This window comes from Bos indicus, chromosome 1 (genome assembly GCF_029378745.1).
Source record: "Bos indicus isolate NIAB-ARS_2022 breed Sahiwal x Tharparkar chromosome 1, NIAB-ARS_B.indTharparkar_mat_pri_1.0, whole genome shotgun sequence".
In the NCBI taxonomy this organism is placed as follows: domain Eukaryota; kingdom Metazoa; phylum Chordata; class Mammalia; order Artiodactyla; family Bovidae; genus Bos; species Bos indicus.
The window spans coordinates 43,298,167-43,370,255 of NC_091760.1; the positions used below are offsets into that span (position 1 = coordinate 43,298,167).

At 37.8% G+C, this 72,089-nt stretch overlaps 4 protein-coding genes and 1 pseudogene across 4 annotated transcripts; all 5 read left to right on the forward strand.

Moving 5' to 3' along the window:
* Positions 1-4,035: 4,035 nt before the first annotated feature.
* Positions 4,036-4,986, forward strand: LOC109563964 (olfactory receptor 5H19-like). Its single transcript, XM_019967466.2, has one exon. It carries the CDS (start codon positions 4,057-4,059, stop codon positions 4,984-4,986), a length of 930 nt encoding a protein of 309 aa, XP_019823025.2. The 5' UTR covers positions 4,036-4,056.
* A 4,139-nt stretch (positions 4,987-9,125) lies between these two features.
* LOC109562316 (olfactory receptor 5H8-like) lies at positions 9,126-10,090 on the forward strand (annotated as a pseudogene).
* Positions 10,091-28,586: 18,496 nt separating this feature from the next.
* On the forward strand, positions 28,587-29,793 carry LOC109563971 (olfactory receptor 5H2-like). Its single transcript, XM_019967479.2, has one exon. The coding sequence runs from the start codon at positions 28,587-28,589 to the stop codon at positions 29,514-29,516; it is 930 nt and encodes a 309-aa protein (XP_019823038.2). The 3' UTR covers positions 29,517-29,793.
* A 13,488-nt stretch (positions 29,794-43,281) lies between these two features.
* On the forward strand, positions 43,282-44,229 carry LOC109563977 (olfactory receptor 5H2-like). The gene has a single exon (XM_019967489.2). The coding sequence runs from the start codon at positions 43,300-43,302 to the stop codon at positions 44,227-44,229; it is 930 nt and encodes a 309-aa protein (XP_019823048.2). The 5' UTR covers positions 43,282-43,299.
* Positions 44,230-56,927: 12,698 nt separating this feature from the next.
* On the forward strand, positions 56,928-57,862 carry LOC109563986 (olfactory receptor 5H2-like). The gene has a single exon (XM_070777220.1). The coding sequence runs from the start codon at positions 56,928-56,930 to the stop codon at positions 57,855-57,857; it is 930 nt and encodes a 309-aa protein (XP_070633321.1). The 3' UTR covers positions 57,858-57,862.
* Positions 57,863-72,089: the final 14,227 nt, after the last annotated feature.

The window sequence follows — 72,089 nt, forward strand, 5'->3', positions numbered from 1 at the left end:
GAATCAGTTCTAATGAGGTGGATGAAACTGGAGCCTATTATACAGAGTGAAGTAAGCCAGAAGGAAAAACAAACACAGTATACTAACGCATATATATGGAATTTAGAAAGATGGTAACAATAACCCGGTGTACGAGACAGCAAAAGAGACACTGATGTATAGAACAGGCTTATGGACTCTGTGGGAGAGGGAGAGGGTGGGAAGATTTGGGAGAATGGCATTGAAACATGTGAAATGTCATGTATGAAACGAGATGCCAGTCCAGGTTCAATGCACGATGCTGGATGCTTGGGGCTGGTGCACTGGGACGACCCAGAGGGATGGTATGGGGAGGGAGGAGGGAGGAGGGTTAAGGATGGGGAACACATGAGAAATAAAGGAATAAAAAATTTTTAAAAAATTAAAAAAAAAAAAAAAGAACAAACTCCATAATCTGGCCTCCAGACTGTGCTATCCACATATGCTCACTTCCCTGACCCCATCTCGCTCCGGCTGCCTCTCTCTTTGGAAGCCATATTTACTATTTTGTGTTGTTCCAATGATCCAGGCTCTCTGAGGGTTTAGAACTGGAATGAGAGTTCCAGCTACACAGAAAGGTCAACTTTCTTGCAATTGGAGTTTGGGGGGAATCTAAAACACTGACCTCATTCAAATCATATGTGATTGGCTCAGACAAGATCATACTGAGCAAAGTTCTCAGAGTACCAAAATTTAGAGATATGCTGGAGTTTACACAAACATGTCAAATATGTCATCTGTGTTTGAAAGTATGGCATAAAGTACAATTTTAATAATTAGAACTGGAGCTGTCTACAGTGACTACTGCTTATAATTTCAGAGTCTGTAATGCCCTGTGGAACAACATGGATTTCTCATACATGCCCAAGTCCTCAACGCCCAGAAGAACAGCTTAGCTTTGTCCTAATGGAACTCCATGGACACTATCAGGGGAATATTAGTTCTCCACTCCTTCCTCTCTGGCAGTCCTACAAATGGTTAATTCTTGTGTTAAAAAAATTTTTAATAAACGACATTTTCCTAAGCCTGGATAGTGAAACCTCCAAAATGAATCAGTGTATAAAATATTGCTCTTTGTGTTATTGTCATTCCAGGGCTCCTGTATTATTTCTACCTCGGAAAACCAAATGCTGAGAGGATCTTGACAATAGAGGATCTTAACAGATACTGGTAAGAGAATGATTTCTATAATATTCATTATTTTTCAAGGAAAATTAAAATACTATTAAACATAATAATTTTGATTTCATCTACAAAATGTCAAAACAGGCATTTGAAAAGGGAAAACAATAATAAGAAGTAAATAATCTGTATGTTTTGTTGTTAAAAGTAAAATTTGGATGTGCAAAATAGCTCTAAGACTATTTTATACTCTTTAATGGTATGTCTGATTAGATTGACTATAATGACTCCACAGGATATGTTGTGGTGAACTAAAACATTAATCAAATTAAAAGTGTATTTAGGGATTTAGGTCATAATGTTTTTAGTGTAAGAAATATGTATTAAATATACATTTATTTAGTTATCCATCTATGTTCTGTCCTCTTTTCCTGCTCCTTGTTTTTTTTTTTTAAATTTTATTTATTCACTTATTTTTGGCTACACTCAGTCTTCACCATTATGCACAGGCTTTGTTTAGTTGTGGAGAGCAGGGGCTACTCTCCATTTGTGGTGCATGGGCTTGTCATTGCAGTGGCCTCTCTTGTTGCAGAGCATGGTCTTGAACCCGTGTCTCCTGCTTTGGGAGGTGGATTCATAACCACTGGAACACCAGGGAAGTCCTTCCTGCTTCTTATTTCCTTTTCACTCAAATTTGGCTTTCTACTTCTTTATCCTCTTTCCTCTCAATTCCCACCTCTCTTTCTTTTGACAACTTTCATGACATTGTTCCTCAAGAAAGAAAATCCACATCTGTTCACATCTTTATTTCATTTTCCTTAATGCTGTGTCACTTGCTTTCATTCAATTCTCATTATCCTACAACCCCTAGTCTATTACAAAATGGAAACTTCTCTCACTAAAGCCACTAGAAGTCTCTCTTTTTTAAAATTTACTTTTTAGTTGAAGGATAATTGCTTTACAGAATCATGTTGGTTTCTGCCAAACATCAACATGAATCAGCCATAGGTATACATATGTCCCCTCTCTCTTGAACCTCCATCCCACCTCCCTCCCCATCACACCCCTCTAGATTGTCACAGAGCCCCAGTTTGAGTTCCCTGAGTCATAGAGCAAATTCCCATTGGCTATCTATTTTACACATGGTAACATTAGTTTCATTCTCACACTCAGTAATCTCTGTTCACTCCTTATCCTACTAGAACATTCATTTTGCTTTAGGCACTGTACTTACCTTTGTTCTTGCATATTTTCCTCTCTTTAACTTTTCAGTCTCAGTTTTCCAATTTCCTCCTGGTTTCTCTCATCACTCTGCTCTGTAGCTCTTTCCTTTTTTTCCTTTTGTGTGAGCCACAGCTCCTGGTTTCAAGACAAATGACTAAACTGAAAGGAAACTGGCTCTAACAAATAATGCTAGGAAATTTGGAGAAATCCACTGGAGAAATAGGCAGGGACATAAAGTAAGAAGTTAAGCAGTCAACAGCTGAAATCATATCTTAGTGCTAGCTCAATAAGGGCTGCTGTCATTGCTGCTGAACTTGAGTGCTACAACTCACAATGAAAATGCCACTGTTTTGGGTGCAGGATGCATTTTCTGGGGTCCTGTTATTGCTCCCTTGGTTGACTTTGAACCACAAATCTCTTCCGTTCATATTTGACATCTCTCCATGCTCTATATATTTCAAATCTAGTGTAGATGAATTTTACTGGTTAACCATAGATCTACTTCCCTCTCCAGGAAAAGTCAGTTTCTAGAACTTTTGGCTTCTAGAGTAAACAACTTTTGTCTGCCACCAAGACATTTGTAATAGAAAAGTCAATCAGATCTAGTAAATGATGTATATACATTTCAATCTCTTTAATATAACTTCCTCACCTTGATTTTCATGCTTTCTTGTTTTAACATTATGAACACCATCCACTGGGTTAGTCATATATGCTATATTTCAGTAACTTCAATGACTTCTAAGTCATTATTTCTATCAAGTCCTTATTGAATGACACCACTAAGTCTATGCGATCTGGATGTTCAGAGATGGCTCCTTGCAAAAATGGGCCACTGCATCTGAGTTCTCAATCTCAAATTTTGATTATTATTCCCAGCTACCAAGTGACAATCTCTTTTACTAACTATCCTTCATATCTATTATGCTATCAAGTCCTAATGACTTAAATCTAATTAATTTTGATCTCTCTGTCTTCCTCAAAACTCCCAATATCATAGCACACAATGACTTAAGAATTTCAAATGCATTTTAATCACTGAAGGACATTTATAAAATGCATATTACCGGTATTCATGACCTGCTGAATCAGTTTCTATTATAATACCTCAGAATTTATTTTTGTACCAAAACTCCCCCAGAAAATTCTGATGTGTAATCTGGTTTGGGAATCATGGACAAGAGTCATAGGTTCCTGATTAGTATTTCCACAACTGGTCATTCACCCTGCAGTCTATTTTCTACAACCAAATATTTAATTTCAAAAATAACTGATGATGCCAATCCCTGTTTTAAAGTTTTCAATGAATGCCTATCCTTAAAGAATAAAGTTCAAGATCTTTCACATAGCACTGATTACTTTTATAATCCAGGCCCTTCTAACTACTTACTTTTGACACTATATTCACCTTGAAAACGCAGGATAGTTTTCCCATAAATTTGCTCAAGTTCAGAATGTCTTTCTTCTCTTCTACATCTATTCATGACTGTTTACATTTTAAAATAAAATGATTGCATTTTGCCAAAATAGCAACTGCTACAAATACTTTTTATGTTTTTAGTAAGAGTAAATAAAGGGCATTCATTCTAGTGCATGGTTCTGTTATTCTCAATGAATTTTCTTTTAAGAATTCTTGGGAAATTTTCTTTTTCCATTTATTGCATTGTATTTCAGAGGTCATCTATCAAGGATATGGAAACAAAAAATGTAACAGAGCTGACAGAGTTCATTCTTACAGGACTTACACATCAACCAGAGTGGCAGATCCCCCTGTTCCTTCTGTTCTTGATGATATACCTCATTACCATTGTGGGAAACCTTGGTCTAATCATGCTCATCTGCAATGACCCTCACCTTCACATCCCCATGTACTTATTCCCTGGGAATCTGGCCTTTGTGGATACTTGGTTATCCTCCACAGTGACCCCCAAAATGCTGCTCAACTTCTTTGCCATGAGCAAAATGATCTCTCTTTCTGAATATAAGATACAGTTTTTTTCCTTTGCAATTTGCGTAACCACAGAATGTTTTCTGCTGGCTACAATGGCGTTTGATCGTTATGTGGCCATATGCAAACCATTACTTTATCCAGTGATCATGACCAATAGACTATGTATCTGGCTATTAGTTTTGTCATTTTTAGGTGGCATCTTCCATGCCATAATTCATAATGCTTTTTTACTCAGATTAACCTTCTGCAATTCCATCATAGTAAATCACTTTTATTGTGACATTATACCATTGTTTAAGATTTCCTGTACTGATCCTTCCATTAATTTTCTTATAGTATTCATTTTTGCTGGATCAATACAGACATTCACCATTTCCATTGTTCTTGTCTCTTATACACTTGTTCTCTTTACAATCTTAAAAAAGAAGTCTCTACAAGGAATAAGGAAGGCCGTCTCCACCTGTGGAGCCCACCTCCTGTCTGTCTCTTTATACTATGGGCCTCTTCTCTTCATGTATGTGCTCCCTGGATCTGCACAAGAAAATGATCAGAATATGATGGACTCTCTGTTTTACACTGTCATAATTCCTTTCTTAAATCCAATAATTTATAGCCTGAGAAATAAGAAAGTCATAGACTCACTGACAAAAATGTTAAAGAGAAATGTTTAGCTATCATATTAATAAGTATTCTCTTTTCATTAAAACACTATAAAACTATACAATTAGATGTGTCTATGTGTTGATTATTATTTAAAAGTTTTTGCATTTACAGTTGTACTATTCTTTTATTGACTTATTCCCAGGCGGCTCAGTGGTAAAGAATCTGCCTGCCAATACAGGAGACACAGGAGATGTGGGTTTGATCCTTGGGTCAGGAAGATCCCCTGGAGGAGTAAATAGCAACCCACTCCAGTATTCTTGACTGGAATATCCCATGTACAGAGGAGCCTGGTGGGCTACAGTCCATGAGGTCGCAAGAAGTCAGACACGACTGAGCAACTAAGCATCAGTTCATTTCAGTTCAGTTCAGTCACTCAGTCGTGTCTGACTCTTTGCGACCCCATGAACCACAACACGCCAGGCCTCCCTGTCCATCACCATCTCCCGGAGTCCACCCAAACCATGTCCACTGAGTCAGTTATACCATCCAACTATCTCATCCTCTATCATCCCCTTCTTCTGCCCTCAATCTTTCCCAGCATCAGGGTCTTTTCCAATGAGTCAGCTCTTTGCATCAGGTGGCCAAAGAATTGGAGTTTCAGCTTCAATATCAGTCCTTCCAATGAATCCCAGGACTGATCTCCTTTAGGATGGACTGGTTGGATGTCCTTGCAGTCCAAGGGACTCTCAAGAGTCTTCTCCAACACCACAGTTCAAAAGCATCAATTCTTCGGTGCTCAGCTTTCTTCACAGTCCAACTCTCACATCCATACATGACCACTGGAAAAACCATAGCGTTGACTAAGCATACAAGATGTTAGTATCTAATAAGTTTCTTTAAACAACTTCGTATTTTAATTATTTATGTCATACCTAAAAAATTAGAGCAGAAAACAAGAATGAAAAAATTTTTACAGGCTTATATGTTGTTCAATGTGGCTCTATAAATACATTCAGTTGTAAAATAGTGCAGGCTCTGTGAACAGGACTTGATTATGATATCTTTGCTATTTCTACAGCCATGTAGCCTGGAAACTCATATCAAATTTAACTCTGTATGGAGGCGGGTTTGTGTTTGGAGTGAACAGAAGTAATTCCCAGGAATTTTGCTAGCAATCAAAAGGCCTATTATTCCACATTATCTGAGGTATGATAAATTTCACTTCTTGTGGGGATAAACTCCATACCACACAGAGAAATAAAGAGAAATGAGAAAGCAGTGAGGGAAAAATGGTATGGGAGCTAAGACAATGAAGACAGAGCTACACTGTTAAGAGATCCTCTTACCTTAATATGTTTCTTAGAGAAAGGGAAAGAGGTGAGTTGCCTCTTAACTGTAAATGATTCTTCTATATGTCCTTTCTAGGTGTGTCTGTATGTTATAGAGCAACCTGAAAAATGTCACTATTTCAGAATGCTAAAAGACTAGACTGATAATTTAAATTGGATAGACATAGAGAATAAGAGAGAAATGGCAGAACAGGAGGAAAATAGTCAAAAATTTCTTGCAAACAAAATCCAGGAATGAACAGCTTCACTAGGACGTTTTACCAAACATACAAAGAACTTATTTCAAAAGAAATAAGAGAAAATATTCCCAAATTTATTCTGTTAATGTTTACCACCATTACCTTGATACCAAAACAAAAGACATTATTAAAAAAATAATATTGCAGTGCAATAACTTTGAAGGATATAGATGAAAATCAAATTCAACACTACCCAAAAGTATCATATACCATAATGAAGCAGGATTCATTCCAGGGTCAAGGATGATTCATGCAAATCAATAAACATCATATCAACAAAAGGAAAGAAAAAAAAACCATATGATCATCTCAGTAGATTTAGAAAAAAACACTTGATAAAATTCAACATCCATTCTTGAATTAACTATCACCAAAGTAGATATAGAGGGAACATATCTCAATATCAGTTCAGTTCAGTTCAGTTGCTCAGTCATGTCCGACTCTTTGCGACCCCATGAACCGCAACACGCCAGGCCTCCCTGTCCATCACCAACTCCTGGAGTCCACCCAAACCCATGTCCATTGTGTCAGCGATGCCATCCAACCATCTCATCCTCTGTCATCCCCTTCTCCTCTGGCCCTCAATCTTTCCCAGCACCAGGGTCTTTTCAAATGAGTCAGCTCTCCTCATCAGGTGGCCAAAGTATTGGAGTTTCAGCTTCAACATCAGTCCCTCCAATGAACACCCAGGACTGATCTCCTTTAGGATGGACTGGTTGGATCTCCTTGCAGTCCTAGGGACTTTCAAGAGTCTTCTCCAACACCACAGTTCAAAAGCATCAATTCTTTGGTGCTCAGCTTTCTTTATAGTCCAACTCTCACATCCATACATGACTACTGGAAAAACCATAGCCTTCACTAGACGGACCTTTGTTGGCAAAGTAATGTCTCTGCTTTTTAATATGCTATCTAGGTTGGTCATAACTTTCTTTTCAAGGAGCAAGCGTCTTTTAATTTCATGGCTGCAATCACCATCCACAGTGATTTTGGAGCCCAGAATAATAAAGTCAGCTACTGTTTCCACTGTTTCGCCATCTATCTGCCATGAAGTGATGGGACCAGATGCCATGATTTTAGTTTTCTGAATGTTGAGCTTTAAGTCAACTTTTTCACTCTCCTCTTTCACTTTCATCAAAAGGCTCTTTAGTTCTCCTTCACTTTCTGCCGTAAGGGTGGTGTCATCTGCATATCTGAGGTTATTGATATTTCTCCCGGTAATCTTAATATACAAAAAGCCATTTACAACAAACCCACAGTCAATATAATACTCAATGGTGAAGAGCTGAAATTTAGGAAAGAAACAAAGATGCTCACTCTCACCATTTCTATACAATATCATATTGGAAGTCTTAGTCACGGAAACCAGACAAGAAAAAAGAAATGAAAGGTACTCAAACTGTAAAGGGAAATGTGAACTGTCACTATTTGCCAATGAGATAACACTCTATATAGAGAAGTACCAAGACTCCATCCAAAACCTATTAGAACTAGTAAATTAATTCAGCAAGGTATCAGGATACAAGATTAATATACAGAAATCGGTTGCATTTCTTTACACTAACAATGAAATACCAGGAAAAGAAAATAGAAAACAATTATTCTATTTAAAACTGCATCAAAAAATAACTAGGAATAAATTTAACTAAGCAAGTGAAGACCTATATACAAAACTTTAAAACACTGATAAATAAAACTGAAAATGACTTAAAGAATTGGAAAGATATGCTCTTGGATTGGAAGAATTAATTAAGCTAAAGTGGCCATAGTACACAAAGCAATCAGTGCATTTAATGCAATCCCTATCAAAATATCCAGGATACTTTTCATAGATAGAACAAATAACCTATGGAACAATGAGACACCAGATTGCCAAATGTGACTTGGGGAAAAATAATAACAAAGCTTGATATATATATATATATATAAATATTTATATATATATATATATATAAAACCCTTCTATATTTCAGACAATATGACAAAGTTACAGTAATCAAAACAGAATGTTTTGGGCAAAAAAACCACAGACATATAGAACAATGGAACAGACTGGCTATGAGTTATATGATTGATGAGTTATCAATCAATTTTTAATGAAAATCTATCCAGTCAACTAAATGACTTCTCTGTCCTTCACTGACCACCCCCTTCACATCAAATATGTCACCAAAGTGGTGACTCTACATTGTGAATTCTTTTGCATTCTCTTCCCTCTCCTCTCAAAGTCATTTTGCCCAGGGCTAGTTGGCTAGTGGTAAAGAACCCACTTGCCAATGCAGGAGATATAAGAGCAGGTTCAATCCCCAGGTCGGGAACAACCCCTAGAGCTGGAGAAGGCAACCCACTCCAGTATTCTTGCATGGAGAATCCCATGGACAGAGGAGCCTGGTGGGCTACTGTCCATAGGGTCACAAAGAGTCAGACACAATTAAAGTGACTTAGCATACATGTAGGCATATTTCATCCAAATAGATCTCATCTATTATAGAGGTAATAAAATTAAGAGGGCATTCGGATATGCATGGTTTATTTCAACTCTCATTCCCATTTACTCAAGTTGAAAATTCTTTGTCTTTATTTCTGGTTTACTCCATTTCATTTCAGGTTATACCCAGTGAGGACATGGAAAGGAAAATGCAACGTTGGTGACAGAATTCATTCTCACAGGACTCACATATCAGCCAGAAGGGCAAATTCCCCTGTTCTTTCTGTTCTTGGTGATATATCTCCTCACCATCATGGGAAACCTTGGCCTGATTGCTCTCATCTGCAATGATCCTCACCTTCACATCCCCATGTACTTATTCCTTGAGAATTTGGCCTTGGTGCACGCCTGGATATCATCCACAGTGACTCCCCAGTTGCTGGTCAGTTTCTTTGCAAAGAGCAAAATGATGTCTCTCACTAAATGTAAGATACAATTTGTTTTCCTTTGGAACCAGAATAACCACTGAATGCTTTTTGCTGGCAACAGCAGTATATGATTGCTATGTGGCCATTTGCAAACCATTACTTTATCCAGTTATTATGACCAATAGACTATGCATTCAGCTATTAGTTTCATCATTTTTAGGTGGCCTTTTCCATGCCATACTTCATAATATAACTTTTATTAAGATTGACCTTCTGTAATTTTAATATAATACATCACTTTTACTGTGAATTTGTACCACTATTTAAGGTTTCCTGTACTGACCCTTCCATTAATTTTCTGATGCTATTTATTTTCTCTTGGTCAATACAGATGTTCAGCATTCTTACTGTTCTCATCTCTTACACATTTATTATTTTTACAGTCTTAAAAAAAGAAGTTGGTATAAGGCATAACTAAGGCCTTCTCCACCTGTGGGGCCCACCTCCTATCTGTTTCTTTATACTATGGGCCTCTTCTTGTCATGTATATATGCTCTAGGTCTGTACAAGCAGATGATCAAAATATGATGTACTCTCTGTTTTACATGACCATAATTCCTTTCTTAAATCCAATTATCTATAGCTTGAGAAATAAAGTCATAGATTCACTGGCAAAAGTATTGAAGAAGAATGCTTAGATTTCATATTCATGTCAGTTCACTTTTTACTGAAAGTCATAAACTGTGCAGATTAGATGGTGCTACTGTTGACCAGGGTTCAAAGTGTTTTGCAGTTATCATTATTACCCTAAGTGTTTTAAAGAATTAAGCTGAGAGTACTAATAAGCATCTGAAACTCTATGTACGTTACTCAAAAAAGTAGATAAAATTCTAATCAAGTGTTCATGTTATACCAAAAAAATTAAAGATGAAAACAAATTAAAATCTTCTGCACATATCTTCTCAATATGTCTTCATAAATGCATTAAGCACTATGACAGTATATTCACTCTTAAAAAAATTGAAATATGATGTCTTTAATATTAAGAAACCTGCACAGCCTGAAGAATCATATCATGTTTATCTCCCCAGTGGTGACAGGCCTGTGTTTGAATAAACAGAGCAAATTTCAGGAATTCTGCTAGCCATTGAACAGTCTTCTATTTCACTCTATGTGGGACATAGTAAATTTCACTTTTTTGTAGAGTTTCAACTCTTTGTGCTCCAATTGTGCCCAGTTGTTCAATTGTGTCTCAATCTTTGCAACCCTATGGATTGTAGCCTACCAGGCTCCTCTGTCCATGGAATTTCCCAGGCAAGAATACGGGCTGGGTTGCCATTTCCTCCTGCACAGGGTCTTCCAACCCAAGGATTGAGCCTGCATCTTATGCATTGGCAGGCAGGTTCTTTACCACTGAGCCACCTGGGAAGCCGTGCAACTCTCTAATCACACAAAAAAGGCAACAGAAATGAGTAGCCAATAAAAATGAAAAATGAGAAAGGAGTTAAAGCAGGAAAAATCAGGTCAAATTGCAAGAGGATACTCTTAGCTCAACGTGTCTCTATCTAACAAGAAGAGCGAGGATGTCTCTCACTATCTTTCCTCTTGAATGGTTCTGTCCAGTTTGTGGGTATGTTGTAAGGTAATCTGAAAAGCTTTACTGATTGAGAAAGCTAAACAACGAGACTGAAGATTTAATTGTTATGGGCATAGAAAGGAAAAAAAGAAGTAGCAGAATAGGAAGGAAATGGTCTCAACTTTCATACAATTTTGAGAAATGCGAAACTAATCAGAAAAAAGAAGTAATATGTATAGATTATTAGAATGTGTTGTTAACAAGAGGCTTCAAGTGCATATTACCAAAGTACAACTAACATTAAAATGATCTATCAGAGTTCAATGAGTAGCTGGGAAAGACATGAAAATGAGCAAAAGTTTGCATGATTTATGCCACCACAATCCTTAAATGTTAGCTTTTGTCACAATCCATACTCTAAGAATAACAAGTGATTCATCTTCAGGTCTATCTCTGACCTTCCAGTCTCACCACTGATTCCATACACATTCCTACTAACACCGTTGATGCCCTCACTCTAAAACTACTCACCTCTGTCATTTTCAACATTCTTGATACTTCTACTATTTGGTTATGTTCCAAAAATTGTTGTCAGATTATTTGTTATGAAAAGAACTCTGATTTATATTTCTCTTCAATAATTTTTAGTGAATTGTATTGCTATCAGATTATGTATATAGAGTATACCTATCTAGAAATCTCTATATGCATATGTATATTTGTTTATGTGTATTTACATATTGTGTAATTTATAAACATATCTATCCTTAACTATCTGTCTTACTCTTCATTTGTTCATGTTGCCATTATTTGGGGTCTTTCCCCCCAAAAATCTTGATTTAACTCCAAATTCTCTTCTTCCACTATTCTCCTAATGGACCCAATGCTATAACCAAAATGAATGACTGAAACTCTTCTGGACAAATGTTCCTCTCAGGTACATGTTTGTTTTCATACAGGTCTCTCCACTGGAACATTCTCCCCAAGTATGTCCATCTTCATTTGAAATTATAACAGTCCTTCCTTCAAGGTCTATCTTAAATGTTATATCTTCTACAACACATTTCCAGAACACCTCAAAGAGAAAAATAATGCTGCCTCATTTTGAAACATTGAATACTTTATTTAGGCTCTTAGGCCATTGATAACATTGTGTAATTCTTATTTGGGGCTTATAAGCTATTTTTAGGTTACAGTTTAGAAATCTCACTATTCTCTCATTCATTCCTATGTGGTGCTTAGCAGAGTTGCTTACACACATGAGGTCCTAAATAAATATTTATGCAATATATGTAAACTTGAAATGATTCTGACAGCACAAATATTTCAAATGAAGCATGAATGCATCACTTACTTTTCAGTCTTTCACTAAGCCCACAGAGATTACTAGGCCTGGGATGGCTACTCTATGTCAAGGACCTTCATGTTTTTCTTTCAAGATGATCACAAGCATCACACACCTAAAGTGAATTAATCTTGTTCTTCTTAGAAAGAGGATCAGCTCCAGTGATAAAGTATGACAAAATATCAGGGTGAAGCTCTTTAGTTAGACATTTGGGTTAAAGATACAAACCATATAAATATTTACAACAAATAACATTATTACATATTTTTGGAGGTGCAGCTCACAAGATTATGATCTGCTTTCCTTTTGCTTCTTGAGGACGTCACCAAACCCCAGAAAGCAAGTGAAAGGATAACAGTCATGATGCTTTCATTATTTTTCACTAGGGAATCTATGTATTTCCATATATCTATAATGCATTCTTTTTTTTTTTTTTGCTGTATAATATTCCCATTGTTCTGATTTTTTCCTGTAATTTTAAGTTTTGCTTTTTCATACACATATAGTTATGACCCAAAGACTACACTGCTAAAATAAGCAAATGATATATGTGTTTTATAATCATAAAAGTTTGTTTCCCTAATTGGCCTTTTGTTTGAATGAAAAGGTTGACAACAAGCTATGAGTATGTGAGCATGGTTTACCTGTCAAGTCCTTCTTTAGGTTGGGTGGGTATGAAGAAGGCACCGGGGGTCTCTCAGAAACTCAGGCTTCCTATGTAGCCTTCTGTTGAACAAGTCTAATCTAGAGATTCTGCTCTGATGTGTCTTTCAAAAAAGTTCTTAACTATTTTATGCTTTCCAGAAATTCACCAAATCTCCTCACTGATGTTTTCCCATTCTCACTTCTATTAAACATTTTTTTTAAATTTTTGTATATCATATATGTCATTTCAGTACCATGTTGGAAAAGATGTCAAGTATGAACTTGAACAAAGCTCAAGAAACTATGAAATTAAATTACTTATATATTATTTAATGGTATTTAGATGCAATGAACTATCACATTGCTTATCACAATGCCAAGTTCATCCAGTTGTCTGGAACACTACTTATATTGGATTAAACTACACATTGGAGATGCTAATAATATAACATAAATACTCTTTATTATGAAGCTGTATTGATTTTCTTAACCTGGAGATTTAAAAGTCTCCACAGTTCCTTTCTCTTTATGTACATTTATAAACATTTTTTTCTCATCAATATCTGATGCTGTTGAGAAGTTTCACAATATTATCCTATAGAGTGTTCAAATAGGGCTACCCAGCCTGTCCAGTGGTTAAGACTCCACCTTGCAATGCAGAGGATACTGGCTCAATCTCTGGTCTGGGAAGATCCCACATGTGTGTTTTTCTGGAATTCCCTTCCTTTACTATGATCCAGCACATGTTGACAATTTGATCACTGGTTCCTTGGCCTTTTCTAAACCCAGTTTGGACATGTGGAAGTTCTCAGTTCATGAAATGTTGAAGCCTAGCTTGAAGGATTTTGAGCATAACCTTGCTAGCATGGGAGATGAGTATAATTGTCCAGTAGTCTGAACATTCTTTGGTACTGCCCTTCTTGGGAATTGGGATGAGGACTAGTCCTGTGGCCACTTCTGGGTTTTAAATTTGCTGACATATTAAGTGCAGCACTTTAATAGTATCATCTTTTAGGATTTTAAATAGCTGGAATTCTGTCACCTCCACTAGCTTTATTGGCAGCAGTGATTCCTAAGGCCCACTTGACTTCACACTCCAGAATGTCTGGCTCTGGGTGACTGACCACACCATTGTGGTTATCTGGGTCATTAAGATCTTTTCTGTATATTTTTGCCATCTCTTCTTGATGTCTTCTGCATCTATTAGGTCTTTATCATTTCTGTCCTTAATTGTGCCCATTTTTAGATGATATGTTCCTTTGATATTTCCAATATTCTTGACGAGATCTCTAGTCTTTCCCATTCTGTTGTTTTCCTCTATTTCTTTGCATTGTTCATTGAAGAAGGCCTTCTTGTCCCTCCTTGCTATTCTCTGGCACTCTGCATTTAGTTGAGAGTAGCTTTCCCTTTATCCCTTGCTTTTGGCTTCTCTTCTTTCCTCAGCTATTTGTAAAGCTTCCTCAGACAACTACTTTGGCTTCTTGCATTTTTCTTTGGGATGGCTTTGCTCACTGACTCCTGTACAATATTATGAACCCCTGTCCATAGTTCTTCAGGCACTCTGTTTACTAGACCTAATCTCTTGAATCTATTTGTCACCTCCACTGTGTATTCAGAGGGGATTTGATTTAAGTCATAGCTGACTGGCCTAGTGGTTTTCCCCACTTTCTTTAGTTTAAGCCTGAAGTTTTCTACAAAGAGCTGATGATCTGACCCACAGTCAGCTCCAGGTCTTGTTTTTTCTGACTGAATACAGTTTCTCCATCTTTGGCTACAAAGAATGTAATCAATTTCATTTCAGTATTGACCATTTGATGATGTCCATATTTAAAGTCATCTCTTGTGTTGTTGAAAAAGGGTGTTTATTATGATCAATGGGTTCTCTTGGCAGAATTCTGTTAGCCTTTGCCTTGCTTCATTTTGTGTCCCAAGGCCAAATCTATCTGCTACTCCAGGTATCTCTTTACTTCCTACTTTTGCATTCCAATCCCCTATGAATAGGACATACATTTTTTTCAGTATTAGTTCTAGGAAGTCTTGTAGATCTTCAAGTGTACCCACTGTCAACTTGGTACCCATAAACACTTTTTAAAAATTATAATTAAATTTAAAATAAGGATAACAGTAAGAGCATAATTCTACCAATAACGATGCAATTGTGCTGTGTACAATCAAAAATGCATCAAAAGGGGGCTTCCCTGGCAGTCCAGTGGTTAAGAATCTGCCTGCCCAATGCAAGGGACATGGGTTCAATCCCTGTTCAGGAAGATTCCACATGCCACGGGACAATTAAGCCTGTGACCCACAACTACTGAAGCCAGTGCACTCTGGTGCCTGAGCTGCTCAACAAGAGAAGTCGCCACGATAAAAAGCTCATGCACCTCAAGGAAGAGTAGTCCCTGTTCACCGCAACTAGAGAAAGCCTGCACAGAAGACCTGCAGCAACGAAGACCCAGTGTAGACACAAATAAGTAAATAAATTATTTTAAAAGACACTAAGAGGGAAAATATTTGCTCTTTAATATCTGGTAACTGAAATACAATGATGTTAAATTGACAATGATTAATCATAAGATATTTACTCAATACATCTTATGATAAGAGAATAATAGTGTAGGGAAAAGTAAGACATTTGTTGTACACAAGCACGAACACATACACCATAATGTACTCTTATCAAAGTAAGGAAGACATACTCAAGGCATTTTGTAACTGATCTCATGGTATTTATAACTACCTTCTTCCACTTCCAAATCCATTTTCCCTTTACTTTCATAAAGTACTGTAGTTAGTCACTATTCTTTATCTGGTGGGGTGACCCAAATCATCATTCTCAAAGAGTCTAGAAAATTTGAAGTTCTGCCCAATTAAAAAAAAAAATTATTGGGGGCTTCCCTGGTGGCTCAGCTGTAAAAAAGTCACCTGCCAATGCAGATGAGGGCTCAATCCTTGGGTTGGGAAGATCCCTCAGAAAAGGAAATGGCAACGACTCCAGTATTCTTACCTGGGAAATCCCATGGACAGAGGAAGCTCGTGGGCTACAGTTCGTGGGGTTGCAAAAGAGTCGGACATGACTTAGCAACACAACAATAACAATAGCTGATTTACAATGTTATGTTAGTGTCTGCAGTACAGCAAAGTGACTTAGTTATACATATATCCACTCTTTTTCAGATTCTTTTCCAATGTAGGTCATTCAGATAAGATCAGATCAGATCAGTTGCTCAGTTGTGTCCGACTCTTTTGCGACCCCATGAATCGCAGCACGCCAGGCCTCCCTGTCCATCACCAACTCCCGGAGTTCACTGAGACTCACGTCCATCGAGTCAGTGATGCCATCCAGCCATCTCATCCTCTGTCTTCCCCTTCTCCTACAGAGTATTAAATAGAGTTCTCTGTGCTATATAGTAGGTCCTTATTAGTTATCTGTTTCATATATGGTAGTATGCATGTGACATTCCCAATCTTCCAATTTATCCCTTTCCTTTTACCCCCTAGTAACTATAAGTTTGTTTTCTAAATCTGTAACTCTATTTCTGTTTTATAGATAAATTCATTTGTAGGCTTTTCCAAGATTCTACATGTAAGTGATATCATAATTATCTTTCTCTGTCTGATTTACTTTATTCATGATGACAATCTCTAGATTCATTCATGTTGCTTCATTTGTTGAAGTTTGCCATTGAAATAAGTTTCAGAGACTAGTACTTCTAAGAGATGCTATGAGGGATTTTCTTTTTCCAGACACAATTTTCTTTATCCCGTTATGGAGCGGTAGTCCAATTTCCCTTGGTAGTCAGAATCAGTTACTTCTGGTGACTTAGCCTTCCTTGCCTGATGATTCAGAGGAATGAGGAGCCCAAAGTGGCCCAGTAGCACTCTTAAGATCCTACTCAATGGAATCACTGCTGTGTGTGCTGGTGGAAGTATTCTTCCCTCTGGCTATAAGGACTCTCAACCTCTGAGCATAATATCTTGGAAAATGAAGTTAACTTGTCTAGTGGATCTCTAGGTGTAATACTGAGTGGTGCCATTTCTATTTCTACTTCTTGATTTTTGACCTATGAATCCTAGCTATCTGAGAAACAGTATTGATTTTAAAAGCACACAGCCTTCTGAAGAAACTTGATCACCTATGGTACTGTCCATCCAGGAAGTACTGTAACTGAGTTATAAAAGGCCGTTCTGACATTCTCTCAATCTAACACCTTCAGAATGAAGGGGAACTAGGTAAAACAAGTGAACTCAATAGTAATGGGGCCATCACCACATTTCATTTGCTGTTGAAGTAAGCTGAGCAGTAGATAAGTAATCTTGTAAGTCCACAGATAGTTGTTTTGGCAGAAACACAGTCTGCAGGGAAGGAAACTCAGTATCTAGAGTTAGTATCTATTCTAATAAGGACAAAACACTGACCTTTCCACAATGGAAAATTGTCCAATGTAATCAATCTGTCACCAGGAAGCTAGCTGATCAGCTCCATAAACAGTACACTATCAAGGACTCATTGTTGGTCTCTGCTGGCAGACTGGGCACTAAGATGTGGCCATGGACAGGCTGGCCATGGTGAGTAGAAGCCCATGTTGCTGATCCCACAGGTAAACTTTATTCCTGCCACCATGGTCCCCTTTGAGTCCATTTGGTGATGACCAGGGTGGCTGAAGAAAAATGTTGACTGGTATCCATGACTGGGTCATCCTGTCCACTTCATTATTAAAGTCCTTCACTGCTGAAGTCATCCTTAATTGAGCATTCACATCAGACACAAATATATTTATGATTTTTCCCATTTGGAGGGAAATATCCACATACTTCTTCTTCAGATATTCTTGCCATCAATTTTCCAGTAGTATTGTTTCAAAGTCCCTTACCATCCAGCCAAACTATTGGTTAAAGCCCACAAATCACTATATAATCACATACCTGGCCATTTATCTTTACAGGCAAGTAAGCTATCGGGTATCCAAGTTCTGTACCTTGGGAAGATATTCCATCACACTCTCTGCCAGGGAAGTCACAGAGTGGGAGTAATGTTAGAGTAGTCCACTTTGGGATGGTGTCTGCATATGATGCAGAACCATTGGTAAACCAGATCCAGGTCTTATATTTCTCTGTTAATTATAGACAACCCCTACCCCTGTTATTAGGCCACAAGTGCAGGCTGGGATAGAGAATCCAGTGCAGCAGGCATGGGAACCATGGGCATTTGGGTTGCTTCTTCATAGACATCACTGGTACCTTCAAGGCTTGCTCAGGCTAGAACATGTACATACCACTTGCATTTAATAATGGTGTGACAGTGTACTCCCAATTTAATGGCCTGGCAATCATACAACACCCAATTCAGGAAAGGCAGCTCAGATGCCATGTAAAACTGATGACCCATTGTTAAGCATTCAGTCTGAGCCACCAGGGAAGGCACAGGGCAGGCTAATAGCTGTTCTTCACATGCTGCTATTCAGTGGCTCCATTACATCCAACTCTGCAACCCCATGGACTGCAGCATGCCAGGTTTGCCTGTCCTTCATTGTCTCCAGGAGTTTGTTCAAACTCATGTCCATTGAGTTAATGATGCCATCCAACCATCTCACCCTTTCGCCCCATTTTTTCTCATGCCCTCAATCTTTCCCAGCATCAGGGTCTTTTTTAATGTGTCAGCACTTCACATCAGGTGCCCAAAGTATTGGAGCGTCAACTTCAGCATCAGTCCTTTCAATGAATATTCAAGGTTTATTTCTTTTAGGATTAACTGGTTTGATCAACTTGCTGGCCAAGATAATCTTAAGAGCCTTCTCCAGCATTAAATTCTGAAAGTATTTAATCAATTCTTTGGCGCTCAGCCTTCTTTATGGTCCAACTCTCAAATCTGTACATGACTACTGGAAAAACCATAGCTTTGACTATACAACGGTTCTATGAAGACCTACAAGATCTTCTAGAACTAACACACAAAAAAGCTGTCCTTTTCATCATAGGGGACTGGATTGCAAAAGTAGGAAGTCAAGAGATATCTGGAGTTACAGGCAAATTTGGCCTTTGAGTACAAAATGAAACAGGGGAAAGGTTAACAGAGTTTTGCCAAGAGAATGCATTGGTCACAGCAAACACCTTCTTCCAGCAACACAAGAGATAACTTTACACATGACATCACCAGATGGTTAATATCAAAATCATATTGATTATATTCTTTGCAGCCAAAGATGGAGAAGCTCTATACAGTCAGCAAAAACAAGACTGGCATCTGACTGTGGCTCAGATCATTAACTCCTTACTACAAAATTCAGATTTAAATTGAAGAAAGTAGGGAAAACCACTAGACCATTCAGGTATGACCTAAATCAATCTTATAATTATACAGTAGAAGTTACAAATAGATTGAAAGGATTAGATCTGACAGAGTGCCTGAAGAACTATGAACAGAGGTTTGTGACATTGTACAGGAGGCAGTGATCCAAACTATCCTCAAGAAAACGAAATACAAAAAGGCAAAATGATTGTCTGAGGAGGCCTTGCAAATAGCTGAGAAAAGAAGAGAAGCAAAAGGCAAAGAGAAAAGGAAAGATATGCCCATTTGGTTACAGAGTTCCAAAGAACATCAAGGAGAGATAAGAAAGCCTTTTTCAGTAATCAATTCAAAGAAACAGAAAAAAAAAAAATAGAATGGGAAAGACTAGAGTTCTCTTCAAGAAAATTAGAGATATCAAAGGAACATTTCATGCAAAGATGGGCACAATAAAGGACAAAAACAGTATGGACCTAAGAAGCAGAAGATGTTAAGAAGAGGTGGCAAGAATATACAGAAGAACTATACAGAAAAGATCTTCATGACCCAGATAACCATGATGGTGTGATCACTCACCTAGAGCTAGACATCCTGGAATTTGAAGTCAAGTGGGCCTTAGGAAGCATCACCACAAACAAAAATAGTGAAGGTGATGGAATTCCAGTTGAGCTAATTCAAATCTTAAAAGATGATGCTGTTAAATAGCTGCACTCAATATGCCAGCAAATTTGGAAAACTCAGCAGAGGCCACAGGACTGGAAAAGGTCAGTTTTCATTTCAATCCCAAAAAAGGCAATGCCAAAGAATGTTCAAACTACTGCACAGTTGCACTCATCTCTCACATTAGCAAAGGAACACTCATTCTCCAAGCAAGGTTTCAATAGTATATGAACAATGACTTCCATTTGTTCAAGCTGGATTTAGAAAAGGCAGAGGAATCAGAGATCAAATTGCCAACATCCGTTGGATCCTTGAAAAAGCAGGAGAGTTCCAGAAAAACATCTACTTCTGCATTACTGACTATGCCAAAACCTTTGACTGTGTGGATCACAATAAACTGTGGAAAATTCTTAAAGTGATGGGGATACCACATCATCTTACCTGCCTCCTGAGAAATCTGTATACAGGTCAAGAAGCAAGAGTTAGAACTGGACATGAAACAATGGACTGGTTCCAAATTTGGAAAGAGTACTTCAAGGCTATATATTGTCACCATGCTTATTTAACTTATACACAGAGTACATCATGAGAAATGCTGGGCTGGATGAAACACAAGCTGGAATCAAGATTGCTGGGAGAAATATCAATAACCTCAGATATGCAGATGACACCACTGTTATGGCAGAAAGTGAAGAAGAACTAAAGAGGCTCTTGATGAAAATGAATGAGGGGCTGGTGCACTGGGACAACCCAGAGGGATGGTATGGGAGGGAGGAGGGAGGAGGGTTCAGGATGGGGAACACATGTATACCTGTGGCGGATTCATTTTGATATTTGGCAAAACTAATACAATTTTGTAAAGTTTAAAAACAAAATAAAATTTAAAAAAAAAAAAAGAAAAAGCAAGAGAGCTCCAGAAAAACAAAAAAAAAAAAAAGAGAGAGAGAGAGAGAGAGAGAGTTTTTATACTATGATGTTAACTGAAAGGGCAGGCTGCAAAATTATAGACATGACCATGTGTTGTGTGCTTAAAAAAAAAAAGAAAAGAAAATGAATGAGCACAGTGAAAAAGTTGGCTTAAAACTCAACATTCAAAAAGCTAAGATCATGGCATCCAGTCCCATCACTTCATGGCAATTAGATGGGGAAACAATGGAAACAGTGAGAAACTTTATATTTTGAGGGGGCTCCAAAATCACTGCAGATGATGACTGCAGCCATGAAATTAAAAGACACTTGCTCCTTGGAAGAAAAGCTATGACAAACCTAGACAGCATATTAAAAAGCAGAGAATACTTTGCCAACAAAGGTCTGCCTAATCATATCTATGATTTTTCCAGTAGTCATATATGGATGTGAGAGTTCGACCATAAAGTTGAGCACTGAAGAATTGATGCCTTTGAATTGTGGTGTTGGAGAAGACTCTTGAGAGTCCCTTGGACTTCAAGGAGATCCAACCAGTCAGTCCTAAAGGAAATCATTCATGAATATTCATTGGAAGGACCAATGATGAAGCTGAAACTCCAAAACTTTGGCCACCTGATGTGAAGAACTGACTCATTGGAAAGGACTCTGATTCTGGGAAAGATTGAAGGCAGGAGGAGAAAGGGATGACAGAGTATGAGACAGTTGGATGACATCACTGACTTGATGGACATGAGTTTGAGCAAGCTCTGGGAGTTGGTGATGGACAGGGAAGCCTGGTCTGCTGCAGTCCAAGGGGTCATAAAGTGTCAGAAACGACTGAGTGACTGAACTGAACTGAAATTTACTATACAGACTTTTGTCAGCAATGTAATGTCTCTGCTTTAGATACACTGTCTAGGTTTGTCATAGCTTTTCTTCTAAGGAGCAAGCATCTTCTAATTTTATGGCTGCAATCACCATCCACAGTGATTTTGGAGCCCAAGAAAATGAAGTCTATTATTGTTTCCATTTATTCCACATCTATTTGCCATTAAGTTATGCTTCCTCCCATGGAGAGTATTATCTGCAACAGATCTGAAGACTTTGTTCCAAACCTAAGGTTTAGCACTTATCTTGACCTGCCAAAGGCTCCAAAGAGCATCCCTATCTTCCACTACCACTTCAAGCACCTCTTTCTGCTGGATCATATGGTCCAAGTGGCACCACAGCTTGGAGAGAAGACTAGGTCTTTTGCAAATCTCTCGCCTCTTCTGAGCCATGCCCAAATCAAGCAGTTTTTCTGGTCCCTTGATAAAGTGGTTGTCTTAATGTACTCAACAAGGATAATGTTCCTTCTAAAATCCATAGTAGCCTACTAAGGGTTCTGTCTCCTTTTTGGTTGCAGGATGCGCTAGATGCAACAATGTAGCTATACCTTATGACATTATAATTCCACATGACCCACACAACTGAATCTCAAGAATTTCACGAAATTAAGTGGACCCTGAAATTTTTTGGATTTATTTCTCATCTTCTAGCAGGCAAATGTCTATCAATAAGTCTAAAGCAGTTGTTATTTCTTGCTCCCTAGGTCCAGTCAGCATAATGGACCAGTGGGATATCTTGTAGAAGGAAAAGAAATAAAAATCCCTAGAGAAAAATTTATAGATCATGTATGTGATAAAGCCTTGTATACTGGATACAAAAAAAATTCTCAAAACTTAATAATAAGAAAACATATAGCTCCATTAAAAAGGACAAAAAGTTTAAACAGACAGGTCACTAAACTAAATGTATATATGTTAAATAAGAACACAAAAACATGCTCCATGCCACTGTACTTGGGGATATGTAACTGAAGACCACAATGAGATACCATGACCCAACTATTAAAATAACTAAAATTGAAAAGACTATCCCTATTGGAAGTAGCGATACAGACTTTTGTACTAATAATTAGGCAACAAAAAGAGTTTAAAGGTAATTACATGAAATTGAAGAGGGCAGTGTGCTTAAGTCAGGTGTGGGTTAGGTTGAGGCTACCAATGCACATTATACTGCTCACTCCATCCTCTTACACTGCTGAGTTCTCACAGTGACTTCTCCTTTATCTATGATTTTTTCACCTCTTTTTAAGGTTTCACTGGCACAATTCTAAGAAATACTATAATCGATTAATGAATCTACCAAAATATATGCTTCTTTTTTCCCCTAGCTGCCAGTCATGTCCCAAGTCGAGGTTAAACATTTTTCTGCTCGTCAGATATCAAAGTACAATATTACTATTTTCATATTATGCTCTTTTGACATAAATAATGTTATTTTTGTAAATGAATTCTGTATGCCAAGTACTCTGTTAATAATTAGAGGCAAATCTGAACATGTGACCACCCTGTTCAAAATCCCTCAATAGTTTTCCTTTGAGATAAAGATAAAAGTCCCCAGCCTCGTCTCTCATGCTGTGATTCAACCCATGCTGGCCTGCCATGTCCAATCTGGCTCCTCTTTGCTTCCCTCGTTTGCATGTCAGCTCCATCTGCCTTTTTTTCCCATCCCCCCCACCCCCACCCCCAACTTCACTAGTGATCTTGTTCTCTGATAAGCTAGGCCTGCCAACGATGGAAAACCCTGAGGATGCTAAACGTCTAGAGGCAACACCTTGGTAGAAATGAAGACCCTCAGGACCCAGCCCTGACCCATTGAAACAGAATATGCATTTTCAGAAAATCACCAGGAGGTTCACAGGGATTAAAGTTGGAGAACAACTGATCTAGGCCACCTCCCACTGTGATCCTTTGTTTTGTTTTATCTTTGCTCCTTCCCCTGACCTATGTCTAGTAAAATTTTTCTCCAAAAATTTCACTGTAGAGTGGGGAGTTCTTTGCAGATCTGGAATGTGAGCTATAGTTTCCACGAGGAGGACAACACTCTTGTAGTTGGCTCCTAAAGGGAGTCTAGAATTTTGTCTTCATTGAATTCATGTATAATCAGCTCAGAAAAGACCACACTAATTAAAGCACTCAGAGCATCAAAATTTGTGGATGAATTGAAGTTTGCATAAACATGCCAGAAGTGTCATCTGTTGTGGAAGGTAGTGACATAAAATACAATTTCAGTTGTTAAAACTAGAATTGTCTACAATGACTTGATGTTTATGATTTTAGAGTCTGTAATGCCCTGTGGAACAACCTGGACTTTCCCTACAGGTTCAAATCTATAATGCCCAGAGGAACAACTTAGTTTTGTCCTAAAGGGAATCGATGCATGATATTAGGAAATTTTAGAGCTTCATTCCTTCCTCTTCGGTTTAAAAAGAACCCTTTCATATAATTGGTTGACTCTTTGGTTCAAAGCTAATTTACATAAACAAAATTTTCCTGACCTTGGGAAATGAATGTGCGAGGAATTGGAATTGTGGCCTGTGTCATTATCATTCCAGTGATGTTGCATTATTTTCTACTTAAAAAGCCTACCTCTTTGAAAGGATCGCCACAATTTCTTACAAGATATGGGTAAAAGAGAAATAACTTCTATAAGGCGTATCATTCTTAGGTAAAACAGGCAGAATACTGTAAAATCTATAATTTTAGATTGACTTACTATGTCAAAAAGGCAGGTGAAAAAAATTAACAATATGAAATATCTATATATCATATTTTTGTGACTAAATCTAGATAAGCAAAATAACTGTATGACTGAATTGTCCCTCAATGATAATTCATTATCTTTCTAACATAACTATAAAGACTTCATAAGTTTTGGTGAACTAGAATCTTAAAGAATTTAAACTGGCTTTAAATATAGGTCACATGTTTCCTACATAAGAAATTTTTCTGGGTATTCTGATTAAAAGTTTCATTCTTCTTAATTAATCACAGTTGCTGACTGAACTTTTAAGGTAAGTCACTTACATATTAATTTCTCTATTCTCTCACCTACTTCTGAGAATACTTTTATTCAGTATTTTAATATATATTGTAAGAAATGTGCATAAAATGTTCCCCTATAATAAAGACCCACACACATATTGAATTTGAGCATTTTCAATTATCCTTTAATTTGGAATTGCAAGGAACGGAGCCTATTCAAAATTAAATACATTTGACAACTAGAATTACTGGTATTGGTTATTTATATTACTTGAATTAGGCTCCAGTCTTTGGCTCAATTTTATTTTACTAGAAAAACTGGTGGGAAGAAAATGCTCTCAAATAAACACAGCAGGATTTCTAGAGAAAATCAGCTCTAATCACTCTAATAAAATATATAAATTAATTTTTAATTAATTATGGAAAGAACTTTCCAGCAATGCTAATATATTTAAAAACAGTCAAAGTTTCTAAGGTAAACTTTAAAATTAAATTCTCTGTGTCACACACAAATTCCCTAGGAAGATAATCTTTGAATTTTGAAAAAAAGAATACAGAAGGATTCCCAGTGTTGACATTTAATGAAAACCAGGATTAAGACAAATATTTACCTGCAAATTTTCCCCATATTTCCTTCTTGGTGTTTATCTGATACTACCTGTCTTCATTGTCTTGTCTTTCCTACAGTTTTCTATCCGTGTCTCTGTTATGCTTTTTATATTTCTTGACTTGTTTTTTAAATAACTCACCCAATTGCTCCTTTCTACTTCTATCCTCTTTCTCATCTTGGTGTCTTCCTCTCTTCAGAAAGTGTGAAAGAAAGTGAAAGTGTTAGTCCCTCAGTCATGTCTGACTCTTTGCAATCCCACAGACTGTAGACCACCAGGCTCCTCTGTCCATGGAATTTTCCAGGCAAGAATACTGGAGTGGACTGCCATTCCCTTCTCCAGGGGATCTTCCCAACCCAGGGATTGAACCCGGGTTTATTGCACTTCAGGCAGATTCTTTACCATCTGAGCCACCAGGGAAGGTCAACAAAACCTGTGTCTAAACACTTTAGAAAATATGTATTTAAATACTCTACAGGAAAAAAAAAAACTTTTATCTATAGGAAGTAGAAAAATTATAATTGTTATCCATTTTTTTCTTGGTGTACCCAAAAACATTCTCCTCGCGTTATGTGCGATGCTTCCCGTTCATTTCTCACTATTCTCTGGCCTCAACTCTATCATAAATTGGAAACTCCTCTCACTAAAGACACTAAAAATCTCTCATTTCCCAGATTCAATGATTGTTCACCTCCTGTTCTAGGGAGGCATTCATTTTGCCAATCAGTGTTGCACTTGATTATGTCCTTGTGTCTTTTTTCTCTTAATGTTTACAACACTCAACTCTCCAGTTCTTCCTTCTGCTTCTCTGATTACTCTGCTCAGTGTATCTTTTTGGTCTCTCCCTTCTCTCTCTTTGGCTAAAGCTAGGGCAATGGCACCCCACTCCAGTACTCTTGCCTGGAAAATCCCATGGATGGAGGAGCCTGGTGGGCTGCAGTCCATGAGGTCGCTGAGAGTCAGACACTGAGTGATTTTACTTTGACTTTTCACTTTCATGCATTGGAGAAGGAAATGGCAACCGACCCCAGTGTTCCTGCCTGGAGAATCCCAGGGACGGGGAAGCCTGGTGGGCTGTTGTCTATGGGGTCGCACAGAGTCGGACACTACTGAAGTGACTTAGCAGCAGCAGGGCACTTGTTTGTAACAGAAAACTAGTTAGCTGAATGGAAATTGACTATTACATAGAAATTCCAGGGAGATTAGAGGAATCTGCTGATAAATGGGCAGGAACAGAAGAAAACAATACAGTGAGACAGTAGCCCAAATCAAATCTCCACACTTGCTCAGTAGGAGCTCCTATCGCAGCTGCTGAATTGTAGAAGCCACAGCTCACACTGACAATGCAGCTGGTACAGATGCAAGAAGCATTTCCTAGGGTCTTGATATGGCTGCCTTTGCTGACTTTGCAACCCAAATTCATTTTTTCCTGTTCCTTTGGTCCATGCTCGATGTTACAAATCCAGTGTTAGTATGTTTGACTATTCAAACCTAGATCAAGTCCCCTTACTCTAGTTGCAAGGGGATGGAAAAGTGTTTCTGGCTCCTTTGACTTCTAGAGTACGTGGTAGCCTTTGCCTGATACCAAGACTCATGTAGTAGAAAAGAGGATCATTTTCAGCTATCTAAAATGATATGTATCTATTTCAAAACTTCTTTAATAAAATTTGCCCATTTTGTTTTCTATATCCTCCTCTTTTTTCCTTATGCACACTTTCTAATGGTTAGGTCATTCATAAGTATGCCTTCAGTTATCCAAATACTCCAAAGTCATTGTTTATATTCAGTGCTAACAAACATACTAGTAAGCTATCCCACCTGGATATTCAGAAGATGCTTTCTCCACAAAGTGGCCCAAACATCTGAATTCTCAAATTCAATTTGTGATGACCATCTATCCAACTCTGTCTCCTTTCTCCTTCACTGACCACCTCCTTCACATCTAAGTTACTGAGTCTTAGTGACTCTACATTCTGATTTATTTCTCTCTTTTTTTCTCTTCTCATCACGGGTGACCCCATGGACTGTAGCCCGCCAGGCTCCTCTGTGGGATTTCCCAAACAAGAATACTGGAATGGGTTTGCTAGTAGTAAATTACACCAGAGAGACCAGAGCGTCACATGAATTTGAATCAACTGGAGGGAATTTTTGAAATGCAGATTGTTGAGCTTCATTCTTGCCCTCTTGAACATACATTTACAAAATACTGCATAATCTGTATTTTGTACAAATATTTCACCAATTTTGATGTGTATTCTGATTTGAGAACAATTCAATAAGAGTGTCAGCTCCCTAATTAGTATTCCTGACACTAGTTTCCCTCCCCCACAGAGTTTTTCTACACTACCAAATATTTATTTTAAAAAATATAATGTGGGTCCTTGTATTAAAAATTCCAAGTGCATGCCTTCTGTCTGACAAAGTTCAAGATCTTTCACATGACATCCAAATCATTTTGTAATAGTTCAAATTTCTTTTCCCTGGAATCTCATCCATATCCTAGACAGAATGTCCCTCACACATTCAGTTATCTCCATAAATTTAGCTAATGTTTACAGTCTTTTTCTTTTTTTTTTTCTAATTTTATTTTATTTTTAAACTTTACATACTTGTATTAGTTTTGCCAAATATCAAAATGAATCCGCCACAGGTATACATGTGTTCCCCATCCCGAACCCTCCTCCCTCCTCCCTCCCCATACCATCCCTCTGGGCCGTCCCAGTGCACCAGCCCCAAGCATCCAGCATCGTGCATCGAACCTGGACTGGCAACTCGTTTCCTACATGATATTTTACATGTTTCATTGACAGTCTTTTTCTTTTCTCTATATCCTTTCATTCTCCCACATTTTTAATGCAATAAATGCATTTTCCACTACACCAATTTCCAAAATTAGTTTCCATTGCTATTTGTTGTTGTTGTTTAGTTGCTATGTTGCGTCCAACACTTTGTGACCCCATGGACTGTAGCCTGCCAGGCTCCTCTGGGGGATTACCCAAGTAAGAATACTGGAGTGGGCATGCTAGTACTAAATACATTTAAGGCACTCTGATAAGTGTATGACTTTGTTTCAACTACATTCTCCCAATACTCTTTTTATAAAGCTTACATCTACTTGGGCTTCCCTGGGGGCTCAGAGAGTAAAGAATCTACCGGCAATGTGGGAGACCTAGGTTCGATCCCTGAGTTGGGAAGGTGCCCTGGAGGTGGGCATGGCAACCCACTCCAGTATTCTTACCTGGAGAATCCCCATGAAAAAGCCTGGGGGGATACAGTCCATGGGGTCATTTACATCTACTTATATCTTACATTTATTGCATTTCATTTCAGGGAGCATGGATCCTAAAAATGCAACACTGCTGTCAATGTTTGTTCTCACTGGACTTCCCCATCAATTGGAGTGGCAAATCCCCCTGTTCTTGTTGTTCTTGGTGATATATGTCATCACCACTGTGGGAAACCTTGGACTAATTTATCTTATCTACAATGACCCTCATCTTCACATCCCCATGTACTTATTCCTTGGGAGTTTAGCCTTTGTGGATTCTTGGATATCATCCACAGTGACCCCCAAGATGCTAGTCAATTTTTTTGCCAGGAGTAAAATGATATCTCTCTCTGAATGCATGTTACAATTTCTTTCCTTTGCATTTGGTGGAACCACGGAATGCTTTCTGCTTGCAACAATGGCATATGATCGCTATGTGGCCATATGCAAACCATTACTGTATCCAGTGATTATGACCAACAAACTATGCATCCAGCTGTTAGTCTCATCATTTGTAGCAGGGCTTATTCATCCCATGATTCATGTAGGTGCTTTGTTCAGGTTAACCTTCTGTAAGTCTAACATAATACATCACTTTTACTGTGACATCATGCCATTGTTTAGGATTTCTTGTATTGACCCTTCAATTAATGTCCTAATGGTATTTATTTCATCTGGGTCAATACAAGTGTGCAGCATTATGACTGTTCTTGTCTCTTATACATTTGTTCTACATACGGTTTTGAAAAATAAGTCTGTACAAGGCATAAGAAAGGCCTTCTCCACCTGTGGAGCCCACCTCCTATCTGTCTCTTTATACTATGGGACTCTTCTCTTCATGTATGTGCGCCCTGGATCCACACAGGCAGATGATCAAGATATGATGGATTCTCTATTTTACACTGTCATAATTCCCTTGTTAAATCCAATCATCTACAGCCTGAGAAATAAGAAAGTCATAGATTCACTGACAAAAGTATTAAAGAGAAATATTTAGATCTCATACTATTATCAGTTCTTTTTTTTTTTTTTTTTACTGATAGTCACAAAATTGTGCAGATTATATGTGGTTCAGATTGGGTTAGGGTTCAAGGTTTTTTACAGTTATAATTAGTGTTTTGACTCAAGTTGTTAGCACTAACATACTCCTTAAGATATTCATGTATACTGTTCAAAAACATAAGGAAGTTTCAACAATTTTCATGTCACATTAGAATAATTGAAGCAGGAAACAAAATATTTTACATACTTGTGTATTTTATAATGTAGATTTATAAAATGATTAGGCACTGAAATAATAATGTTCCTCTAATAGGATTTGACTCTGTTGTCTTTGATAGTAATATAGCTGCACAGCCTGGAGACTCAACTGCATATAAATCCACAATGTATGCAGTGTGTTTGAATCAAATGGTGTAAATCACAAGAATTCTGCTGCAAACCAAAAGGTCTTTCAGTCCACTTTATTTGGGACATGGTGAATTCCCCCATCACCATGGGGATTCAACAGTCATATACCAGAGAGAAATAAAAAGAAATGGGAAAAGCAATGAAGAAAAATGAGAAGCAAGTTAAGACAGTGAAGGGAGAGTCAAATGTTAAGAGGATGCTCTTAGCCCAGTCATTGTCCATGAGCAACAAAAAGAGGGAATTGGCTCTCACTGTCTATGATGTCACTTCCCAGTTGTCCCTGTATTTTGTAGGATAATCTGAAAACCTTCACTAATTAGAAAGCTAGATGAGACTGCAGAATTTAATTGGGATGGGCTTAAAGAAGAAAAGTGGCACAATAGGAAGGAAATGGTCAATCTTGCTAGATTTTTTAAAGGGAAACTTTTAAAATGAATCAATAATATATAAATCTTTCTGGCATGCAGTGTTTACATGATTTTGAGTGCATATTACAAAATTTCAAATAACGTTAACTTGATATAATGCCATAGTGCCTAGTGGGTGGCTGGAAAAGACAAAAAAATGAGCAAGATTTTGGATATTTTTGTGTCCTCAAGTCCTTTAACATTAGTTTTCATCTCACTCTATACTCTAAGTACAATGAGAGACCTATCTTTGGGTCCACTCCTGACTTTCCTTTTACAACACTGAAATTCCGTACACCTACTTACTGATGCACTGAGGACCTTATCCTACAAGCTATCTGCCTCTGTCTTTTGCAAAACTTTCCTTTTATCATGTTGGTACTCAAAAGTCCTAAACATAGTTGCCAGGTTATACTTCATAGACAGAACTATGATTAAATCATATCCCTTTTCAATAACTTTTAGAGGATTGACATTGCCGATGGATACTGTACAAATACAGTATTTGTATTTAGCTCGGTAGATGTAGTCATGCATATATTTATTTGTTCATGTGTATGTCCAGATTACATGAAATACGTATACATACATTCATAGACATCTGTATCTATATCCACACCCCCTGTATTACATCTTTCTAACTTACTCTATCACTATTGCATATCTTTCTATCTCTACCTCAACCTCCATTTCTATCCTCCTGATTGCTCCCTGATTTTCTCACCATCTATTATATGGTCCTTTCAAATAATATCTTGGTTTAACTCAGAAGTCACTGACCCCACAATTCTCCTAATGGACCTTGTCTTATACCCAAAAAGAGTTTCAAAAAGCTTTCCAAACACCCTGAAGTTACACAGCTACATGCATTTGCTAATACAAGTCTGTCCACAGAGAATATACACTGTTTATTGACAATACATTCATCTTTATTTACAACTCAAATGGTGTCCTTAATCCAAAGCTTTTCTCATATATTACAGCATTCATAATGCATTTCCACATTATACTGAAGAAGATAGCAATGTTTAGTCAGTTCTTTCATATTTCTTAGGTCACATTTGATCTTCTGTTGGTTGGCCAAAAAGTTTGTGTGGGTTTTTCAATAACACCTTAGAGAAAAAACAAAACAAACTTTTTAGCCAACCCAATATAATACTTATTTGGGGACCACAAGCTTCTTTTTTTTTTTTAATATAAATTAGATGTCTTAGTCTCTATCTTTTGCAGTAATGAGCATAACTTTGCAACACTGCAGCTTACACACATGAGGTCTTGAATAAGTATCTCTGAAATATTTATAAAATTGAGCTGAATATGACAGCACAAATACATAGAGTGCAGTAAGAATATATCACTCATTTTTAATCTTGCAGTGAGCCCAGGAGACATTGGGGCTTAGATGGCTACAGCACACAACTCATATTCTTCTTTAATGATAATTGCAAGCATTACGCACATAAAGTTACCTATATTCTTGTTCTTTTTATCATTATGATTGGCTCCTGGGATAGACTATAGCATATATCAAGGAGAAGCTATTCAGTTGGATGCTTGGTTTAAACACCTGTTTGGTTTAAACATTGGTTTAAAATATACAAGCATTAAAAAATATAATTATCCTATCATTTGAAGGTCCACTTCACAAGGCTAGACTGGGTGATCTGCCCTTTTTTTGTTCCCAAAAGGGATATTCCCAAGCCCTTGGACAAAGAATAGAAATGGATCATAATTTAGCTGCTTTTACTTTTTTCCTAAGAAAATCTATGTTATTGAATATATCTATATTTAAAAAATTTTGTTGTTGTATAACAGTCTCAGTGTACTGATGCTTTAATGCGAGCTGTCTTGATTTTACTTGTTCATTCATTATTACAATCCCCAAACTGGATTGATAATACAAAAGCTACTATCTTCTGCCATCACAATGGTCTGGTTCGCTAAATGACCTTCCTTTGAATCAGCAGTCTGATGTCACACTATGGCGATACGAACAAAGTCTATTACTTCTCAAGACTTACTTTAGATTGGGTGAGTACAGAACAGACGGTTGGGGTCCTCTCAGAAGCTCAGAATTCCTGTGCAGACTTCTCTTTTATATGCCTGGTATATAGATTCCTCTGCTAGTTCTTATCCTTTAGTGCAATCACAAATATTTTACTTTATGCCTTCCACAAATTCACCAAAATCCCTAGTTCATAGATGTGATCTAATTCTCACTTCTTTTACAGACATTTCTCATCTTTGAACTTCATTTCTGTCACTTTAGTAGCATGTTGAACTCCCCAGGTCAGTAGGTGCCCAATATGCTACTGTAGAAGAGTAGTAACTCCAGAAAGAAAGAAGAGGCTGAACTAAAGTGAAAACAACACCCACGTGTAGATGTGGCTGGTGATGGAAGTAAAGACCCATGCTGTAAAGAACAATATTGCATAGGAACCTGGAATGTTAGGTCCAAGAATCAAGGTAAATTGGAAGTAGTCAAACAGGAGATGGCAAGAGTGAACATCAACATTATAGCAATCAGTGAACTAAAATGGATCAGAATGGGGGAATTTAATTTAGATGACCATTATATCTACTACTTTAGGCAAAAATTCCTCAGAAGAAATGGAGTAACTCTCATAGTCAATAAAAGAGTCCAAAATACAATACTTGGGTGTAGTCTCAAAAATGACAGAATGATCTCTGTTTCCAAGGCAAACCATTCAATATCACAGTAATCCAAGTCTATACCCCAACCACTAATGCCAAAGAAGCTTAAGTAGAAAGGTTCTATGATGACTTATAGACCTTCTAGAACTAACACAAAAAATGATGTCCTTTTCATCATAGGGGACTGGAATGCAAAAGTAGGAAGTCAAGAGACACCTGGAGTAACAGACAAATTTGGCCTTGGAATACAAATTGAAGCAGGGCAGAGGCTAACAGCTTTGTCAAGATAATACGCTAGTCATAGCAAACACCCTGTTCCAACAATACAAGATGACTCTAAACGTAGACATCACTGAATGCTCAATATCAAAATCAAATTGATTATACTGTTGGTAGTGGAAGATGGAGAAGCTCTATACAGTCAGAAACAAACAAGACCAGGAGCTGACTGTGGCTCAGATCTTGAGCTCCTTATTGAAAAATTCAGGCTTAAATTGAAAAAAGTAGGGAAAACCACTAGACCATTAAGGTGTGACCTAATTCAAATCCCTTATGATTATACAGTGGAAGTGACAAATACATTCAAGGGATTAGGTCTAATAGACAGAGTGCCTGAAGAACTATGGATGGATGTTCATGACATTGTATAGGAGGCAGTGATCAAGACCATCCCTAAGAACAAGAAATGCAAAAAGGCAAAATGGTTGTCTGAGGAGGCCTTACAAAAAACAGAAAAGAAGAGAAATGAAAGGCAAAGGAGAGAAAACGAAAGATATACCTATTTGAATGCAGAGTGCCAAAGAATAGCAAGGAGAGATAAGAAAGCCTTCCTCAGTGATCAGTGCAAAGAAAAAGAGGAAAACACTAGAATGGGAAAGACTAGAGATCTCTTCAAGAAAATTAGAGATACCAAAGGAACATTTCATGCAAAGATGGGCATAAAAGGGTAGAAACAGTATGGATCTAACAGCAGCAGAAGATATTTTAAAAGGTGGCATAACTATACAAAGAAGAACTATACAAAAAAATTCTTAATGACCCAGATAATCACAGTGGTCTGATCACTCACCTAGAGCCAGACATCCTGGAATGTGAAGTCAAGTGGGCCTTAGGAAGCATCACTAAGAACAAAGCTAGTGTATGTGATAGAATTCCAGTTGAGCTATTTCAAATCCTAAAAGATGATGTTGTAAAAGTGCTGCTCTCAAAATGCCAGCAAATTTGGAAAACTCAGCAGTGGCCACAGGACTGGAAAAGGTCACTTTTCATTCCAATCCCAAAAAAAGCAATGCCAAAGAATGCTCAAACTACCATACAGTTGCAGTCATCTCACATGCTAGCAAATTAATACTCAAAATTCCCCAAGTGAGGCTTCAACAATACCTGAACTGAGAACTTCCAAATGTTCAAACTGGATTTAGAAAAGGCAGAGGGAACCAGAGATCAAATTGCCAACATCCTCTGGATCATAGAAAAAAGCAAGAGAGTTCCAGAAAAACTTCTGCTTTATTGACTATGCCCAAGCCTTTGACTGTGTGGATCACAACAAACTGTGGGAAATTCTTAAAGAGATGGGAATACCAGATTGTCTTACCTGCCTCCTGAGAAATCTGTATAGTTAAGAAGTAACAGTTAGAACTGGACATGGAACAACAGACTGGTGTCAAATCGGGAAAGGAGTCAAGTCAAGAAGTGACAGTTAGAACTGGACATGGAACAACAGACTGGTGTCAAATCAGGAAAGGAGTATGTCAAGGCTGAATATTGTCACCCTGCTTACTTAACTTATATGCAGAGTACATCATGTGAAATGCCGGGCTGGATGAAGCACAAGCAGGAATCAAGATTGCTGGGAGAAATATCAATAACCTCAAATATGCATAAGGTCTCCCCTTATGGCAGAAAGCAAAGAGGAACTGTGGAGCTTCTTGATAAAAGTGAAAGAAAATAGTGGAAAAGCTGGCTTAAAACTCAACATTCAAGAAACAAATGTCATGGCATCTGGTCCGGAAACTCGATGGCAAATAGATGGGTAAACACTATTTTCTTGGGCTCCAAAATCACTGCAGATGGTGACTCTAGCCATGAAATTAAAAGACACTTGGTCTTTGGATGAAAAGCTATGAGAAATCTAGACAGCATATTAAAAAGCAGAGACATTACTTTGCCAACAAAAATCTATCTAGTCAAAGCTATGGTTTTGCCAGTAGTCATGTGTGGATGTGAGACTTGGACCATAAAGAAAGGTGAGTGCTGAAGAATTGATGCTTTTGAACTGTGGTGTTGGCCAAGACTCTTGAGAGTCCCTTAGACTGCAAGATCAAACCTGGCAATCCTAAAGGAAATCACTCCTGAGTGTTCATTGGAAGTGTTCACTGATTCTGAAGCTGAAGCTCCAAGCCATTGGCTACCTTATGTGAAGAACTGCCTCACTGGAAAAGACCCTGATGCTGAGAAAGATTGAAGGCAGGAGGAGAAGGGGACAACAGAAGATGAGATGGTTGGATGGCATCACTGGCTCTATGGATGTGAGTTTGAGCAAGTTTTGGGAGTTGGTAATGGGACAAGGTAGCCTGGCATGCTGAAGTCCATGAGGTTGCAAAGACTCAGACATGACTGAGAGACTGAACCAAACTTAGTAGCATGCTGGAAAAGAGGAAAATATACACTTCTGCTAAAATCACATTTTGGACAAGATATCTTTTTGATTCCTTTATAAAAGAAATGCAAAATTACCTATGAATTACTTAATGATTACTTAAGAGTAAAGCATGATTTTATATTGTTAAGTTCACTTGGTTGTCAGGAACACTGGTGATGGTTGATTAAACCATTCCATGGAAACACTAAAAATATACATGAAATAATGATAGATTACAGTGAACGATGTTGGATTCATGATCTCCTAAGAAGAAGATTTAGTTTTGGGACCAGGGACCAGGCTGATCACTCAAGAGCTTTTCTGTAGCAGAGTTTTATTAAAGTATAACAATGGACAGAGAAAGTTTCTGACACAAACACCAGAAGGTGGATGGAGAGTGCCCCCCTTCCTAGTCTTAGCAAGGGAGCTATATACTTTTTTCATTGGGTGATACAGTAAATCAAAAGAATGTCTGAAGGTTGTAAAGGCAAAGGCCTTACCAGACCCACTACCACAATTTACATTTTACAATGACAGGATTAGTCAGAAGTTTCTTAAAGGAGAAACATGTCCTCGAGCAGGATACATTTTTTTTTTTTTTTTACTTTACAATATTGTATTGGTTTTGCCATACATCGACCTGAAGCTGCCACGGGTGTACATGTGTTCCCCATCCTGAACCCACTTCCCACCTCCCTCCCCATCCCATCATTCTAGGTCATCCCAGTGCACCAGCCCCGAGCACCCTGTATCATGTGTCAAACTTGGACTGGCGATTCATTTCATATATGATAATATACATGTTTCAATGCCATTCTCCCAAATCATCCCACCATCACCCTCTCCCACAGAGTCCAAAAGACTGTTCTATATATCTGTGTCTCTTTTGCTGTCTCGCATACAGGGTTATCATTACCATCTTTCTAAATTCCATATATATGCGATAGTGTACTGTATTGGTGTTTTTCTTTCTGGCTTACATCATTCTGTATAATAGGCTGCAGTTTCATCCACTTCTTAGAACTGATTCAAATGTATTCTTTTTAATGGCTGAGTAATATTCCATTCTGTATATGTACCACAGCATTCTTATCCATTCATCTGCTGATGGACATCTAGGTTGCTTCCATGTCCTGGCTATTATAAACAGTGCTGCAATGAACATTGGGGTATATGTGTCTTTCTCAATCCTGGTTTCCTCGGTGTGTATGCCCAGAAGTAGGATTGCTTGGTCATAAAGGCAGTTCTATTTCCAGTTTTAGGGAATCTCCACACTGTTCTCCATAGTGGCTGTACTAGTTTGCATTCCCACCAACAGTGTAAGATGGTTCCCTTTTCTCTGCACCCTCTCCAGCATTTATTGCTTGTAGACTTTTGGATCGCAGCCATTCTGACTGGCGTGAAATGATACCTTACTGTGGTTTTGATTTGCATTTCTCTGATAATGAGTGATGTTGAGCATCTTTTTATGTGTTTGTTAGCCATCTGTATGTCTTCTTTGGAGAAATGTCTGTTTAGTTTTCTGGCCCATTTTTTGATTGGGTCATTTATTTTTATGGAATTGAGCTACAGGAGTTGCTTTGCTTAAAGCTCAACATTCAGAAAACGAAGATCATGGCATCTGGTCCCATCACTTCATGGGAAACAGATGGGGAAACAGTGGAAACAGTGTCAGACTTTATTTTGGGGGGCTCCAAAATCACTGCAGATGGTGACTGCAGCCATGAAATTAAAAGACACTTACTCCTGGGAAGGAAAGTTATGACCAACCTAGATAGCATATTCAAAAGCAGAGACATTACTTTGCCAACAAAGGTTCGTCTAGTCAAGGCTATATTTTTTCCCATGGTCATGTATGGATGTGAGAGTTGAACTGTGAAGAAGGCTGAGCGCCGAAGAATTGATGCTTTTGAACTGTGGTGTTGGAAAAGACTCTTGAGAGTCCCTTGGCCTCCAAGGATATCCAACAAGTCCATTCTGAAGATCAGCCCTGGGATTTCTTTGGAAGTTTCAGCTAAAGCTGAAACTGCAGTACTTTGGCCACCTTATGCAAAGAGTTGACTCATTGGAAAAGACTGTGATGCTGGGAGGGATTGGGGGTAGGAGGAGAAGGGGACGATAGAGGATGAGATGGCCAGATCACACCTGACTCGATGGACATGAGTTTGAGTGAACTCCGGGAGTTGGTGATGGACAGGGAGTGCTGGCGTGCTGCGATTCATGGGGTCATAAAGAGTCGGACACGTTGAGCAACTGAACTGAACTGAACTGAATATAAAAATGATTTCTTAACAAGAATTCACATTCTTGCCTTTATATTCAATGTAGTTTTGGAATTCCTAGCAATAGTAATAGAAGAATAAAAACAAATAAATGGAACCCAAATTGGACAGGAAGAAGCAAAACTGTCACTGTTTGCAGATGACATGATACTGTACACAGAAAATCCTAAAAATAACACTAGAAAACTACTAGAATTCATCAAAGAATTAAGTAAAGTAGCAAGATAAAAATTAATATACAGAAATCTGTTTCATTTCCATACACTAGAAATGAACTATCAGAAAGAGAAATCACAGAAATTATCCCATTTACAATCAAGTCAAAAAGAATAAAATACTTAGGAATAAACTTATTTAATAAGTTTATTAATAATTTAATATGCTTAATTAATATACTTAAGTTAATAATAAATTAATAATTTAATAAACTTATTTAAGACCTGTTTTCTGAAAACTATAAGATGTTGATGAAAGAAGTTGAAGACAACACAAACAGATGGAAAAATAAACTGTTCTTGGATTTGAAGAATCAATGTTGTTAAAATAACCATATTACTCAAGGCAATCTACAGATTCAGTGCAACCCCTATCGATGGTATTTTTAACAGAAATGAAACAAATAATTTAAAATTCATATATTAACATCCAAAACAATCTTAAGGATAAAAAACAGTGCTGGAGGAATCAAGCTTCCTAATTTCAGACCATACTACAAAACTACAGTAATCAAAAAAGTACAGTACAGGCACAAAAACACACATATAAATCAATGGAACAGAATAGAAATCCCACAAAGAAACCAACACACTTATGATCAATTAGTCTACCACAGAGGAGGCAAGAATATACAATGGATCAAAGACAGTCTCTTCAATAAGTGGTTCTTGGAAAACTGGAGAGCTACATGTAAAAGAAAAAATTAGAATTATAGTAGATTTAACTATAAAACAATGATTCTACATTTTTATTGATAATATTCTATACAGAGTGATTAAAATATATTGGTTATATTCCCTACATCCTATATCTTATCCATTTTATATCTAGTAATTTTTACTTCTTAAATCTCATTTTATGTGACTCCAATAATATATGCCCTGTAATTTTCTGTGTCCTCCAATGACGGAGGATCCTGTGTGTGGCAAGTGCCATGTGTATCACAAGCTTTCACAGGCATTACCTTGTCAGATGTGAAGAGCCACACGCCTCATGCAGCCCCACTGAAAAATAATCTGCTTTAAACAATATTTACAGGAGATTCAGAGACATTAAAGTTTTTGAAGCACTGACCCAGGCACCTCCCATTGAGATCGTTGTCTTTGTTTTCCCTTGTTCCTTCAGTGATTTTTGCTTAGTAAGATTGTTCATCAGATTTAAGGTTAAAGAGGCAAGTTTCCTATAGGTCTGGAAGGTGAGCTGCACTTTGCATGAGGAAGACAACTATTGGCTCCTGAAGGGAATCTACAACGGTGGTCTCATTAAAATCATGATTAGCTCAGGCAAGACCATACTAATCAAAGTACACAAAGTAACATTTTACAGATAAAATGGGGTTTGCACAAACACTCCAGAAACATCATACCTGGTGGAAAGTAGTGACATAAAATGCAATTATCAACTGTTAAAACTGGAACTGTCTACAATAACTTGGTGTTTATGATCTCACAGGCTATAATGCCCTCTGGGGCAACCTGGACTTCTCCTGAATGCTCAAATCTACAGTTCCCAGAGGAACAGCTTGGTTTTGTCTTAAAGGGAATTCTTGGGCAATAATACTAGGGGAATTTTAGTTCTTCAATCCTTCTTCTTTGGACAAAAGCACACAATTACACAACTAGTTGACTCTTGGCTTTGAAGAAAATTTATATTAACAGCATTTTCCTGTGCTTGGAAAATAAAGCCTCAAAAATGAATCAGTGTGAAAAGAACTGTGACCTGTTTTATATGCCATTCCTGCCATTCCTGTATTTTTTTCTATTTTAGAATGTTTAATATTTTGAAGCATTTTAAAAATTTCTTACAGTTGGGTAAGAGAAAATACTTCTGTAATATTTACTATTCTTTGCATATTGTTCTTTACATATAAAGTTAAAATACTAAGGAATTCTTAGTAATATTAGGCTGGGTTTACAAAATGCTAATAAAGTCAGGTGAATATAGAAAACAAATAGTAAATAATATATATATTTTATTTCAGTGACTATACTTTAAACAAGAAAAATGATTGTAAGCCTGGATTACTGCCTAAACACAGATAATGTTTTATTATCTGTGAACATAACTATAAGTACTTCATGAGATAAATTTTGATGAATTGAAAATTGAACAACTTAAACAGTATTTAAATATCACTTCATAATGATTAATAGCTAAGAATTCTCTCCAGTTATTCTTAGTGAAAAATACATTTTATTTACTTGATGACATTCTTTGAATAAAATTTCTAAGTTAAGTCACTTAAATTTTAACCCCTTTATCCTTCACATACTTCTGACAATACTTTATTTAAACATTTTATATACATGTATCAGGAAATATGCAGAAAATGCTCTTCCACTGCTATTTCCAGCATTTCTGAATTAAGGATACACATATATATATTTGAGTTTGAGAATTTTCAATTATTTAGTGACTTAGGATTGCATACAAGGAAGCCCATTCAAAAAAAAATCAACAACTGCAAATACCGTTGCTGATTTTTTATGTAGCCTAAACTAAGGGTCACTATTTCGCTCAGTTTTATTCTGCTAAAAATAATCTGGTGGAGAAAAGTGTGTCAAGTAAAACTAGGAGGACTTCTAGAAAAATTCAATTCTAACCAATGTAATAACAAAGATAAAGCAACTCAAATATGGAAAGAGCTTTATAAGCAGAAATCGTATACTTACAGGCATCACAAAGATTCTAAGGTAAAATTTAAGATGAAAATCTATTTCATATGAAAATTTCATACAAAAATGAAATTTTGAATAAAAGAATAAAAGAAAAAGGAAGGATTCCCATGGTTGACAATTCTTAATGAAAACCAGAATTAAGGTAAATATTTAATGCCTACATCTTAGCCTTTCCCTTTTTACCATCTTCGATCTTCCTCCTACATACCCTTACTTCTCTTCTGTGGCTTGTCTTAGGCGTCTATGTCTATACTTATGGGTCTATGCCTATTTCTCTTCTTCCGTCTTGTGAATTTTTCACCCACCCAAGTTTATCTTTCCAATTCTCCTGCTTCCTTTTTCTACTTGATGCCTTCCTCTCCTTTTCTTGAAAACTTAAAAAAAAAAAATTATCTACAGGAAAAAAATTTTATATCTGTCTAGGGTGAGTAGAACAACAGATTGTTCTCCAGATCTTGGATTCTCTACTTCATCCTTGTCACTATTGTGCCACGTGTTCTTGTCCTTATTCTCTGGTGTCAACTCCATCACATAATGGACACTTCTCTCACTAAAGTCATTTTAAAATTTCTTAATTTTCATACTCAGTGATATTTGTTCTCTCCATGTCTCATCAGTTCATTTACTTTGGCATCTGACACTATACACTTCTTTGATCTTCTTCAATATCTTTCATCTCTTTATGTTCATAACCCTGATATATCTCCAGTTTCCCCTTGATTTTCTGATCATTCTGCTCTTCTGGTTTTTCCCTGTCTTTCCTCACTGACAAACAGGGCTACTGGTTCCAACATGAAATGCTTTCTTGAATAGAAATTTTCTTTAACACAGAAATGCTAGTGAGATTAGAGGCACCAGATGGAAAAATGGCAGCAACAGATGGGAAAAAGGCAGCCAGTCAACAACCAAAATTATGTCCCAATATTAGCTCCTTGGGAGCTGTTGTCACTGCTACTGGCTTCGATGCCCCTGATCGCACTGACAGTGACACTGGTGTGGGTGCAGGATACATTTTCTGAAGTCTTCCATTGCTGCCATGGCCACCTTAGCAAAGAAAACCCTTTTTTGCCCTTGTCCCTTTGTCACTCTCTCTCTCTACATTTCAAATCCACTGTAGGTGGGTTTGACTTGCCAAGTTTATATCATGTCCCTCACTCTAGGTGCAAGAAGAATGGAAAAATCAGTTTCTGATTCTCTGGGATTCCAGAGTAGGTGGTAGATACCTGCCACCGGTGGCAGGAGGGTGGAAAAGAGGGTCAGATACTGGCTATACAAAAAAGTGACATGAATCCTCTATAACCTCTTTAATATACTTATTTTTCATTTTCACTCTCCTTCTTCACTTGGTGCACATTCTCTAATAAAGATGTCATATACCGGTATGCTCTAAGCTACCCTCAATCATTCCCAAGACATTTATTTCTAATAAACTCAAGGAAAACTCATACCACAAAGTATATCACTTAGATGTTCAGAGATCACTATCTCCACAAACTAGCCAGTGCATAAGAGTTATCAAGCTATTTTCAATGGAAATCTACTCAAGCACCAAGAGACCCCTCTCTATTCTTCACTTACAACCGTCTTCACATTCAGTATTAGGTGACTCTGCAATGGCACCCCACTCCAGTGTTCTTGCCTGGAGAATCCCAGGGACGGGGAGCCTGGTGGGCTGCCGTCTATGGGGTCGCACAGAGTCGGACACGACTGAAGCGACTTAGCAGTAGCAGCAGCACACTCTGGATTCTTTTGTATGTACGTCTTCACCCTGTTCATCACTCCGAATATCACTTCACTCAAGGACTAGTTACTTCATATGTATTTCAATCACTTGAAAAGTAAGTTTAAAACACAGATCATTATACTTCATTCTGAACCACTAAATCAATTTTTACAGTAAAACTTTATCATTTATATTTTGCACAAAAAGTTCCTAAAAAAATGTTGATCTGGTATAATCTGGTTTGGAAATTAGTGGACAATAGCAACAGCTTCTTGACTTTTATTCCTGATTTTACTTTTTCATTTCTGCAGCCAATTTCCATAGAAACATATTTATTTTAAAAACTCTTACAGTGCCACTCCCATCTCTTATTTTCAGTGCATGTTTATTACCTGATGAATAATGTTCAAGATTCTTCACATGACATTCAATTTATTATCCAGGTCCATCAAGCTTCTTTTCCCTGAACCTATAGCCATGTTTCAGACAGAATTTCCCTATTACACTCAACTCTATGCTCAAACATCTATTTAGAATTTTTCATTTTTCTGAATGTGTTCACTGCTTCACATTTTTTGAATTGTATTTATTTTTATTCCAACCAAAGAGACCTCATTCATTTCACAGATAATAACAAACCTAAGAGGGCATTCTGATATACATGGTTTATTTCAACTCTCTTCCACATATCTTCATGTTTTAAATTCCTTGTGACTTTAAAAAAAAATCATTTTCTCCATTTCATTTCAGGTAACACTCAGCGAGGACATGGAAAAGGAAAATGCAACATTGCTGAGAGAATTTATTCTCACAGGATTCATATATCAACCAGAATGGCAAATTCCCCTGTTCCTGCTGTTTTTGATGATATATCTTATCACCATCGTGGGAAATCTTGGTCTGATTGCTCTCATCTGCAGTGATCCTCACCTTCACATTCCCATGTACTTATTCCTTGGGAACCTGGCTTTTGTGGATGCCTGGATATCATCCACAGTGACGCCCCAGTTGCTGGTCAATTTCTTTGCAAAGAGCAAAATGATGTCTCTCACTGAATGCAAGATACAATTTTTTTCCTTTGCAGTCAGTGTAACCACAGAATGTTTTCTGCTGGCAACAATGGCATATGATCGCTATGTGGCCATATGCAAACCATTACTTTACCCAGTTATTATGACCAAAAGATTATGCATCCGGCTATTAATTTCATCATTTTTAGGTGGCCTTTTCCATGCCATACTTCATAATGCTTTTTTATTGAGATTGACCTTCTGTAATTCTAACATAATACATCACTTTTACTGTGACATTGTACCATTATTTAAGATTTCCTGTACTGATCCTTCCATTAATTTTCTGATGGTATTTATTTTCTCTGGGTCAATACAGGTGTTCACTATTCTTACTGTTCTTTTCTCTTATACACTTATTCTTCATACAGTCTTAAAAAAGAAGTCTGTACAAGGCATAAGGAAGGCCTTCTCTACCTGTGGAGCCCATCTCCTCTCTGTCTCTTTATACTATGGGCCTCTTCTCTTTATGTATGTTCGCCCTGGATCTACACAAGCAGATGATCAAGATATGATGGACTCTCTGTTTTATATGGTCATAATCCCTCTGTTAAATCCAATCATCTACAGTTTGAGAAATAAGAAAGTCATAGATTCACTGTCAAAAATGTTAAAGAGAAATGCTTAGATCTCATATTAATATACTTCAATTCAGTTCAGTCACTCAGTCATGTCTGACTCTTTGCGACCCCATGAATTGCAGCACGCCAGTCCTCCCTGTCCATCACCAACTCCTGGAGTTCACCCAAACTCATCTCCATCAAGTCGGTGATGCCATCCAGCCATCTCATCCTCTGTCGTCCTTTTTTCCTCCTGCCCCCAATCCCTCCCAGCATCAGAGTCTTTTCCAACGAGTCAACTCTTCGCATGAGGTGGCCAAAGTATTGGAGTTTCAGCTTTAGCATCAGTCTTTCCAAAGAAATCCCAGGGCTGATCTCCTTCAGAATGGACTGGTTGGATCTCCTTGCAGTCCAAGGGACTCTCAAGAGTCTTCTCCAACACCTCAGCTCAAAAGCATCAATTCTTTGGCACTCAGCTTTCTTCACAGTCCAACTCTCACATCCATACATTAATATACTTACTCCTTTATTAAAAGTCAAAAATTTGTGTAGATTAGATGTTACTCTATATTGACTAATGCTCATAGATTTCACACTAATCATTGCCCTAGAGCTTTAATGATTTAAACTGGGAGTATTAATAAGCATCTTAAAATGTTTATATATTACTGGAACACATAGAAAAAAATTTCATCAAGTACTTAAGCCATACTAGAATAATTTAAGAGGAAAACAAAATATTTTACACATGTGTTCTCAATGTAGCTTCACAAACACATTAAATACCATAGTGGTGTATTCAACTCTGAAAAAAATTTGAATATGATGTTTTTGATAACAATAGAGCTGTGCAGCCTGAGATTTATATCACATTTAACTTCACAGTGGAGGCAGGTTTGTATTTGAATGAAGAGAGGCAAATATCAGGAATTCTGCTAGCATCAAAATGGCTTTCATTCCACTCTATTTGGGACATGATGAATTCCACTTTTTGTAGGGTTTCAACTGTCATATTGACAGAAAAACTAACAGAAATGGTAAGGAAATTTAAAAGTTTCAGAAAGGAGTTAAAGCAGCGAAAGTCAGGCAAAACTGTATAAGAATATTCTTCACCAAATTCTCTCTATGAATAACTAGTAGAGGGAAGATGCCTCTCAGTGTTTATGGTATCTTGAATAAAGGTCATGTCCAGTTGTATTTGTATGTAATAGGGTAATCTCAGAAGCTTTACTGAATCACAAAGCTATGGGATGAAATTGTAGATTTACCTGGGATGGGCAAAGAGAGGAAAAGGGAAGTGGAGGGATAAGAAGGAAATAGTCTCAACTTTCCTACAATTTTAAAATAATGAAACTGATCAGAAAAAAAGAACTATGTATAGATTATTAGAATGTATTGTTGAGAACAAGCTGCTTAAAATGCATAGTTTTGTTTTTGTTTAGCTGCTAAGTCCAACTCTTTGTGATCCCATGGACCACAGCCCCCCAGGCCCCTCTGTCCAAGGTATTTCCCAGGCAAGAATTACTGGAATGGTTTGCCATTTCCTTCTCCAGGGAATCTTCCAGACTCTTGGATCTAACCCACATCTCCTGCATTGGCAGGCAGATTCTTTACCATTTTGGGAAGCCCCAAACTGCATATTGTTGTTGTTCAGTCACTCAGTCATGTCCGACTCTTTGTGCCCCATGGAATGCAGCATACCAGTCTTCCCTGTCCTTCACTATCTCCTGGAGTTTGCTCAAACTCATGTCCACTGAGTCAGTGAGGCCATCCAACCGTCTCATCCTTTGTCACCACCTTTTCCTGCTCTCAGTCTTTCCCAGCATCAGGGTCTTTTTCATTGAGTTGGCCCTTTGCATCAGTGGCCAAAGTGCTGGAGCTCCACCTTCAGCATTAGTCATTCCAATGAATATTCAGTGTTGATTTCCTTTAGGATTGACTGGTTTGATCCCCTTGGTGTCCAAGGGACTTTCAAGAGTCTTCTCCAGCACCAAAGTTCAAAAGCATCAATTATTCATTGTTAGGCCTTCTTTATGCTCCAACTCTTACATACATGACTACTGGGAAAACCATAGCTTTGATTATACAGATCCTTTGTTGGCAAAGTGACGCCTCTGCCTTTTATTTTTTAATACACTGTCTAGGTTCGTCATAGCTTTCCTTCCAAAGAGCAAGCATCTTTTAATTTCATAGCTGTAGTCACCATCCACAGTGATTTTGGAACCCAAGAAAATAAAATCTGCCACTGTTTCCATTTTTTCCCCATGTATTTGCCATGAGTCATGGGGCCACATGCCATGGTCTTAGTTTTTTGAATGTTGAATTTTAGGAGATTTTTCAGTCTCCTCTTTCACTTTCATCAAGACTGCCAGAGTTCAAATAATGTGCCTGATAAAATATCATTGTATTCAGTGGTGACAAACATGAAAAAGAGCAAGAGTTTGCATGTTTGGTCCCCCAAAAGTCCCCATATGTTAGTTTTCATCACACTCATACTCTAAAAATAACAAATGATTTGTCTTCAGTCCAACTCTGACCTTCCAATCTCACCACTTATTCTATACACATTCTACTGAAACCACTGAGGCCCTCACCCCAAAACTATTGACATCTATCATTTACAGTAATCTTATTACTTATCCTACATCCTGTTGAGTCTCTTCCCAAATTTTGCTCTCAGATGCTTTTTTATAAATAGAGCTCTGAGTAAATATTCCTCTCAATAACTTTTAATGGATTTTCATCATTACCAGATTATAAATTCTCCAGGCAAGAATACTGAAGTGGGTAGCCATTCTCTTCTCCAGGGAATCTTCCTGACCCACGGATCAAACCCAGGTCTCCTGCATTGTAGGCATATTCTTTACCATATGAGCCACCAAAGAAGCCCATGTATATGGTATACCTCTCTAGAACTCTCTTTATGCACATGGATATGTTTGTTTATTTACAAATATGTACAGATTATATATATATATATATATATATATATATATATATATACACACACACACACACACATATATATAGCATCTCTTCTTCCACAATTCTCCTAATGGACACCATGTTATATGCAAATGAATTACTGGAAGCCTTTGGACAAACCTTCCTCACAGGTACACAGTTTTGTTACTACAGGGCTCTCCAGTGAGAATGCTCCCTCCGGGAATACCTGTCTTTATTTGCAATTGTAATCGTCCTTTCTTCAAGATCTGTCTTAAATATTAGAGCTTCCATGATGCATTTCCGATTACCTCAAAGAGAATAAAAATACTCCTTCATTTGAAACATTTATTTATTCTTTTAGGCCACAGATGACATTATGTAATTCTTATTTTTGGCTTACAAGCTTTTTTAGTATACAGTGCATTACTTATTTTCAATCTTGCAATGAGCTGACAGACTAGGCCTGTGATGGCCACTCTATGTCAATGCACCTTCATATGTTTCTTTCAAGATGATCACAAGAATGATACACCTAAAGTGAATTAATCTTGTTCTTCTTAGCAGGAGGATCAGCTCCAGAGATAGAGCATGACAAAGTATCAGGGTGAAGTTCCTTACTTAGACATTTGGATTAAAAATATAAACCAAATAAATATTTACAACAAAAAGCATTATTACATGTTTTTGGAGGTGCAGGTCACAAGATTAGATCAGATCATATGCCTTCTTTTTGTTTCTTAAGGGATACCCCAAACCCCAGAAAGGGTGAAAAATATGCTTTCATTATTTTTCACTAGGGAATATATACATTTGCATGTGTCCATATTGCATTCATTTTTTTGCTGTATAATATTCCCATTGTTCTGATTTTTCTTTTAATTTAGTTAAATTTCTGCTTGTTAATACACATATAGTTATGAGTCCAAGACTATATGACTAATAAAGCAAATGATATGTATTTGTTTTATCATGATAAAGGTTTGCTTGCCTAATTGGTCTTTTGTTTGAATGAAAGCACTGACATCAAGCTGTGAGTATATAAGCATGCTTTGTTACCTGTCAAGTCCTTTTATATTGGGTGGGTATGAAGTAGGCACTGGGGGGTCTCTCAGCAACTCGGGCTTCCTGTGTAACTTTCTCTTGAACATATGTAATCTATGGATTCTTCTGTTCTGATGTGTCTTTCAGAAAAATTCTATGTTATGCCTTGCAGAAATTCAACACATCTCTTCACTGATGTGTTCCCATTCTCACTTCTGTTATAATTTTTTTCCATATCAAATATACAAAAAATTTTTGCATATCATATATGTCATTTCAGTAGCATGTTGGAAAAGATGTGAATTATGAACTTGCACAAAGCCTGCATTTTAGAAGATAATCTGAAGAATTCTTCAAAAAGTTCCTATGAAATTACATGTGTACTCTTTAATGGTATTTAGATACAATGTATAATGTCACAATGCTAAGGTTATTTAGCTGTTGATATTGGATTAAACTATCTGTTGGAAATGCTAAAACACCGTTGAAATACCCTTTATTATGAAGGTGTATTAATTTGTTTAACCTAGAGAGAAAAAAGAATCCATAGTTCCTCTCTATTTATATACATGATAAACTTTTTTTTCTCATCAATTTACAATACTTTGTACTGTTGAGAAATTGTTGAGATTGTACTGCTGCTGCTAAGTCACTTCAGTAGTGTCCAACTCTGTTCGATCCCATAGACGGCAGCCCACCAGGCTCCTCCATCCCTGGGATTCTCCAGGCAAGAATACTGGAGTGGGTTGCCATTTCCAATTCATGAAAGTGAAAGTGAAGTCACTCAGTCGTGTCTGATTCTTATCGACCCCATGGACTGCAGCCCACCAGGCTCCTCTGTCCAGGGGATTTTCCAGGCAAGAGTACTGGAGTGGGGTGCCATTGCCTTCTCCGTGAGATTGTACTGCTACTGCTAAGTCACTTCAGTCGTGTCCGACTCTGTGCGACCCCATAGATGGCAGCCCACCAGGCTCCCCGTCCCTGGGATTCTCAGGGCAAGAACACTGGAGTGGGTTGCCATTTCCTTCTCCAATGCGTGAAAGTGAAGTCGCTCAGTCCTGTCTGACCCTCAGCGACCCCATGGACTGCAGCCTTCCAGGCTCCTCCATCCATGGGATTTTCCAGGCAAGAGTACTGGAGTGGGGTGCCATTGCCTTCTCTGGAGATTGTACTAGTCTGTGTTAAAAGAATCAACACTTAAGGAGTCAGGTAAAAACAAACACCATCAAATCTACAACAGTAATTCTTAGTGTGAATTGTGAACTAACTAGCCAGCATCTCATTAGTGATTCAAGGTAAGGTAAGCCGTAATATTGGTGGCATTATCACATTTCATTTGCTATGAAGTGAATTCCTTGATCAGATAAATGCATGCAATATGAATTGCCATCAGAGTGGATAAGGAATCTTGTAAGTCCACAGATGGTTGTTTTGGCAGAAGCACTGACTCATTGGAAAAGTCTCTGATGCTGGGAGGGATTGGGGGCAGGAGGAGAAGGGGACGACAGAGGATGAGATGGCTGGATGGCATCACTGACTCGATGGACGTGAGTCTCAGTGAACTCCAGGAGTTGGTGATGGACAGGAGGCCTGGTTTGCTGCGATTCATGGGGTCGCAAAGAGTCGGACACAACTGAGCGACTGATCTGATCTGATCTGATCTGACTGCCAGCAAGGAAGAATCTTTATCTAGAGCAAGCATTTATTCTAATAATAACAAAACACTTTTCCATGATGGAAAATTGTCCAATGCAATCAACATGCCAGCAGGTGGCTGGCTGATCACCTAAATGATGCAGTATCAGGGACTCTGTGTTGGTCTCTGTGCTGGCAGAAAAGGCACTCAAAATGACCTTGACTAGCTGGCCATAGTGAGCAGAAGTCCATGTTGCTGAGACTATACATAATTTCCATTCCTGACACTATGACACCTTTTTTCAAAAACCTATTTTGTGATGATGGGGTAGCTATAGAAAGAGCTTGACTGGTATCTGAGAATGGGTCATCATATCCACTTAATGATTAAAGTCCTCCATTGCTGAAATCATCCTTTACTGAGCAGTCACATGGGACACAAATATCTTAATGTGTTTATTGGGATCTATCCACATATTTCTTCCATATTTCCTTGGCATCAATCTTCCAGTAATACTGCTTCAAAATCCCTGCCCATCAGCCAAACCATTCTCTAAAACCCTTGGGCTATTATATCATCACCGATCAGGCCATTTCTCTTTCTAGGAAAGTGAACAACCAGGTGAACTGCTCAAAGTTCTGTCCATTGGGAGGGTTTTCCACCACTGCTCTCCTCCAGAGATGTCACCGAGAGCGGCAATGGTAATCTGAGAGTTGTCCACTCTCAGAAAGTGTGTGCATATTTTGTAGAACCATCTGTAAACCAGGTCCAGGCAATCTCTTTCTCTACTGACTATTGACAACACTCATGCCACACTCCATTAGGCCACAATTCAAAATGGGATAGAGGCTTTGCCTCAAACCTAAGGTCTACACTGTTTTTTATCCCTATAGAGGCCTGCCGAAGATTCCAAACAGCATCCCTATCTGCACTACCACTCCAAGCAGCATTTTTTCTTCTGCTGGATCATATGACCCAAGTAGCACAACAGGTTGAACAGCAGCCTAGTCCTTTTACAAATACTTCTCCTGTTCTGAACTACAGTCAAAAGCAGAAGTTTTTCTGGTTCCTTGCAACCAGTGAGGATGATGCTGCCTCCAAAATCCACAGTGGCCCACTAAGCGTTCTGTGTTTGTTTTGGTTGCAGGATGGGCCAGATGCAACAATTTATCCATCACCTGTGAAGGTGTACCTCTACATGACCCACCCAACTGATCTCCAAGGAATTTCACGAAGTTAAATGGGCCTTGGAATTTGTTGAATTTATTTCTCATCTACTAGTATGCAACTGTCCACCAGTAAGTATAAAGTAGTTGCTATTTCTTGCTCACTAGGTCCAATCAGCATAACGGACCAGTATAATATCTTGTGGGAAGAAGAGAAATCAAGATCCTTAAGGAAATATTTGTAGACCATATGTGTGATAAAAGACTTATATCCAGGATATATGAAAATTTCTCAAAACCCCAAAATAAGAAAATATATAACTCCATTAAAAATGGACAAAAGGTTTAAACAGACACTTTAGTAAGCTAGACATGCTGCCAAGTCACTTCAGTCGGGTCCGACTCTGTGCGACCCCATGGACTGCAGCCTACCAGGCTCCTCCATCCATGGGATTTTCCGGGCAACAGTACTGGAGTGGAAGCTAGATATACATATGTCAAATAAGAACACAAAAACGTGCTCAATATAATTTGTCATTGGGAAAATGCAAATGAAGACCACAGTGTGATACCATGACCCACCATTAAAAAGGCTAAAATTGAAAAAGACTACTCACACTGAAAGTTGCAATGCAAACCTTTGTACTTATATACAGGCAACAAAATGAGTTAAAAGATAATTACACAAAATTGAAGGGGATAATATAGGTTATATTGAAGCTAATGATACACATTATATTGTTTACTTCATCCTTCTGTTGAGTTTTCATAGTGATTTATCTCCAATCTGTCTTGGTTTTTCACCTCTTATTTAGCTTTCACTAGGACATAGGATCGGAGAAGGCAATGGCAACCCACTCCAGTACCCTTGCCTGGCAAATCCCATGGGTGGAGGAGCCTGGTAGGCTGCAGTCCATGGGGTCGCAAAGAATCAGACATGACTGAGCGACTTCACTTTCACTTTTCACTTTCATACATTGGAGAAGGAAATGGCAACCCACTCCAGTGTTATTGTCTGGAGAATCCCAGGGACGGGAACCTGGTGGGCTGCCCTCTACGCGGTCGCACAGAGTCAGACAGGACTGAAGCGACTTAGCAGCGGCAGCAGATTTTCCCTTAGCTATCAATCTAGTTTCAGGTGTAAATTAAACATTTTTTGACTTTTCAGATATCAAAACATGAAATGTGTTCATATCATACTATTTTATCACATATAATATCATTTTTTAAATTAACGTTCAATAGCAACTTCTCTGTTAATAACTAAAGTCAAATCAGAACATGTAATCATCTTGTTCAAAATCCATCAGCAATTTTCCTTTTAGTCCGCATAAATAGCAAAGTCCCTGACCTTGTCTCCAGATCCTCTGTGATACCACCAGTGCTGGCCTCCCTTTGCCTTCTAGCTCCTCTTTGCTTCTCTCTTTGCATGCCAGCTCCATTTGTTATTCTTCCTTTCTTTAATAATCTAGCTCACTGATAAGCTAGGCCTATCAATTATGGAAAATCCTAAGGATGGCAAATGTCCAGAGGCATCACCTTGATAGAAATGAAGACCCTCAGGCCTTATTCTTCACCTACTAAAATAGAATCTACATTTTAGAAAAATTTCCAGGAGATTCACAAGGATTAAAGTTGGAGAAGCAATGATCTAGGCCACCTCCCACTGTGGTCCCTGGGTTTTCTTTCCCACAAAATGTTGCCTAGTAAGATTTTTGATCAATTTTCAGCTTAAGGTACAAAGTTACTTGTAGGTCTGGAATTTTGATAAGGGGACAATTTTATTGGGGTCAATTCCTAAAAGGAATCTGGAACTTTTGTCCAAGTAAATTCAAGATGATTAGCTCAGGAAAAACATACTGATGAAGGCACTCAGAGCATCAAAATTTACAGAAAAATTGAAGTTTACATAAATATGTCAGAAGTGTCATCTGTGGTGGAAAATAGTGCAATTTCAATAGTTAAAATGAGAACTGCCAACAATGACTTGATATTTACAATTTTAAGGCTAATGCCCTGTGGAAAAACCTGTACTTCTACATGTTCAAATCTATATACCCAGAGGAGAAGCTTAGTTTTGTCCTAAAGGGAATCCTTGTATGTTATCTGGGAATTTTAGTTCTTCACTTCTTCCTGTTCTAGCAAAAAAAAAAAAAAAAAAAAAACAGTTATACAACTTGCTGACTATTATATTCAAAGTGAATTTATTTAAACAACGTTTTCCGGAACTTAGGAAACAAAGCCTCCAAAATGAATGGGTATGCAAGGACTTGCTTACACGTGTTACTGTCATTCCAGTGCTGTTTTTATTATTTTCTACTTAAAAATCCTAACTCTTTGAAAGGATCTCCACAATTTCTTACAAAATATGGGTAAGAGAAAACTGAATTCTATAAGATTGATTATTCATTTTATAAAGTAGTCAAAATACTGTATAATTTATAATAATTTTAGATTGATTTCCAGGATGCAAAAAAAACCTGACAGTGGAAAATGTAAAACAATGGATACATTATCTGTATATGTTTTTCTGTGAGTAAATCTGTGAGCAAAATATCTATAAGATTGAATTATTCCCTTTAACAATAACTTATTATCTTTCTAACACAATTTAAATGACTTTATAAGTTTTGGTGAACTAAAATGTTAAACAATTAAACTGGATTTAAACATCAGGTTATATGTGTCCTACGTAAAATATTTTTCAGTTTATTCTGATTAAAGATCCATTATTTTTAATTAATTACAATCTCTTAATAAACTTTTAAGGTAAGTTACTTATATTATCTCCTCTATTCTTTCACTTACTTGTGACAATAATTTCACTGAATATATGTATATATTATATGTATTATATATGTATATATTATATTGATAAGCATATATTCAAGAAATATATAGAAAATATCTCTCTTCTGGTCTTGCCAGTTTTATGATTTAAAAAAGACCCACACACATATTGTTTGAGAATCTTCAATTATTAGTGATTTGGGACTACATGGAAAAGAGCCTCTTTCAAATAAAAAAATACCTAACAACTGTAATTACTGGCACTGGTTATTTATATGACCTGAATTGGGCTCCAGCCTTTGAATCAATTTTTTGCTAATGGAAGAAATTGCTCTCAAGTAAAACCCAGCAGGTTTTTAGAGAAGTTCTAATTACTGTAATAATAAGTATAAATCAACTTCTAAATATTGAAAGAACTATCTAGCAATGCTAGTATGTTTATAGACAGCCAAAGTTTCTAGGGTAAAATTTAAATTAAAATTCTCTGTCACACAAATTCCCTAGGAAGATAAACTTGGAATTTTAAAGAAAAGAGTAAGAAAAGATTCCCAGTGTTGACAATACTTAATGAAAACCAGTTAAGACAAATATTTACCTGCAAACGTTCCCCTTATTTCCTTTTCAGTGTTTATGTCTTTACTGGCTTGTCGTTCCTACACTTATCTTTCCACATCTCTTGCTATATTTTATCTATTCCTCACTCTCCTTTTTTCTTTTTTCATCTACCCAAATTTCTCCTTTCCACTCCTCCTGTTTGTTTTCTCTTCTTGATGCTTTCCTCTCCCCTCTCGAAAATTTTTACTTAAATGCTCTACAGGGGAAGAAAAAAAACACATTTGCCTATGGGCAGTAGATAAATTCCAATTGTTTTCCTTTTTTTTTCTTACTCAAAAACACTCCCCTTATTCTGTCTACCATGTTTCCCGTTTGTTTCTTACTATCCTCTGTCCTTGACACTATTACAAAATGGAAACCACTCTCCATAAAAACACTAAAAACCTCTCATTTCATTTTTCTTTATTCACTCCTTGTTCACCAGAGCATTCATTTTTCCAATTGCTGCAGCACGTCATTATGTCTTTGAGGGTCTTTTCTCTTTTTATGTCCACATAATTCAATTCTCCAGCTCCTCTTCTGCTTCTCTGATCACTCTATTTAGAACATTTTTTTTCTTTTTTTTTCTTTTTTTTTTACTTTTAAATTTTATTTTATTTTTAAACTTTACATAATTATATTAGTCTGGTCGCTCCCCTATCTCTCTTGGTTAGAGCCAGGGCACTTATTGTGCTTCCCAGGGGCACTAGTGGTAAAGAACCCACCTGCCAATGCAGAAAACATAAGAGATGTGGGTTCAATCCCTGGGTAGGGAAGATCCCCTGGAAGAGGGTATGGCAACCCACTCCAGGATTCTTGCCTGGAGAATCCCATGGACAGGGGAGCCTGGTGGGCTACAGTCCATAGCAAAGAGTCATACAAGACTGAAGTGACTTAGCACACATACACAGGGCACTTGTTTGCAACAGAAAGTTAGTTAGTTAAATGAAAGTTGACTATTACGTAGAAAGTCCAGGGAGATTGGAAGAATCAGCTGAAAATGGGCAGGAATAGAAGAAAGCAACACAGTGAGACAACAGCCAGAATCAAATCCCTACACTTGCTCAATAGGAGCTCTGCCACAGCTCACACAGACAATGTTGGTGCAGATTCAGGAAGCATTTCCCAGGGTCTTGATATGGCTGCCTTGGCTGCCTTGGCAACCAGAATTCTCTTTTCTTCCTGTCCCTTTCTTTTATCCATATTACAAATTCAGTATTGGTGCATTTGACTGGTCAAACCTACATCAAGTCCTCTTACTCAAGGAGCAAAAGGAATGGGAAAGAGTTCCTGGTTCTTTTGATTTCTAGAGTAAGAATGACATGTATTCACTTCGAAGCCTCTTTAACAAAATTTCCTCAAGTTTCATCCCACACCCTCCTTCTTTTCACCTTATACATACTTTCTAATGGTTGCTGCTGCTGCTGCTAAGTCACTTCAGTCGTGTCTGACTCTGTGCGACCCCATAGACGGCAGCCCGCCAGGCTCTGCCATCCCTGAGATTCTCCAGGCAAGAACATTGGAGTGGGTTGCCATTTCCTTCTCCAATTTCTAATGGTTAGGTTATCCATAAGTATGCCTTCAGCTACCCAAATACTTTCAAATCATTGTTTATATTATGCTGTAACAAACTCATACTACTAAGCTATCCCAAGTGGATAATCAGGGGATGCTCTCTCTATAACAAGTGGCCAAAGCATTTGAGTTCTCAAATTCAATTTTGATGACCATCTGCCCATCACCAAGTGTCCTCTCTCTCCTTCACTGACCACTCCTTCCAAACCTAACATGTCACTGAGTCCTAGGGACTCTATATTCTGATTTATCTTGGTCTACTCTTTGCCTTTTTCATCAATCCTAATAACATATTACACACTGACTAATAATTTCACATGCATTTGAATCAACTAGAGAGCATTTTGGAAATACAGATTATTAGACTTCATTCTTATTCCCACTGAATCAGTATCTACAATAACACCTCATAATCTATACTTTGTACAAAAATTTCCCCCAGACAATTCTGATGTGTATTCTGGTTTGGAAAACACCAGACAGGAGTATCAGCACTTTCTAATTATTGTTCGTAATTCTGCTTTCCCTTCTCTGCAGAGTATTTTTTACATACCAAACATTTAATTTAAAAAATATCTTGCCATGAATTTCCTAGTCCTAAAACTTTTCAGTGCATACCTACTGCCCAAGAAATAAAAGTTCAAGATCCTTCAAATGTCATTAAAATAACTCTATAATTCAAACTTCTTTCCCCTAAACCCTCATCCAAGTCCCAGATGAAGAATGTTTCTAACACATACAAGTATCCTCACAAATTTAGCTATTTTACAATGTCTGTCCTTTCTTCTAAGTCTTTTAATTCCTGCACATTTTTTGAACTGAAATACTTACATTTTCTATTATGCCAATTCCTCAGATTATTTTTCATTGTCATGATAGTAGTGAATAAAATCAAGGGTATTCTGACAAGTGCATGGTTTTATTTCAACTACTTATTCCAATATTCTTTCTATATAATCTTAATGAATGTTCCTTTTACATTTACTGCATTTCGTTTTAGGGGCTACCCAGTAACAACATGGATACTAAAAATGCAACATCACTGACAGAATTTGTTCTCACAGGACTTACATATCAACCAGATTGGTATATTCACCTGTTCCTGATGTTCCTGATAGTATATCTCATCACCACTGTAGGAAATCTTGGACTAATTGCTCTCATCTATAATGACCCTCACCTTCACATCCCCATGTACTTATTCCTTGGGAGTTTAGCCTTTGTGGATGCTTGGATCTCATCCACTGTGACTCCCAAGATGCTCGTCAACTTCCTGGCCAAGAGGAAGATGATCTCTCTCTCTGAATGCATAACACAGTTGTTTTCCTTTGCATTCAGCGCAACCACAGAATGTTTTCTCTTGGCAACAATGGCGTTTGATCGGTATGTGGCCATATGCAAACCATTACTTTATTCAGTGATTATGACCAATAGATTATGCATCCGACTGTCAGTCTTATCATTTGTAGGTGGCCTTATTCATTCCATAATTCATATAGGTTTTTTATTCAGATTAACCTTCTGTAAGTCTAACATAATACACCACTTTTATTGTGACATCATGCCATTGTTTAAGATTTCTTGTACTGACCCTTCAATCAATGTTCTGATGGTATTTATTTTCTCAGGGTCAATACAAGTGTTCACCATTCTTACTGTTCTTGTCTCTTATATACTTGTTCTCTTTACAATCTTAAAAAATAAATCCATACAAGGCATAAGGAAGGCCTTCTCCACCTGTGGAGCCCACCTCCTATCTGTCTCTTTATATTATGGGCCTCTTCTCTTCAGGTATGTGCACCCTGGCTCTGCACAAACAGATGCTCAAGATATGATGGACTCTCTATTTTACACTGTTATAATCCCTTTGTTAAATCCAATCATCTATAGCCTGAGAAATAAGAAAGTCATGGACTCACTGACAAAAGTGTTAAAAAGAAATGTTTAGATTTCATAATGTTATCTGTAGTCTTTTTTTTTTTTTTTAAATCATCATATGGATGTAAAGATTAGATGTGTCTCTGTTTTGGTTAGTGTTCCAAGCTTCTTGTGTTTATAAAACTGCCTTTGTTTTTTAAGGTGTTATGACTTAAAGTGTTAGCACTAATATACTCCCTAAAATATTTGTATATGTTGTTCAAAAATACAAAGAACTTTAAACAAGTATTTATGTCATGCTACAATAACTGAAGCAGAATACAAATTAAAACACTTTTATGCTTAAATGTTCTTCAATATAGCTTTATAAAGGCATTAAGCATTGAAGTAGTATAGTTCCTCTGAACAGCATTATGTTGATTTAGATAGGAATACAGCTGTGCAGCCTGTAGACTCATATCTCATTTAACTCCATAGTGGAGGCGGGTTTGTGTTTGAACAGAGGCAAATCGCAGGAATTCTGGGGCCATCCAAAGGTCTTCCATCCACTCTATTTGGGACATGATACATTTCACTTCTTGTGGGGATTCAATACTCATATCACAGAGAGAAACAGAAACTGGGAAAGCAATGAGGAAAAAATGAGAATGAAACAGGGAAGGTCAAACCAAATTGTAAAAGGATGCCCCCTTAGCTTAGTGTACTGTTTTGAATAATGAGGACAGTTCTCTCTCATTTCATATATTTCCTTGAAAGGTAATTTCCAGCTGTGTTTGTATGTTGTGGGATAACCTTAAAAGTTCACTAATTCAGAAAGCTAGGAGATGAAATATCAGAATAATTGGAATGACATAGAGAATAAAAGTGATGTAACAAAAAGGAAATGGTCAATCTTGCTAGATTTTTAAAAAATGAAGTTACTAGGAAGATAAAGAAATTATTAATATATAAAACATTTCTAACACCAGTCAGAATGGCTGCTGTCAAAAAAGTCTACAAACAATAAATGCTGGAGAGGATGCAGAAAAAAAGGAACCCTCTTACACTGTTGGTGGGAATGCAAACTACTACAGCCACTATGGAGAACAGTGTGGAGATTCCTTAAAAAACTGGAAATAGAACTGCCATAAGACCCAGCAATCCCACTGCTGGGCAAACACACTGAGGAAACCAGAATTGAAAGAGACACATGGACCCCAATGTTCATCACAGCACTGTTTATAATAGCCAGGACATGGAAGCAACCTAGATGTCCATTGGCAGATGAATGGATAAGAAAGCTGTGGTACATATACACAATGGAGTATTACTCAGCCATTAAAAAGAATGCAATTGAATCAGTTCTAATGAGATGGATGAACCTGGAGCCTATTATACAGAACGAAATCAGAAAGAAAAACACCAATACAGTATACTAATGCATATATATTGAATTTAGAAAGATGGTTGGAGCAGGAAATGGCAACCCACTCCAGTACTCTTGCCTGAAAAATCCAATGGACAGAGGAGCCTGGTAGGCTACAGTCCATGGGGTTGCAAAGAGTTGGACATGACTGAGAGATTTCACTTTCACTTTTCACATTCATGCATTGGAGAAGGAAATGGCACCAACTCTAGGGTTCTTGCCTTGGGAATCCCAGGGACGGAGGAGCGTTGTGAGCTGCCATCTATGGGGTTGCACAGACTCAGACACGACTGAAGCAACTTAGCAGCAGCAGCAGCAAGATGGTAACAATGACCCTATATGTGAACAGCAAAACACAGATATAAAGAACAGTCTTTTGGACTCTGAGGGAGAAGGCAAGGGTGGGATGATTTGAGAGGGTAGCTTTGAAACATACATAAAAATAAAAATCTAGACCGTGTTGTTTATATGATGGCTTCAGATGCATATTCAGTTCAGTACAGTCGCTCAGTCATGTCTGACTTTTTTCGACCCCATTAATCACAGCACGCCAGGCCTCCCTTTCCATCAACAACTCCAGGAGTTCACTCAAACTCATGTCCATCAAGTCGGTGATGCCATCCAGCCATCTCACCTTCTGTTGTATCCTTCTCCTCCTGCTCCCAATCCCTCCAAGCATCAGGGTCTTTTCCAATGAGTCAACTCTTCACATGAGGTGGCCAAGTATTGGAGTTTCAGCTTTAGCATCAGTCCTTCCAGTGAACATCCAGGATTGATCTCCTTTAGGATGGACTGGTTGGATTTCCTTGCAGTCCAAGAGACTCACAAGAGTCTTCTACAACACCACAGTTCAAAAGAATCAATTCTTCGGCACTCAGCTTTTGTCACAGTCCAACTCTCACATCCATACATGACCACTGGAAAAACCATAGCCTTGACTAGACAGACATTTGTTGACAAAGTAATATATCTGCTTTTTAATATGCTATCTAGGTTGGTCATAACTTTCCTTCCAAAGAGTAAGCGTCTTTTAATTTCATGGCTGCAGTCACCATCTGCAGTGATCTTGGCACCCAATAAAATAAAGTCTGACACTGTTTCCACTGTTTCCCCATCTATTTGCCATGAAGTGATGGGACCAGATCCCATGATCTTAGTTTTCTGAATGTTGAGCTTTAAGACAACTTTTTCACTTTCCTCTTTCACTCTAATCAAGAGGCTTTTTAGTTCTTCTTCACTTACTGCCATAAGAGTGGTATCAACTGCATATCTGAGGTTATTGATATTTCTCCCAGTAATCTTGATTCCAGCTTGTGCTTCCTCCAGCCCAGCCGTTCTCATGATGTACTCTGCATAGAAGTTAAATAAGCAGGGTGATAATAGACAGCCTTGACGTACCCCTTTTCCTATTTGGAACCAGTCTGTTGTTCCATGTCCAGTTCTAACTGTTGCTTCCTGACCTGCATATAGGTTTCTCAACAGGCAGGCCAGGTGGTCTGGTATTCCCTTCTCTTTCAGAATTTTCCACAGTTTGTTGTGATCCACACAGTCAAAGGCTTTGGCATAGTCAATAAAGCAGAAATAGATGTTTTTCTGGAACTCTCTTGCTTTTTCGATGATCCAGCAGATGTTGGCAATTTGACATCTGGTTCCTCTGCCTTTTCTAAAACCAGCTTGAATATCTGGAAGTTCACAGTTCATGTATTGCTGAAGCCTGGCTTGGAGAATTTTAAGCATCACTTTACTAGTGTGTGAGATGAGTGCAACTGTGTGGTAGTTTGAGCATTCTTTTGCATTGCCTTTCTTTGGGATTGGAATGAAAACTGACCTTTTCCAGTCCTGTGGCCACTGCTGAGTTTTCCAAATTTGCTGGCTTATTGAGTGCAGCACTTTCACAGTATCATCTTTCAGGACTTGAAATAGCTCCACTGGAATTCCATCACCTCCACTAGCTTTGTTTGTAGTGAGGCTTTGTAAGGCCCACTTGACTTCACATTCCAGGATGTCTGGCTCTAGGTGAGTGATCACACCATCATGATTATCTGGGTCGTTAAGCTCTTTTTTATACAGTTCTGTGTATTCTTGCCACCTCTTCTTAATATCTTCTGCTTCTGTTAGGTCCATATCATTTCTGTCCATCGAGCCCTCTTTGCATGAAATGTTCCCTTGTTCTCTCTTTTTCTTGAAAAGATCTCTAGTCTTTCCCATCCTGTTGTTTTCCTCTATGTCTTTGCACTGATCCCTGAGGAAGGCTTTCTTGTCTCTTCTTGCTATTCTTTGGAACTCTGCATCAGATGCTTATATCTTTCCTTTTCTCCTTTGCTTTTCACTTCTCTTCTTTTCACAGCTATTTGTAAGGCCACCCCAGACAGGCATTTTGCTTTTTTGCATTTCTTTTCCATGGGGATGGTCTTGATCCCTGTCTCCTGTACAATGTCACGAACCTCTGTCCATAATTCATCAGGCACTGTATCTATCAGATCTAGGCCCTTAAATCTATTTCTCACTTCCACTGTATAATCATAAGGGATTTGATTTAGGTCATACCTTTATGGTCTAGTGGTTTTCCCTAATTTCTTCAATTTAAGTCTGAATTTGGCAATAAGGAGTTCATGATCTGAGCAACAGTCAGCTCCTAGTCTTGTTTTTGCTGACTATATAGAGCTTCTCCATCTTTGGCTGCAAAGAATATAATCAGTCTGATTTCGGTGTTGATCATCTGGTGATGTCCATGTGTAGAGTCTTCTCTTGTATTGTTGGAAGAGGGTGTTTGTTATGATCAGTGCATTTTCTTGGCAAACTCTATTAGTCTTTGCCCTGCTTTATTCCATATTCCAAGGCCAAATTTGCCTGTTACTCCAGGTGTTTCTTGACTTCCTACTTTTGCATTCCAGTCCCCTATAATGAAAAGGACATCTTTTTTGGGTGTTAGTTCTAAAAGGTCTTGTAGGTCTTCATAGAACCGTTCAACTTCAGCTTCTTCAGCGTTACTGTTTGGGGCATAGATTTGGATTACTGTGATATTGAATGGTTTGCCTTGGAAACGAACAGAGATCATTCTGTCGTTTTTGAGAGTGCATCCTAGTACTGCATTTTGAACTCTTTTGTTGACCATGATGGCTACTCCATTTCTTCTGAGGGATTCCTGTCCGCAGTAGTAGATATAAGGGTCATCTGAGTTAAATTCACCCATTCCAGTCCATTTTAGTTCACTGATCCCTAGAATGTCGACATTCACTCTTGCCATCTCTTGTTTGACCACTTCCAATTTGCCTTGATTCATGGACCTGACATTCCAGGTTCCTATGCAATACTGGCCTTTACAGCATCGGACCTTGCTTCTATCACCAGTCACACCCACAGCTGGTTATTGTTTTTGCTTTGGCTCCATTCTTTCATTCTTTCTGGAGTTATTTCTCCACTGATCTCCAGTAGCATATTGGGCACCTACTGACCTGGGGAGTTCCTCCTTCAGTATCCTATCATTTTGCCTTTTCATACTGTTCATGGGGTTCTCAAGGCAAGAATACTGAAGTGGTTTGCCATTCCCTTCTCCAGTGGATCACATTCTGTCAGACCTCTCCACCATGACCCTCCCGTCCAGATGCATATTACCAAGTTCAAATTATGTTAAGATTATATGGTGTCATAGTGCCTAGTGGATAGCTTGGGAAGATATGAAAATGAATAATATTTTGGATGATTTGTGACCTCAAGGTACTTAGATGTCAGCTTTCATCTCACTTTAAGCTCTAGATACAATTAGTAATCCATCTTCATGACTCTTACCTTATCTTCCTCAACACTGAAATTCCATACACTTTAATATTAACACTACTGCGGTCTTTACCCTGAAAATTATCTACCTTTGAGTACTTACTTACCTCCTATATCCTAAGGATACTCATGAGTCCTAACCGTACCTGACAGTTTATTCTTCATAAATAGAACAATGATTAAAACATATTCCATTTTGATAACTTTTAATGGATTGGTGTGCTAATAGATTATTTGCAAATATGGTATTTGTGTGTATATATATATATTTTTCTGTGTATATACACATACATATGATTCATGGGTATGTCCAGATTAAATGACATATATAAGTATATATCTATATAGGAGAAAAGGAAAGATATACGCACTTGAATGCAGAGTTCCAAAGAATAGCAAGGAGAGATAAGAAAGCCTTCCTCAGAGATCAGTGCAAAGACATAGAGGAAAACAACAGGATGGGAAAGACTAGAGATCTCTTCAAGAAAATTAGAGATATCAAGGGAACATTTCATGCAAAGATGGGCTCAATAAAGGACAGAAATGGTATGGACCTAACAGAAGCAGAGGATATTAAGAAGAGGTGGCAAGAATACACAGAAGAATTGTACAAAAAAGATCTTCAAGACCCAGATAATATGATGGTGTGATCACTCACCTAGAAACAGACATCCTGGAATGTGAAGTCAGGTGGGGCTTACAAAGCATCACTACAAACAAAGCTAGTGGAGGTGAAGGAATTCCAGTTGAGCTCTTTCAAATCCTGAAAGATGATGTTGTGAAAATGCTGCACTCAATAAGCCAGCAAATTTGGAAAACTCAGCAGTGGCCACAGGACTGGAAAAGGTCAGTTTTCTTTCCAACCCCAAAGAAAGGCAATGCCAAAGAATGCTCAAACTACCGCACAATTGCACTCATCTCACATGCTAGTAAAGTAATGCTCAAAATTCTCCAAGCCAGGCTTCAGCAATATGTGAACCCTGAACTTCCTGATGTTCAAGCTGGTGTTAGAAAAGGCAGAGGAACTGCAGATCAAATTGCCAACATCCACTGGATCATGGAAAAAGCAAGAGAGTTCCAGAAAAACATCTATTTCTGCTTTATTGACTATGCCAAAGCCTTTGACTGTGTGGATCACAATAAACTGTGGAAAATTCTGAAAGAGCTGGGAATACCAGACCACCTGATCTGCCTCTTGAGAAACCTATATGTAGGTCAGGAAGCAACAGTTAGAACTGGACACGGAACAACAGACTGTTCCAAATAGGAAAAGGAGTACATCAAGGCTGTATATTGTCACCCTGCTTATTTAACTGGAGAAGGCAATGGCACCCCACTCCAGTACTCTTGCCTGGCAAATTCCATGGATGGAGGAGCCTGGTAGGCTGCAGTCCATGGGGTCCCTAAGAGTCAGACACGACTGAGTGACTTCACTTTCACTTTCCACTTTCATGCACTGGAGAAGGAAATGGCAACCCACTCCAGTGTTCTTGCCTGGAGAATCCCATGGACAGAGAAGCTTGGTAGGCTGTAGTCCGTGGGGTCTCACAGAGTCGGACACGACTGAAGCAACTTGGCAGTGGCGGTGGCTTATTTAACTTATATGCAGAGTACATCATGAGAAACGCTGGACTGGAAGAAGCACAAGCTGGAATCAAGATCGCCGGGAGAAATATCAATAACCTCAGATATGCAGAGGACACCACCCTTATGGCAGAAAGTGGAGAGGAACTAAAAAACCTCTTGAAGAAAGTGAAAGTGGAGAGTGAAAAAGTTGGCTTAAAACTCAACATTCAGAAAATGAAGATCATGGCATCTGGTCCCATAACTTCATGGGAAATAGATGGGAAAACAGTGGAAACAGTGTCAGACTTTATTTTTCTGGGCTCCAAAATCACTACAGATGGTGACTGCAGCCATGAAATTAAAAGACGCTTACTCCTTGGAAGGAAAGTTATGATCAACCTAGATAGCATATTCAAAAGCAGAGACATTACTTTGCCAACAAGGGTTCGTCTAGTCAAGGCTATGGTTTGTCCTGTGGTCATGTATGGATGTGAGAGTTGGACTGTGAAGAAGGCTGAGCACCGAAGAATTGATGCTTCTGAACTGTGATGTTGGAGAAGACACTTGAGAGTCCCTTGGACTGCAAGAACATCCAACCAGTCCATTCTGAAGGAGATCAGCCCTGGGATTTCTTTGGAAGGAATGATGCTAAAGCTGAAACTCCAGTACTTTGGCCACCTCATGCGAAGAGTTGACTCATTGGAAAAGACTCTGATGCTGGGAGGGATTGGGGGCAGGAGGAGAAGGGGACGACAGAGGATGAGATGGCTGGATGGCATCACTGACTCGATGGACGTGAGTCTGGGTGAACTCCGCGAGTTGGTGATGGACAGGGAGGCCTGGTGTGCTGCAATTCATGGGGTTGCAAAGAGTCGGACATGACTGAGCGACTGAACTGAACTGAACTGAATAGCCAGAAAAAACAGTCAGTGAACTTGAAAATCAGTTTAGTTCAATTGCTCAGTCGTGTCCGAATCTTTGTGACCCCGTGGATTGCAGCACGTCAGGCCACTCAGTCCATCACCAACTCCCTGAGTTTATTCAAACTCATATCCATTGAGTCGGTGATGCCATCCAACTATCTCATCCTGTCGTCCCCTTCTCCTCCTGCCTTCAATCTTTCCCAGCATCAGGATCTTTTCCAATGAGTCAGTTCTTCACATCAGGTGGCCAAAGTATTGGAGTTTCAGCTTCAGCATCAGTCCTTCCAATGAACACCCAGGACTTATCTGCTTTAGGATGGACTGGTTGGATCTCCTTAGAGTCCAAGGGACTCTCAAGAGTCTTCTCCAACACCACAGTTGAAAAGCATCAATTCTTCAGTGCTCAGCTTTCTTCACAACCCACTCTCACATCCATACATGAATACTGGAAAAACCATAGCTTTGATTAGATGGATGTTTGTTGGCAAAGTAATATCTCTGCTTTTTAATATGCTGTCTAGGTTGGTCATAACTTTTTTTCCAAGGAGCAAGCATGTTTTAATTTTATGGCTGCAGTCACCACCTGCAGTGATTTTGGATCCCCCCAAAATAAAGTCTGTCACTGCTTCCATGGTTTCCCCATCTATTTCCCATGAAGTGATGGGACCAGATGCCATGATCTTCATTTTCTGAATGTTGAGTTTTAAGCCAACTTTTTCACTCTCCTCTTTCACTTTCATCAAGGGGCTGTTTAGTTTTTCTTGACTTTTTTCCATAAGGGTGGTGTCATCTGCCTGTCTTATGTATTGATATTTCTCATGGCAATCTTGATTTCAGCTTGTGCTTCCTCCAGCCCAGCATTTTTCATGATGTACTCTGCATATAAGTTAAATAAGCAGGGTGACAATAGACAACCTTGATGTACTCCTTTTCCTATTTGGAACCAGTCTGTTGCTCCATGTCCAATTCTAACTGTTGCTTCCTGACCTGCATACAGATAGCTCAAGAGGCAGGTCAGGTGGTCCAGTATTCATATCTCTTTCAGAATTTCCCACAGTTTATTGTGATCCACAGTCAAAGGCTTTGGTATAATCAATAAAACAGAAGTAGAAGTTTTTCTGGAACTCTCTTATTTTTTCAATGATCTAACGGATGTTGGCAATTTGATCTCTGGTTCCTCTGCCTTTTCTAAAACCAGCTTGAACATCTGGAAGTTCATGGCTCATGTACTGTTGGAGCGTGGCTTGGAGAATTTTGAGCATTACTTTCTTAGTGTGTGAGATGAGTTCAACTGTGCAGTAGTTTTTTAGAAATTTATTTTTTCACAGTGCAAATGTAAATCACAGGACATGGTGCCAGTGTGGTAAGGTTCTGGTAACAGCCTACTTACTGATTTGTAGAGAGCTGACTTTTCAGTGTATCTTCACATGATAGAGAGCAGAGACAGGAAGGAAACTCTCTCCTGTTCTTCTTATAAGGGCATTAACTTCATTCATGAGCGCTCCAGTTTCATGACTCATCTCCCAGAGGCCCCATCTCCTAATACATATTGGGGGTTAAGATTTTATCATATGCATTTTAGGGAAATATAAATATTCAATTCATAAAATTGGGGACCATATGACCATATGTTATGAACAGTCAGTCTATAACAGGGGGTCCCTGACCCACAAAATTGATGTCCTTTTCACTTACAAAATACATATATTCCACCCCACAACTCCAAAAGTCTTAACTCATTTCAGTATCAAATCCAAAATGTAAAGTCCAAAGTCTCGTCTAAACATCATCTAAATTAGATATGAATGAATCAAAGTACATTTTAAGGTTGGAGAAGGAAATGGCAATGCACTCCAGTACTCTTGCCTGGAGAATCCCATGGACAGAGGAGCCTGGTGGGCTATAGTCCATGGGGTCGCAAAGAGTCGGACACGACTGAGCAACTTCACTCACTCACTCACGTTTTAAGGTATGAATTATACTTGAGTACATACTCATATTCAAGGTATGAGTTATCCTTAGGTGAAATATATCTCCATTTTTGCTCCTATAAAAACCAAATTAGTACAATGGTGGGACAGGCATAGAATAAACATTCCCATTCAAAAAGTGAGAATTAGAGAAAAAAGAAGTGATGATATGTCATAAGAAAGCACAAAACCTATTGAGGCAAACTTCATGAGTTTTCAAAGCTTGAGACAAATCTTTGGCTTTATGTTTTTCCCTTATATAAGAAAAATAAATCTTGACTCTTACTTCACCACACATACAAAGTAACTAAAATGTATCACAGGACAAAACATAAAAGCTAAGCTATAAAACATCTAAAATAAGAAAAATTGCAATTTCAAGGGTATTCAATTATATTTTAGAGAGGATATAAAACAGAATTACCATAAGAGAAAAATTTGACAAGTGAAACAGCAAAATATAAACCATCTGCTATTAAAAAAAAAAAAAAAAAAAACATAATTTAGAAAATGAAAAGCCAAGCCACAAACTTGGAGAAAATAACTGTAGCACACCTATCTGACTAAAAACTTGTATTCAGAATATTTAAAGGACTCTTCAACTCAGTAGGAACAATTCAAATCATCCAATTTTTAATGGGAAAAAATAGTAGAATGAATGCTCTATAAAAGAAGATATGCCAAAAATATGAAAAGATGCTCAATAGCATTAGTCATCAGAGAAATGCAAAATAAAATCATGGCTAAATTTGAAAAGACTGACAACACCAAGTGTTGCCAGGAAGTGAAGCAAATGAAAGTCTCATTCATTGTTGGTAGGAATACAAAATAGCACAACTAATCCAAAAAAGTTTGGCATTTTCTTAACAAGTGAATCATACAGTTACCATTATAACCAAGAAATTCTTGATATTTACCCCACAAAATGAAAACATATGTCCTCCCAAAGACTTTTTCTCATGGTAGATTTATTGTGAATGGTCAAACTGAGGACAATGCAAATGTCTATCAGTGAAAAGTGTTAGTCACTCAGCTGCGTTCAACTCTTTGCAACCCCTTGGACTGTAGCCCACCAGGCTCCTCTGTCCATGGAATTTCCAGGCAAGATTACTGGAGTGGGTAGCCATTCCCTTCTCCAGGGGATTTTCCTGACCTGGTAAAGCCATACAGTGGAATATTGCTCAGCAATAAAAAGGAATGAACTCTAGACTATGGTACACGCAAAAAATAGATGATTTTCAAAACAGGTAAGGTGAGCAAAAAAACTCAGACACAAAAGATCATGTGTTATACTATTACTGTGAAATCCTAGAAAAGGCAAAATTAATCTATAGTTACAGAAAGTGAGAATGACTGGGAGGGGTAGTGGATAGTCTGAAAATGATGAAAATGCTATGAATTTTGATTGTGCTAGCAAGAGAGTTCCAGAAAAACATCTATTTCTGCTTTATTGACTATGCCAAAGCCTTTGACTGTGTGGATCACAAGAAACTGTGGAAAATTCTGAAGGAGATGGGAATACCAGACCACCTGATCTGCCTCTTGAGAAATTTTTATGCAGGTCAGGAAGCAACAGTTAGAACTGGACATGGAACAACATACTGGTTCCAAATAGGAAAACGAGTACGTCAAGGCTGTCTATTGTCACCCTGCTTATTTAACTTATATGCAGAGTACATCATGAGAAATGCTGGACTGGAAGAAGCACAAGCTGGAATCAAGATTGCTGGGAGAAATGTCAATAACCTCAGATATGCAGAGGACACCACCCTTATGGCAGAAAGTGGAGAGGAACTAAAAAGCCTCTTGATGAAAGTGAAACTGGAGAGTGAAAAAGTTGGCTTAAAACTCAACATTCAGAAAACGAAGATCATGGCATCCAGTCCCATCACTTCATGGGAAATAGATGGGGAAACAGTGGAAGCAGTGTCAGACTTTATTTTGGGGGGCTCCAAAATCACTGCAGATGGTGACTGCAGCCATGAAATTAAAAGACGCTTACTCCCTGGAAGGAAAGTTATGACCAACCTAGATAGCATATTGAAAAGCAGAGACATTACTTTGCCAGCAAAGGTTCGTCTAGTCAAGGCTATGGTTTTTCCTGTGGTCATGTATGGATGTGAGAGTTGGACTGTGAAGAAGTCTGAGCACCGAAGAATTGATGCTTTTGAACTGTGATGTTGGAGAAGACACTTGAGAGTCCCTTGGACTGCAAGGACATCCAACCAGTCCATTCTGAAGGAGATCAGCCCTGGGATTTCTTTGGAAGGAATGATGCTAAAGCTGAAACTCCAGTACTTTGGCCACCTCATGCAAAGAGTTGACTCATTGGAAAAGACTCTGATGCTGGGAGGGATTGGGGGCAGGAGGAGAAGGGGACGACAGAGGATGAGATGGCTGGATGGCATCACTGACTCGATGGACGTGAGTCTGAGTGAACTCCAGGAGTTGGTGATGGACAGGGAGGCCTGGCGTGCTGCAATTCATGGGGTTGCAAAGAGTTGGACACGACTGAGTGACTGAACTGAACTGAGTAGTTCAAAATTTGTCAAAATGTCAAAATTTGTCAAAATCCACTGAACTCAATGTATACTTAAAATGGTTATAGTTTAATAGGCAAATCATACTTAAATAAAAATTATTTTAGCAAGAGAAAAAGTAAGGCCTAACAATACATTGTCTCTAAGAAATGTACTTTAAATATACAGATAGATACAGATTAAAAGTAAAAAATAGAAAAAAATATACGATGCTCAGAGTAACCATAAGAAAGCTGGAGTGACTACATTAATATCAGAAGAAAAGATGATAAGACAAATAATATTGCTAAAAATAAAAAAGATTTTACAGTAATAAAGGGATCAATTTGTCAAAAAGACGTAACAGTCCTAATAGTGTATGCCTTTAATAATAGAATAATAATGGAGCAAACAGATGTAATCAAAAAGAGAAATAGGTAAGTCCATTATCTTTGTTGAGGATTTTAACACCCTTCTTTCAACAATAGAACAATGAAGTGATAAAATTATAGTGAAGAGAAATAAGATCTGAGGAACAATATCACCTTTCTTAATATAATTGACCGCTTGTAGAACAATACAACCAACATCTTCAAGAAATATACATTTTTTAAGATAATCACTTGCTGGAGACACATGTCTCCATAAATTTAAGAAAAATAAAAGTATACAGGGTATCTTTATCCATAATGGAATTAAATTAGAAAACAACAAAAAGATATTTAAACAAACTGAAAATATCTGTAAATTTAAAAAGTTTCCTCTAAGTAATCCATACATCAAATAATTCACAAAAGAAACTAGAAGAAAATTTGAATTAAACAATAATGAAAATAATATTTTAAAATTTGTGTACTGCTATTAAATCAGTGCAAGGAGAAAAAGTGTATAGCATTAAATAATTATACTAGGACAGAAGATAGATCTAAAATCAATTATCTAAGCTTTCACTTAAAAATTTAAAGAGGGGCAAAATAAACCCAAAATAAATGCAAGGAAAAATAATAAAGATAACAGAGGAATTAAAAAAAAAACATAAAATAGATGTATAATGAAGAAAATTGACAAAACTAAAAATCAGTTCATTGAAAATATAAAAATTAGTAAAGTTTTCAGTTCAGTTCATTTCAGTCGCTCAGTCGTGTCCAGCTCTTTGTGACCCCATGAATTGCAGTACACCAGGCCTCCCTGTCTATCACCAACTCCCGGAGTTCACTCAAACTCACGTCCAGTCGTGATGGTGATGCCATCCAGCCATCTCATCCTCTGTCGTCCCCTTCTCCTCCTGTCCCCAATCCCTCCCAGCATCAGAGTCTTTTCCAATGAGTCAACTCTTCCCATGAGGTGGCCAAAGTACTGAAGTTTCAGCTTTAGTATCATTCCTTCCAAAGAACACCCAGGACTGATCTCCTTTAGAATGGACTGGTTGGATCTCCTTGCAGTCCTAGGGACTCTCAAGAGTAAAGTTTTAGTGAGAATTAAATAACTAGGGTGAGTAAACACCCTATCACCTACACAGGGAATGAAAGAGACTATTACTACAGATTTTATAGTATTAAAAAAATATGAAAATATGAACAATTTTATGCCAAAAAATTAAACTACTTAGATAAAATGGATAAACTTTTTGAAAAATATAATTCCCCAAAACTGTCACAAGAAGAAATAGAAAGGTTAAATAAACCTCTAATATGTAAATTGAATTAATATAAATTTTTTCCTACAAAGAAAAGTCTAGGCCCAAATGAAACCATTAGAAACCACTGAACAATTTAATCAAACATTTAGGGAATTAAATAATACCAATGTACAAAAATTCTTCCAGTAAATAGAAATGATGGGATATCTTCCTACCTTATTTGATGAGGCCAGCACAATCTTGATATCAACACAAGAAAAGTGCACTTTTTAAAAAGAGGGATCAATATACTTCTGAATATGTAGTCAAAAGTGCTTAATAAAATATTAGCAAATCATGTTCAGAAATAGAAAAGATAATATATCCTAAAGTGATTTCATTCCAAAAATGCAAAATTGCTTTAAAATCAATAAGCTAATGGATTAAAACCAATATTTTAAGTTATCATATTAACATAAAAAATAAAAATATGATTATTTTAATAGATGAAAAAAATACATATG

Excerpts from the sequence above, each read along its gene's own strand:
- LOC109563986 (XM_070777220.1), top strand. The coding sequence starts at position 56,928 with ATGGATACTAAAAATGCAACATCACTGACAGAATTTGTTCTCACAGGA.
- LOC109563964 (XM_019967466.2), top strand. The coding sequence starts at position 4,057 with ATGGAAACAAAAAATGTAACAGAGCTGACAGAGTTCATTCTTACAGGA.
- LOC109563977 (XM_019967489.2), top strand. The coding sequence starts at position 43,300 with ATGGAAAAGGAAAATGCAACATTGCTGAGAGAATTTATTCTCACAGGA.
- LOC109563971 (XM_019967479.2), top strand. The coding sequence starts at position 28,587 with ATGGATCCTAAAAATGCAACACTGCTGTCAATGTTTGTTCTCACTGGA.